Source organism: Salvelinus alpinus, chromosome 4, assembly GCF_045679555.1.
Source record: "Salvelinus alpinus chromosome 4, SLU_Salpinus.1, whole genome shotgun sequence".
In the NCBI taxonomy this organism is placed as follows: Eukaryota; Metazoa; Chordata; class Actinopteri; order Salmoniformes; family Salmonidae; genus Salvelinus; species Salvelinus alpinus.
Window position 1 is genome coordinate 24595661 of NC_092089.1, and position 72089 is coordinate 24667749.

At 41.0% G+C, this 72089-nt stretch overlaps 2 protein-coding genes across 8 annotated transcripts; both read left to right on the forward strand.

Moving 5' to 3' along the window:
• Nucleotides 1–16235: 16235 nt before the first annotated feature.
• On the forward strand, nucleotides 16236–20192 carry LOC139573110 (zymogen granule membrane protein 16-like). 4 transcript variants are annotated; one of them, XM_071396203.1, is made up of 5 exons: nucleotides 16236–16333; nucleotides 18218–18239; nucleotides 18386–18438; nucleotides 18715–18883; nucleotides 19179–20192. In XM_071396203.1, the coding sequence occupies exons 3-5, from the start codon at nucleotides 18387–18389 to the stop codon at nucleotides 19543–19545; spliced, it is 588 nt and encodes a 195-aa protein (XP_071252304.1). In that variant the 5' UTR covers nucleotides 16236–16333; nucleotides 18218–18239; nucleotide 18386; the 3' UTR covers nucleotides 19546–20192. The 4 variants fall into 4 exon arrangements, with proteins under 4 accessions (XP_071252304.1, XP_071252303.1, XP_071252302.1 ...); XM_071396202.1 differs by having other exon boundaries at nucleotides 16249–16337; XM_071396201.1 differs by lacking the exon at nucleotides 16236–16333 and adding an exon at nucleotides 17783–17916.
• Nucleotides 20193–48043: 27851 nt separating this feature from the next.
• On the forward strand, nucleotides 48044–51986 carry LOC139573112 (zymogen granule membrane protein 16-like). 4 transcript variants are annotated; one of them, XM_071396208.1, is made up of 5 exons: nucleotides 48044–48125; nucleotides 50021–50042; nucleotides 50180–50232; nucleotides 50509–50677; nucleotides 50973–51986. In XM_071396208.1, the coding sequence occupies exons 3-5, from the start codon at nucleotides 50181–50183 to the stop codon at nucleotides 51337–51339; spliced, it is 588 nt and encodes a 195-aa protein (XP_071252309.1). In that variant the 5' UTR covers nucleotides 48044–48125; nucleotides 50021–50042; nucleotide 50180; the 3' UTR covers nucleotides 51340–51986. The 4 variants fall into 4 exon arrangements, with proteins under 4 accessions (XP_071252309.1, XP_071252310.1, XP_071252308.1 ...); XM_071396209.1 differs by having other exon boundaries at nucleotides 48056–48129; XM_071396207.1 differs by lacking the exon at nucleotides 48044–48125 and adding an exon at nucleotides 49578–49707.
• The last annotated feature ends 20103 nt before the right edge of the window (nucleotides 51987–72089 follow it).

Below are 72089 nucleotides of genomic sequence, written 5' to 3' on the forward strand. Positions count from 1 at the left end.
AACACTTAAATTACTATAAATATTAAACTTTCATGAAATCACACATGCAATACACCAAATTAAAGATACACTTGTTGTTAATCCAGCCAACGTGTCAGATTTCAAAAAGGCTTTACGGCGAAAGCAAAGCATGCTATTATCTGAGGACAGCACCCCATCAAACTAAGACAGACAATCATAATTTAACCCGCCAGGCGCGACACGAAACTCAGAAATAAAGATATAGTTCATGCCTTACCTTTGACGAGCTTCTTCTGTTGGCACTCCAATATGTCCCATAAACATCACAAATGGTCCTTTTGTTCGATTAATTCTGTCGTTATATATCCAAAATGTCAATTTATTTGGCGCGTTTGATACAGAAAAACACTGGTTCCAACTCGGGCAACATGACTACAAAATATCTCATAAGTTACCTGTAATCTTTGTTCAAACATTTCAAACAACTATCCTAATACAACTTTAGGTATTTTTTAACGTAAATGTTCAATAAAATTTAAGACGGGATAAACTGTGTTCAATACCGGAGGAAAACAACAAAGTGGAGCGAGCTTTTCAGGTCACGCGCCTATAACAAACAGTACACTTCACTCGACCCTCGTTCTGGACAGCCCTACTTCTTCATTACACAAAGGAAAAACATCAACCAATTTCTAAAGACTGTTGACATCCAGTGGAAGCGATCGGAACTGCAAGCAAGTGCCTTAGAAATCCAGATCCCCATAGAAACCCATTGAAAAGAGAGTGACCTCAAAAAAAAAAATCATGGATGGTTTGTCCTCGGGGTTTCGCCTGCCAAATAAGTTCTGTTATACTCACAGACATTATTCAAACAGATTTAGAAACTCCAGAGTGTTTTATATCCAAATATACTAATAATATGCATATCCTAGCTTCTGGGTCTGAGTAACAGGCAGTTTACTTTGGGCACGATTTTCATCCGGACATGAAAATACCGCCCCATAGCCTTAAGAGAATTATATTAGATAGATATGGCAGAGGTTGAAAAGCCATAACACATATGTCTCTTCAACAACAGCTTATGGTCAATAATATCTAAGATTGCACTGAAGTATAATAGTACACCACCCACAATCTTCTTATTATCAATTTCTTTCAAACATTCATCAGTAATTTGTGTCAGTGCAGTACATGTTGAGTGACCTTCTCTATAAGCATGCTGGAAGTCTGTTGATAATTTGTTTACAGAGAAGTAGCATTGTATTTGGTCAAACACAGTTTTTCCGACAGTTTGCTAAGAGCTGGCAGCAAGCTGCTAGGTCTGCTTTCAGAGCTAGTAAAGACTGCTTTACCACTCTTAGGTAGGGGAATGACTTTGGCTTCCCTCCAGGCCTGAGGACAAAGACTTTCCTCTAGGCTCAGATTAAAGGTATGACAGAAAGGAGTGGCTATAGAGTCAGCTACCATCCTCAGTAGCTTTCCATCTAAGTTGTCAATGCCAGGAGGTTTGTCATTATTGATCGATAACAAAACTTTTACAACCACACTAACTTGACAAAATTCAAACTTGCAATGCTTTTCTTTCATTATTAGTTTTTTCATACATGTGTACGATGGCTCACTGTTTGTTGTTGGCATTTCCTGCCTAAGTTTGCCCTCGCAAACTTTGCCAATAAAGTCATTATTAAAATAATTGGCGACATCAAATGGTTTTGTGATGAATAAACCATCTGATTCGATGAAAGAAGGAGTTTGACCATAATTTAATTTAATTTAAAGTACTACAACATTTTTTTCTAACATTCTTTATATCATTGAGCTTGGCTTAATAATACAGTTTCTTCTTCTTTTTTGTTCGGTTTAGTCACATAGTTTCTCAATTTGCAGTAAGTCAGTCAGTCAGATGTGCAGCCAGACTTTTTAGCCACTCCTTTTCCGCCATCTCTTTCAGTCATACCATTTATGTCACACCCTGACCTTAGAGAGCTTTTTATGTCTCTATTTTGGTTTGGTCAGGGTGTGATTTGGGGGGGCATTCTATGTTCATTTTTCTATGTTTTGTATTTCTTTGTTTTGGCCGGGTATAGTTCTCAATCAGGGACAGCTGTCTATCGTTGTTTCTGATTGGGAACCATACTTAGGTAGCCTTTTCCCACCTGTTTTTTGTGGGTACTTGTTTTCTGTTTAGTGTTCTGGACCTGACAGGACTGTTTCGGTTTCGTTTATTCACTTTGTTATTTTGTTCTAGTGTTCAGTTTAATAAAATCATGAAAACTTACCATGCTGCGCTTTGGTCCGATTCTTCCTCATCAGACGACGACCGTTACAATTTATGAATTCCTCATCTATCCATGGAGCCTTTACAGTTCTAAAGGTAAGTTACTTAACAGGTGCATGTTTATCAATAACTGGAAGAAGCAATTTCATAAATGTATAAAGTGCAGCATCTGGATGCTCCTTATTAATCACATCAGACCAACAAATATGTTTTAACATCATCCACATAAGAGTCACATCAAAATCTTTTGGATGATCTCTTGTACACTATTTTAGACCCAGCTTTTGGAACTATGGCTTTCCTGGATACAGCCACGATACTGTGATCACTGCATCCAATGGGTATGGATACATCTTTAGAACAAAGTCCTACAGTATTAGTAAAAATGTGATTAATACATGTAGATGATCATGTTCCTGTAGTGTTTGTGAACACCCTGGTAGGTTGATGAATAACCTGAACCAGATTACAGGCACTGGTTCCAGTGAGAAGCTACCTCTTGAGTTGAATGAAAACCAGTCAATTTTCAGGTCTCCAAGAAAGTAGACCTCTCTGTTTACATCACATACACTATCAAGCATTTCACACATATTATTTAGATACTGACTGTTAGCACTTGGTGGCCTATAGCAACACCCCAAAAGAAAAGGCTTTAGATGTGCCAGGTGAACCTGCATCCACAACACTTCATTAACACTTGACAAAAGATCTTCTCTAAGCATTACAGGGATATGGCTCTGAATATTTACAGCAACACCTCCCCCATAAGCATTCATGTCTCTTCTATAGATGTTATGTCCTTGTATTGCTATTGCTGTATCATCAAATTAATTATCTAAGTGATTCTCAGAAACGGCAAATATATTTATTCTATCTGATGTTAGCAAGTTACTGATTTCATGAACCTTATTTCTAAGGCTACAAATATTAATAAGGGAATTTTTCAGCCCTTTCCTGGGTACCTTATCAGAGATAGACATAATATAGAAAATATCAAACAAAGCAAGAGAAAAAAACACATTCAGCAGCCCATTAATCAGTTGGTGTGTGTGTGTGTGTGTGTGTTGTGTGTGTGTGTGTGTGTGTGTGTGTGTGTGTGTGTGTGTGTGTGTGTGTGTGTGTGTGTGTGTGTGTGTGTGTGTGTGTGTGTGTGTGTGTGTGTGTGTGTGTGTGTGTGTGTGTGTGTGTGTGTGTGTGTGTGTGTGTGTGTGTGTGTGTGTGTGTGTGTGTGTGTGTGCTGTGAGGTTGAAGATAATTTCCTATTCAGCTGACTTATGCAGTTTTCATTTAAACGCATTCTCCGCCAATGCAAGAACATTGCCTTTATATTTCAATCGTGGCCCAAAAATGTAACTACAGCGGTACAGATTTAATTGAGCCCTAACTGAAAGTATTTTTATTACTCATGCATTGCCAAACAGCTGGCCAAGAACATGGTGACAAACAGGTTTGAGAACATTCTGCAGAAGGGAGGCATCAAAACTTAAGACCTTTCATTTCAATCAATTCAACTCTCACTCTATTTACTTCAAATGGTAAAACTTTTTTATTTTTTTACCCCCTTTTTCGTGGTATCCAATTGTTAGTAGTGACTGTCTTGTCTCATCGCTGCAACTCCCGTACGGACTCAGGAATGGCAAAGGTCAAGAGCCATGCGTCCTCCAAAACACAACCCAATTAAGCCGCACTGCTTCTTGACACAGTGCTCATCCAACCCGGAAGCCAGCCACACCAATGTGTTGGAGGAAACACTGTACACCTAGCAACCTGGTCAGCATGCACTGCACCTAGCCCACCACAGGAGACACTAGTGCACAATGAGATCCCTGCCGGCCAAACCCTCCCTAACCCAGACAACGCATGGCCAATTGTGCACCACCGCAGCCGGCTGCGACAGAGCCTGGGCTCGAACCCAGAGTCTCTAGTGGAGACCACTGTGCCACCCGGGAGGCCTTTTCAAATGGTAAAACTTGAAATAATTTATACCTGGTGTTTATAGTATTTCACAAAAATAACTAAAGCATTTGACCTGTCAGGTCAACCACTGTTTCCTGCAAGGAATGAAATAAAATAAATGTTTGAATTGTGAAATGTGACTTTACAAACTACAAACCATTCTTGAACGTGAAATGTTATTAAACAGATTTAAAAAGTTGAATCTACTCTTGTTTCCTACAATCACTCCTGCAGTGCTAAGCTACTGCCAAACAGATGTCCGATCGTATATTCTAAATTTAGATGAAATAGGGCCAAAATATTTTTTTCTTTAGAGCCTAAAACAATGGGTGTAAACTGACATATGGAATTGTTTTAATGTCACGACTTCCGCCGAAGTTGGTACCTCTCCTTGTTTGGGCGGCGTTCGGCGATCGACGTCACCGGCTTTCTACTCGCCACCGATCCATGTTTAATTTTCGTTTGGTTTTGTCTTCATTATACACACCTGATGTCACGAATCCCGCTTCCTGAGTCTGTTTTTGCCTGTGTTCTGTCCTGGAGTGTTTTTCCGGTGTCCTGGAACGCACCCTGTCTGGTTGCCGGGCGACGTAGCTAGTTGGGAGATCTCTGATTACCCGCACCTGTATCCCATCAGCTATCTGCACACCTGGTCCTGATCATCACCCCTCCACTTCATAAGCTCTGACCTGACATCCATTCCCTGCCGGATCATTAGCCATGAACATCATTCACCCGGAACACTCACCCCATCCCTGCCTGGTCGTCGGTGGCTTCTGTTACTCCCTTAGATCTGCCTATTCACTCCCATCAACTCACCTCCGCTGCCCGCTCCGCCACCTGGATCTACGTTTAAACTTGTAAATAAATACTCACCTTCGTCCTACTCTCCTTGTCCTGGTCTGCTTCTGGGTTCTATTTTAGAAAACCGTGACACCTGATTTCTATTCCATTAATTATGTTCCTTATTTAACCCTCTGGCTTCCCTCTCTGTTTTGTGCGTTATTGTTTGTCATGTGGGTTCGTGTTCTTGTGCTTTGGATTTTTGTGTTTTCCGTGTTGGCATATTATTCTTCATTTATGAGTAAACTGTCGGACTATACTCATCTCTGTGACCTGCGCCTGACTCCACCTTTCTCCATTCACCAACACCCTCACAGAATAACGCACCATCAAATGGAGTCAGCAGGTACAGCCAGCCCTCCTCTCTCAATGGATGAGCGTGTTCAGCAGCACGCGACCATGTTACCGAGTCTGGGTACAGCCATGGATCGCGTGCTGCAAACCATGGAACGATGGGAGAGAGGGGGTTTTCCGGTCAACCCATCAGCACCTCTCCAGCTCCCACAACAACCGACCCAGATGTCCACACCTCCTTCATCAGGATCCAGGGGGATTCGGCTCTCGCTCCCGGTAGCATATGATGGAACGGCTGCCGGGTGCCAGGGGTTCCTACTCCAGCTGGAACTCTACCTGGCAGCTGTTCAGCCGGCCCCCTCGGGATGCGAGAGAGTGAGCGCCCTCATCTCTTGTCTGACTGGAGAAGCACTGGTCTGGGCCAACGCCATCTGGGGAAGAGAAGGCCCGACGTTGGACAACTACAAAGATTTCACCCGCCGCTTCCGGGCGGTTTCCGATCATCCACCTGAAGGGAGAGCAGCGGGGAAACACTTGTTCCATTTAAGATGGGGGATGAGGAGTGCTCAAGAGTTCGCTCTGGACTTTAGAACTCTGGCCGCCGGCGCGGGATGGAATGAGCGGGCCCTGATAGACCACTACAGGTGTAGTTTACGAGAGGACGTTCGTAGGGAGCTAGCCTGCAGGGACACCACCCTTAACCTGGACCAGCTGGTGGACCTATCCATCCGGTTGGATAACCTGTTGGCCTCCCGCGGTCGTCCGGATCGGGGTACGTCAGTTCCATCCCCCAGCACCTCTGATCCTACCCCGATGGAGCTGGGAGGTGCTGCTATGAGGGGGACCGGAGGGGGGACCATTCCCTGCACCACCTGTGGCCGCAGAGGACACACTGCTGGTCGGTGCTGGGGAGGTCCTCCAGGGAGTAGAGGTGGCAGGCGGAGCACTGGTGGATCATCTCAGGTGAGTAGGCACACACCTCACCCAGAGCCCCCTGTTGCACACATGTGGTTGTATATAGCATTTCCTGAGTTTTCCCAGCAGTCCCAGCATAAGGCGCTGGGAACTTTATTGACTGTACTTTTGCACTTAGTTTAGGGATCCCTATTGTTCTGGTTGATGTTCCCTTCCCTGTACATGCCTTAGATAGTTGTCCTTTGGGGTCAGGGCTAATCAGGGAGGTCACAGCTCCACTCCGTTTGATAACGCAGGAGAGTCATGAGGAGAGAATTAGTCTCTTTCTGATCGACTCTCCTGCGTATCCTGTTGTGTTGGGCCTTCCCTGGTTGGCCTCTCATGATCCCACTATTTCGTGGCAACAGAGGGTTCTCAAGGGATGGTCCCGTCAGTGCTCAGGGAAGTGTGTAGGTGTTTCCTTAGGTGCCACTACGGTGGAGAGTCCAAACCAGGTATCCACCATGCACATTCCTCCCGAATATGCCAATTTGGCACTCGCCTTCTGTAAAAAGAAGGCGGCTCAATTACCACCCCATCGACAGGGGGATTGTGCGATAAATCTCCTGGTAGACGCTGCACTTCCCAAGAGTCACGTGTATCCTCTGTCACAGGAGGAGACGGCGGCTATGGAAACATATGTCACCGACTCTCTGGGACAGGGATACATTCGGCCTTCCATTTCACCTGTCTCAAGTTTATTTTTTGTGAAGAAGGATGGAGGTTTGTGCCCGTTTATAGACTATTGAGGTTTGAATCAAATCACGGTAAAATACAGTTACCCACTACCTCTCATAGCCAGTATGATAGAGTCATTGCACGGGCGCACTTCTTCACAAAATTGGACCTCAGGAGCGCGTACAACCTGGTATGTATTAAGGCGGGGGATGAGTGGAAGACGGCATTTAGCACCATATCTGGGCACTATGAATATTTTGTCATGCCGTACGGGTTAATGAATGCTCCATCAGTCTTCCAATCCTTTGTAGATGAGATTTTCAGGGACCTGCACGGACAGGGTTGATGAAGGGATTTGTTTCCTATATGTTCATTAACCTCTAATTCCTCCCAAACCCGGATCCGGGAGCACCCCCCACAGTAAAAAAGCTGACTAGCATAGCCTAGCATAGCGTCACAAGTAAATACTAGCATCTAAATATCATTAAATCACAAGTCCAAGACACCAGATGAAAGATACACATCTTGTGAATCCAGCCATCATTTCTGATTTTTAAAATGTTTTACAGGGAAGACACAATATGTAAATCTATTAGCTAACCACGTTAGCAAAAGACACCACTTTTTTTACTCCACCAGTTTTTTACTCCATCAGTAGCTATCACAAATTCGACCAAATAAAGATATACAGTGGGGAGAACAAGTATTTGATACACTGCCGATTTTGCAGGTTTTCCTACTTACAAAGCATGTAGAGGTCTGTAATTTTTATCATAGGTACACTTCAACTGTGAGAGACGGAATCTAAAACAAAAATCCAGAAAATCACATTGTATGATTTTTAAGTAATTCATTTGCATTTTATTGCATGACATAAGTATTTGATCACCTACCAACCAGTAAGAATTCCGGCTCTCACAGACCTGTTAGTTTTTCTTTAAGAAGCCCTCCTGTTCTCCACTCATTACCTGTATTAACTGCACCTGTTTGAACTCGTTACCTGTATAAAAGACACCTGTCCACACACTCAATCAAACAGACTCCAACCTCTCCACAATGGCCAAGACCAGAGAGCTGTGTAAGGACATCAGGGATAAAATTGTAGACCTGCACAAGGCTGGGATGGGCTACAGGACAATAGGCAAGCAGCTTGGTGAGAAGGCAACAACTGTTGGCGCAATTATTAGAAAATAGAAGAAAATAGAAGAAGTTCAAGATGATGGTCAATCACCCTCGGTCTGGGGCTCCATGCAAGATCTCACCTCGTGGGGCATCAATGATCATGAGGAAGGTGAGGGATCAGCCCAGAACTACACGGCAGGACCTGGTCAATGACCTGAAGAGAGCTGGGACCACAGTCTCAAAGAAAACCATTAGTAACACACTACGCCGTCATGGATTAAAATCCTGCAGCGCACACAAGGTCCCCCTGCTCAAGCAGGCGCATGTCCAGGCCCGTCTGAAGTTTGCCAATGACCATCTGGATGATCCAGAGGAGGAATGGGAGAAGGTCATGTGGTCTGATGATTCAAAAATAGAGCTTTTTGGTCTAAACTCCACTCGCCGTGTTTGGAGGAAGAAGAAGGATGAGTACAACCCCAAGAACACCATCCCAACCGTGAAGCATGGAGGTGGAAACATCATTCTTTGGGGATGCTTTTCTGCAAAGGGGACAGGACGACTGCACCGTATTGAGGGGAGGATGGATGGGGCCATGTATTGCGAGATCTTAGCCAACAACCTCCTTCCCTCAGTAAGAGCATTGATGATGGGTCGTGGCTGGGTCTTCCAGCATGACAACGACCCGAAACACACAGCCAGGGCAACTAAGGAGTGGCTCCGTAAGAAGTATCTCAAGGTCCTGGAGTGGCCTAGCCAGTCTCCAGACCTGAACCCAATAGAAAATCTTTGGAGGGAGCTGAAAGTCCGTATTGCCCAGCGACAGCCCCGAAACCTGAAGGATCTGGAGAAGGTCTGTATGGAGGAGTGGGCCAAAATCCCTGCTGCAGTGTGTGCAAACCTGGTCAAGAACTACAGGAAACGTATGATCTCTGTAATTGCAAACAAAGGATTCTGTACCAAATATTAAGTTCTGCTTTTCTGATGTATCAAATACTTATGTCATGCAATAAAATGCTAATTAATTACTTAAAAATCATACAATGTGATTTTCGGGATTTTTGTTTTAGATTCCGTCTCTCACAGTTGAAGTGTACCTATGATAAAAATTACAGACCTCTACATGCTTTTTAAGTAGGAAAATCTGCAAAATCGGCAGTGTATCAAATACTTGTTCTCCCCACTGTATATAGCCACTAACCAAGAAACAACTTCATAAGATGACAGTCTGATAACATATTTATTGTATAGCATATGTTTTTTTTGAAAAATGTGGATATTTCAGGTATAAATCACAGTTCTACATTGCAGCTGCAATCTGAAATAGTGCCGAAGCTGCCAGAATAATTACAGAGACCAACGTCAAATACCTAATTACTCATCTTAAAACATTTCTGAAAAATACACAGCGTACAGCAAATGAAAGCCCAACATCTTGTGAATCCAGCCAATATGTCAGATTTTTTAAGTGTTTTACAGCGAAAACACAATATAGCATTATATTAGCTTAGCACAATAGCCAGAAACACAAGCAATTTACCAGCAGCACAGGTTAGCGATCGTAACAATACAGCAAAAGATATATAATTTTTGACTAACCTTGATATACTTCGTCAGATGACAGTCCTGTAACATCATATTACACAATGCATATAGGTTTTGTTCGAAAATTTGCATATTTAGCAGCACAAATCGTGGTTATACAATGTGATCAGTGGCAACAGGTCATGCATTCTGGACGGCACCATCTTGGAAAGGCACCTAAGTTTACGATTATTTATCGATTAGATTGACTAAAAAATACAGGTTGGACAGCAAATGAAAGATGCATTAGTTATTAATGCAACCGCTGAGTTAGATTTTTAAAATTAACGTTACTAGACATACAGTGTGCGTTACAGCCAGACTAGTGCCGCAATAATGGCGGACAAATGCGTTTACATTTTTCCACATAAATACGGAATAACATCATAAATAGCTCTTACTTTTGGACGAGCTTCCATCAGAATCTTGGGCAAGGTGTCCTTTGTCCAAAAGAATCGTTGCTTGGTTGTAAAACGTCGTCTTCAACTTCGGAATTAGCAGCTAACAATAGCTATGTGGCCACAACATGCCCAAATCCCCAAAACGCAATACTAAGGAAATTCCGAAAATAGCAATATACTCGCATAAACTGATATAACTCGGTTTAAAATAACTTTGTTATGATGTTTCTAACACCTATATCGAATTAAATTACAGACGAATATAGCTAAGGCCGATAACTGAGCGTTTCAAAATGCCATCTTGAGGTCTTGCTTTGCGCAATGACGAACGACGAAAAGAGAGCTAACTTCGTTCCTTGGCCTTTTATAAGCTCTGAGAACTACGTAGAACTACGTAGAGCAAGAATTGAGTACGAGGCAGTTTAATTTGGGAACGATAAATGTCCAAGTTGAAACAGCACCCCTTGTAGTGTCAAGAGGTTTTTAACCAATTTAATTATAATAAAGCAAACACTCTGTCCGTTTCTAAGAATTTGTAAGATCCTTATTTGCATAAAATAGACAAAGACCAGCCACCAAATTAATCAATAGCATTTATTCTCGAGAGAGCTCTGACCAAAAAACCATGTACAGTGGGGAGAAGAAGTATTTGATACACTGCCGATTTTGCAGGTTTTCCTACTTACAAAGCATGTAGAGTTCTGTAATTTTTATCATAGGTACACTTCAACTGTGAGAGACGGAATCTAAAACAAAAATCCAGAAAATCACATTGTATGATTTTTAAGTAATTAATTTGCATTTTATCGCACAGTATACGCCGAAAATTATCCCACGAAAGGGATCCGTGCGTCAAGAAGTTAAAGTCCTGAGGAGATTGAACGAGGTTTGTTATAGGTTACAACTCCCCCCTGATTACCGTATTAACCCCTTGTTCCATGTGCCTCTCCTCAGGCCGGTGGTGGCTGGTCCGCTCCAGCAGTCTGAGGTGCGGGAGGTTCCTCCGCCCCCTCTGGACATCGAGGGGGCCCCGGCGTATACTGTGCGAGCCATCATGGACTCAAGACGTCGGGCGAGAGGCCTTCAGTACCTCGCTTAAACTGATGTTTTTTTATTATTATGTTACTTAGATGGATGCATCGGTGCGTCAATCGACTCCAAGGGGATATTATATGGCCAAGTATTAAGAGATAGTCTACCTGCCACCCCAGGTAGATATTCTATCGGTTAGAGCGCTGGACTAGTAACTGAAAGGTTGCAAGATCAATTCCCCAAGCTGACAAGGTAAAAATCTGTCATTTTGCCCCTGAACAAGGCCATCATTGAAAATAAGAATTTGTTCTTAACTGACATGCCTAGTTAAATAAAGATTCTTTTTTTTAATCAACATGTTGCAATTTCTTACTGTCATCATTATAAGTGATATATTCCCGTGCTTTGTGACATACAACTACAATGTCACTATGTTGACATATTCTAATGCAGGGCTCCCAGACCAGTATCATGTGTTACAATTGCACATTTTCTATTTAGTTAGTTGTGTACCTGGCCTGAACCTGTAAGAGCTTCTCATCTCTCTGTCTCTGCCAGGTCCTTCTATTCTACTGCTTCCTCTTAGAACTCCTGCATTCATACATGCTGAACATATCATTAGCTTGTTTTCTAATTGGCCGAGGCTACTTTGGGAGGGCTTGTCAAGGAAATAAGTTAAAGGATGTTCTTTCCTCTTATTTGTTACAATATAATTATTTGAAATAGGAATTCAAAAAAGATACACTCTAAACAAAATAAAAAATTACATACATATACCAATATCAGATGAATTTGAAATATATTGTTGGAATATTTTTTGATTTACCTTAAAAAAATTAAACTTTATAGTTCCAAGTGGACGGCGCAGACAACTGGAACACTTTTTTTTACCCATCTCTGTTTTTACCCAGCTCTGTTTTTAACCAGCTCTGTTTTTACCCAGCTCTGTTATTTATCCAGCTCTGTTTTTAACCAGCTCTGTTTTTACCCAGCTCTGTTTTTACCCAGCTCTGTTATTTACCCAGCTCTGTTATTTACCCAGCTCTGTTATTTACCCAGCTCTGTTATTTACCCAGCTCTGTTATTTACCCAGCTCTGTTTTTACCCAGCTCTGTTATTTACCCAGCTCTGTTATTTACCCAGCTCTGTTTTTATCCAGCTCTGTTTTTACCCAGCTCTGTTTTTATCCAGCTCTGTTTTTATCCAGCTCTGTTTTTACCCAGCTCTGTTTTTACCCAGCTCTGTTTTTATCCAGCTCTGTTTTTACCCAGCTCTGTTTTTATCCAGCTCTGTTTTTACCCAGCTCTGTTTTTACCTGCTCTGTTTATTTATCAGCTCTGTTTTATATCCAGCTCTTTATATCCAGCTTTCCCCCAGCTCTGTTATTTACCCAGACCTTTTTTTAATCCAGCTCTCTTTTTTATCCAGCACTGTTATTTATCCAGCTATGTTTTTTATCCAGCTCTGTTTTTTTTTTACCCAGCTCTGTACAGGCATTAGGCACAGACTGCAAGATACAGTCATGTGATTGTACGCGATAGTTGTCAATTGCCTGCTGGATCATGTACAGTTAAAGTCGGAGGTTTACAATCTCTTAGGTTGGAGTCATTAAAACTCGTTTTCAACCACTCCACACATTTCTTGTTAACAAGTTGGTTTGGCAAGTTGGTTAGGCCATCTACATTGTGCATGACACGAGTACATTTTCCAACAATTGTTTACAGACAGATTATTTCACTTATAATTCACTGTATCACAATTCCAGTGGGTGAGATGCTTACATCCACTAAGTTGACTGTGCCTTTAACCTGTTTGGGACATGGGGCAGCATTTTCATGTTTGGATGAAAAGCGTGCCCAGAGTAAACTTCCTGCTACTCAGGCCCAGAAGCTAATATATGCATATTATTAGTAGTATTGGATAGAAAACACTCTGAAGTTTCTATTTTCTTTTATGATGTCTGTGAGTATAACAGAACTCATATGGCAGGTGAAAACCTGAGAAAAATCCAACCAGGAAGTGGGAAATCTGAGGTTTGTAGTTTTTCAACTCATTGCCTATCGAATATACAGTGTCTATGGGGTGAGGTGGGGGCGAATGAGAGCTGATTCAACCAGAGGTCTGCCAGAGTGGCATGAGCTGATCACGAGCGCACACGTGAGAGCGACCTGCGTTCCATTGCAATTCTAAAGACAAAGGAATTCACCGGTTGGAACATTATTGAAGATTTATGTTAAAACATCCTAATGATTGATTCTATACATCGTTTGACATGTTTCTACGAACTGTAAAATAACTTTTTGAACTTTTCGTCTGAACTTTCGTCTGGACTTGCCCGCGCCTCGTGAGTTTGGATTTATTTACCAAACGCGCTAACAAAAGGAGGTATTTGGACATAAATGATGGACTTTATCGAACAAAACAAACATTTATTGTGGAACTGGGATTCCTGGGAGTCCATTCTGATGAATATCATCAAAGGTAAGTGAATATTTATAATTTACTGACTTCACAACATGGCGGGTATCTGCATGGCTTGTTTTTGTGTCTGAGCGCCGTACTCAGATTATTGCATGGTTTGCTTTTTACCTAAAGCTTTTTTGAAATCTGACACAGCAGTTGCATTAAGAAGAAGTATATCTACAATTCTGTGCATAATACTCAAAGTTTATTATGAGTATTTCTGTAAATTGATGTGGCTCTCTGAAAATTTGCCGGATGTTTTCGAGGCACAACATTACTGAACATAAAGCACCAATGTAAACTGAGATTTTTGGATATAAATATGAACTTTATCAAAGAAAACATCCATTGTGTAACAGGAAGTCCTATGAGTGCCACCTGATGAAGATCATCAAAGGTTAGTGATTCATTTTATCTCTATTTCTGCTTTTTGTGACTCCTCTCTTTGGCTGGAAAATGGCTGTGTGTGTTTTTGTGACTAGGCTCAGACCTAATATAATCATATGGTGTGCTTTTGCTGTTAACTTTTCTGTGCTACAGATACCGAATACGGGTTCACTTTCCTAAACAACCGCTGAATTGCAGGGTGCCAAATTCAAAAATATTCCCAAAAATATTTATAATCATGCAATCACAAGTGAAATATACCAAAACACAGCTTGTTAATCCACCTATGGTGTCAGATTTTGAAAATATATTTTACAGCGAAAGAAATCCAAGCTTTTGTGAGTGTAGCTTTCAATGCTACATCAGCTAGCCCCAAATTAGCATGGTCACGAAAGTGTGAAAAGCAATAAAATTAATCGCTTACCTTAGATAATCTTCGGAGGTTTCCACTCACGAGACTCCCAGTTACACAACAAATCTTCTTTTTGTTCGATAAATATTACTTTTATCACACAAAAAAAACATTTGGGTTGCGCGTTATGATGAGAAAACTACAGCCTCGTTCCGGTCCTGAAAGGAAGATGAAAATTTCCAAACGTATCAGATTAAAAAATATTACAAAAAATATTTATAATCATGCAATCACAAGTGAAATATACCAAAACACAGTTTAGCTTGTTGTTAATCCACCTATCGTGTCAGATTTTGAAAATATATTTTACAGCGAAAGAAATACAAGCTTTTGTGAGTGTAGCTTTCAATGCTATAACAGCTTAGCTTGGTTAGTGTATATTAGCTTGGTTAGCTTGGTCACGAAAGTAAGAAAAGCAATAAAATTAATCGCTTACCTTTGATAATGTTCGGGTGTTTCCACTCACGAGACTCCCAGTTACACAACAAATGTTATTTTTGTTCGATCGATAAATATTATTTTTATCACAAAAAAACGCAATTTGGGTTGCGGATTATTTTGAGAAAACAAAAGCCGTGTTCCGTTCGACAAATCCCAAAAAGTATCCGAAATGGTCATAGAAACATTTAAAATGTTTTTTATAATCAAACCTCAGGTTGTCTTTAACAAACATAATCGATAATATTTCAACCAGAGCATAACCTATTCATTAAGAGAGAAAAAGAAAATGGTGAGCTCCTCCCTGGCGCGCAGGAAATATTCAGAGGACACCTGACCTCTTTTGAAACATCTCGCTCATTTTTCAAAATAAAAGCCTGAAACTATGTCTAAAGCCTGGTCACAGCCTGAGGAAGCCATTGGAAAAATAATCTGGTTGATACCCCTTTAAATGGAGGTTAGACAGGCCAGGAAACAAAGATTTAAAAAAAAATATATATATCACTTCCGGGTTACTTTTTTCTCAGGATTTCGCTTGCAGAATAAGTATTATTTTTCTCACAGACAATATTTTGACAGTTTTGGAAACTTTGGAGTGTTTCCTATCCTAATCTGTAAATTATATGCATATTCTACGATCTGGGCCAGAGAAAATGTCCGACCCCTAGCACTAAGAGGTTAACCTCTCTACCATAAACCGCCTCCAACGTTGTTTTTAGATCGTTTCGCAGTGCGTCCAACCGGACTCACAACCACAGACCACATGTATGACGTCGTGTGGGCGAGTGGTTTGCTGATGTAAATTTTGTGAAAAGAGTGCCCCATGGTGTATGTGGGGTTATGGTATGGGCAGGCATAAGCTATGGACAACGAACACAACTGCATTTTATCGAAGACAATTTGAATGCACAGAGATACCGTGACGAGATTCTGAGGCCCATTATCGTGCCATTCATCTGCAAATTTCACCTCATGTTCCAGCATGATAACGCACGGCCTCATGTCGCAAGGATCTATACACAATTCCTGGTTCCCAGTTCTTCCATGGCCTGCATACTCACCAGACATGTCACCCACAGAGCATGTTTGGAATGCCCCGGATCAACGCGCATGACAGCGTATTCCAGTTCCCGCCAAAATCCTGCATCTCCGCACAGCCATTGAAAAGAAGTGCGACAAACATTCCACAGTCAACAGCCTGATCAACTCTGTCAAGGTATCTGTGACCAACAGATGTATAAATGTATTCCCAGTCATGTGAAATCCATAGATTAGGGCCTAATTTATTTATTTCAATTGACTGATTTCCTTATATGAACTGTAACTCAGTAAAATCTTTGTAATTGTTTCATGATTCATTTTATAGTAAGTTAATAAAGGTGTTCCATGTCATGCTCCTTCCATCTAGAGCTGATGGAATGTTCAGCAGGTATAAATACAGTTCTAAGAGGAAGCAGTAGACTAGAAGGACCTGGCAGAGACAGAGAGATAAGAAGCTTTCACAGGTTTTCACACACATCTCAAGATAGCACTGTGGGTAACTACACAACTAACTAAATAGAAAACGTGCACTTGTATTTAATGCATGATACTTGTGTGGGAAATGTTATGAAGTTAATACTCATCATCTCTTAGTAATTGGGTACAGAATTTTGGCCTCATTGCCTTTACATTTAAATTCAATGATCTGACATTATTTTGAATGTGACAGTAGCACAGCACTACAAGGGTGATTGTAGTAAACAAGACTAGGTTCAACCTTTTAACGCTGTTTTAGAACATTTCACATTTGTTTGTTGATTGTTACGTCACATTTCACAATTCAATAAAGTGTATTTTCTTCCCCCCCCCCCTAGGGGTGATTGACCTGACAGGTAAAATGCCTGACTTGTTTTTAAGAACTGCTATGAAAAACATTATTAACAAACTTATTCAAGTTTTACCTTTTGAAGTGAAATGAAATGACGTGGAAAAAACGTTGATTCAACCAGTGTGTGCCCAATGGGTAGTTATTGAAATAAATTCACATTCTTCCCCAGCTAAAGGAAAATTGATAACTCAACCTACATACACAAAAGCAATTGTGCTTTACTTGGACATTTTATTTTTGATCAATAAAGTCCTACATTACATATTTGTATTACTATCAAATAAAATAACATTTTATTGTTCACATACACATGGTTAGTAGATGTTAATGCGAGTGTAGCGAAATGCTTGTGCTTCTAGTTCTGACCATGCAGTAATATCTAACAAGTAATCTAACAATATGTTAATTGAACTATCACATTTATAGATAGGTAGTAACAAGTACATGAGGGTATTTAATTAGTAATGTGTATATAAACTTTTATTTATTTTCTCACTTTGTAACTTCTACTGATATTTATCTGGTTAATCTGCAGAAAATGAAATCATATTGTAGTAACATGTACAGGTTGCCAGTGATTTAATGAAGATGTGAGTATTGTAACAAACTGCAGAAAACGTTGGACAATAATGGACACAAAAAATGTTGAATCTCATCTGCACATCTAGAATTAAATTGAAATACATGTAATTGAAATACAAATTGAAATACAAATATTCTACAATAAAATACTGTAGGTTTTTAAGCAAACCAATGAACTAACCATCCTGTTAATGACCAGATCCACTTGTCTTTTTCAGCGTGTTAATGTTTGAAGGGAAGGAGTTCCTCTTGGGGTAATGAAACAACTGAAGATTGGGAGACAGACTTTGAGGGATTTTTGTACACATTCATACAATTTTGGTATATTCTTTTAATTGTTTGGTTGTTCGATTGTATATTTTTTTAATCCCTATTTCAGATCATTAATTTGTTACAATTCAAAAGAACACAATTATTATTTCCTTATAGTACTTCCTTGATTCTCTCTCCCAAAATAGCCTCAACCAATTAGAAAACAATGTCTGACATCTCTATAGTGACTGACTAAAGGTGTTCCATGTCATGCTCCTTCCATCTAGAGCTGATGGAATGTTCAGCAGGTATAAATACAGTTCTAAGAGGAAGCAGTAGACTAGAAGGACCTGGCAGAGACAGAGAGATAAGAAGCTTACACAGGTTTTCACACACATCTCAATATAGCACTGTGGGTAACTACACAACTAACTAAATAGAAAACTTGTATTTAATGAGTGATACTGTTGTGGGAAATGTTATGAAGTTAATACTCATTATCTCTTGGTACTTGGGCACAAACATTTTGGCCCTTTTGCCTCTAAATTTAAATTAAATGATTTGACATTATTTTGAATGTGACAGCAGCTAGCACTACAAGGGTGATTGTAGTAAACAAGAATAGGCTCAACTTTTTAGAGCCATTTTATAACATTTCACATTCAAGAATGGTTTGTTGACATTTCAAAAGGTTATTTTCTTCTCCCTCCTAGGAAACACTGGTTGACCTGACAGGTAAAATTACTTATTTGTTTTGACAAACTACTATGAAAAACATTATTAACAAAAAAAAATCAAGTTTTACCATTGAAAGTGAAACGGAGTGAGAGTAAAATTGACTGAAATTAAAGGTCTTAAGTATTGATGCCTCCCTTTTGCAGAATGTTCTTAATCCTGGTTGTCACAGTGTTCTTGGCTAGCTGCTCGGCATTGCGTGAGTAATAAAAATACAATTCTGAATTGTAATGATTAAATAATAGCTTTTGTGCTTTCACCAACTTGTCTTTTTCAGTTAGACTTAGGAGTTCTTCTTTGAGACAAAAGCTGATGGATTAAATCATTGCAGAATGTACTTTAGTTAATTCATCTGCACTTTATTCATAATGTAAAGATCTTTCAGAAATGTGTTGGTAATATTAAAATGATGTATATATAAATATGTATTATTAATATAGTAAATATAGTAAACTTATTTCCCATGTTATTTTAGCCATCAAAGACCCGTACTCGTATTCCTCTGCGGTGGGTCAGGGAGGTGGCACCCCATTTGCTTCCTACGGTGAAGGACGCATCACAGGAGTCAGAGTGTGGGAGACCAACAACAACTACTACTACTACTACTACTACTACAACTACAACAGCAACAACTACATCAGCGGGTGAGCAGACCCTGACCCATGAACAGACACCACTGACTCAGTCCAACTACACTACCCAACACACACCACTTACTCAGTCCAACTACCCTGCCAAACAGACACTCTTCTTTCTGTATTTATTTATTTGTTGTGTTTATTACATATTCAGTACATGACCAAACGATATTGTTATTTTATCTAACCCAGAGTACAATGTAAAATGTAATTCCTTGATATTCTCTGACGCTACCTGCTCTCTCAGTCTGAATGTGCCTTATCAAAACACAACCAACGTGAAAAGCTTCCTCTGTTTTAGGTTCCAGCTGAGATATGGCAACACCTGGTCTCCTGTGTTCGGTCGCGAAGGGAGTGAAAAGCAGGAGATGGAGTTGTTTAATGATGAGGCCATCGTCGAGGTGTCTGGGAAGTACAACCCAGCAGACTACATCTGCTACCTGGTGTTAACCACCAACATGGGGCGCACTCTGTCAGCCGGCCTGCCCAACCAAGTCTCCTTCAACTTCTACCCAGCCAACATGGGCAATGAGCTGAGGCTGCTCAGCGGTCGCTTCAACGGTGCCGGGATCACCTCCATCGGAGCCCACTGGGGATTGTTGAACATGGAAGGGGCTGGAAACAGTACTCTGGAAACAGCACTGGAAACAGTAACTCCTATTTTTTAGGGGGAAAAAGTATGTCTTGCTCTTTGGGATGGTATCCCGGATACAGATTAAGCCTAGTCCTGGACTAGTTACTTTCAATGGAGATTCTCCATTCAACATGCTTTTTAGTCCAGGAGTAAACTTAATCTGTGTCCAGGAAACTGACCCTATATGTTGGACGGATGTTTGACATAGACGCTGACAGAACTGTTTTTTATATCACTATCTGATGGGCGCTTCATGAGAATTTAAACTGAATGAATTTGAATGTTTTGAGTACTTTGGAAGTATTTTTGAGGTGATTCCTCACTTGAAGCAGTACAAAAATACTTCTAAACATTCAAATTCATTCAGTTTAAATTCTCATGAAGCGCCCATCAGATAGAGATATTAAAACAGTCCTGTCAGCGTGGGTCACAGACCACATGCGTTGTTACACATTTTTTGAGGTTATCACATTTTATCTCAATAAATTAAAGAATCATATGGGATTTAAAGGATTAATTATATCTTTGATTAATTGAACAATCAAATATTATGGGGAGATAATAGCGTCTCAGGGTGCTTCACCTTCATTATTTTATACACGCTGTATTTGTTATTTGTTGTTCCTTTTCTGCTATATCTGCTTGTGGACATTTTAATAAAAATCATATCTTTAATCATTATATATCATTGTATTCCTTTTGAAAGAAAATACATTCAGTAGTGACCAGAAACTACAATAAACTAACCTGTCATCTTAACAAACCCTACCTCAATGGTGTCCTTAAGGAACTACATTTATAACAGCAAGACAGTTAAAACGCCTATCCAATAGTAATGAAGGAAATAACAATTGATAGTTACATATTGGGATAATATTTTCCACGATATATCGTGTCGTATCACATCAACAATATCAAACTATTATTTTTGTGCTAGTTGGCTGTCCCTGCACTAAAACTCTTATTTTCCTTCATAGACTGTTCACCATTTTCATTTTAAATAGGAAGCACATTTTTGGGGGGCAATTTCCATTACTTTCTCATGCTTTCTAGTCTCTCTGCCACAGACATATGGTGAGCAATATGTTTGGAACATCGAATCACAATAAAATCCTAGTATAGAATCGCAATACGTGTAGAATCATGAGAATCGTAATACATATCATATTAACACCTTATAATTGTGATAACATTGTATCGTGAGGTCCCTGGCAATTCCCAGCGCTACTATCCAACACACCCATAATGTCTGGAACGTATATCTGCCATACCCATTCATAACATCAAACATTTTGTCTATGAAGTCTACTCCCCTTCTAGCCTGGCATTGCATGTCAAGCGGCATCGTGTTTTAGTTAAAGGTACAGTCTGAGTTTTGGGAAGCTGTTCAATGTTCAGCTGTATACCAAAACAAGTTGTGGGGAGGGACACCACTTTGTTGCGAATCACAAACTGTGTGGATGGTCTAGATTAGACAGTTTGATAGATGGGGCTTATACAGTATATGCCTGGTTCAACAGTCAAAGCTGCTTAACTAGTTCTGGTGAGATAGAATGAAATTAGGAAATGTTTTTTTATTGTCTTTGTTTTACAGAATAAGTCTGTGGTTCCTTGAAACATTGTCTTAGTCCCTGTCACGCCCTGACCTTAGAAAGCCTTTTTATGTCTCTATTTGGTTTGGTCAGGGTGTGATTTGGGGTGGGCATTCTATGTTTTGTTTTTCTATGATTTTGTATTTCTATGTTTTGGCCGGGTATGGTTCTCAATCAGGGACAGCTGTCTATCGTTGTCTCTGATTGGGAACCATACTTAGGTAGCCCTTTTCCCTCCTTTCTTTTTGGGAAGTTAACTTTGTTTGTGGCACATAGCCCTTAAGCTTCACGGTCGTTTTTGTATTGTTTATTGTTTTTGTCGGCGTCATCCTAATAAAAAGGAATATGTACCCTCACCACGCTGCTCTTTGATCTACTTCATTCGACGGCCCTGACAACCCCAGTAAATCTGACCTAATTTGAGGAACGAATGGGGCAAAAATTATATGGATTTTTGCTATTTGCATTTAGTGTAATGTGGATGATACTGCAATGGGATGGTTTCAAATCTTAAAGAAATGATGTATAATTTTTTTTAAATATAGTTGTTAAGAACAAAGTCTTATTTACAAAGACGGCCTACACCGGCCAAACCCGGACAACGTTGTGCGCTGCACTATGGGACTCCCAATCACGGCAGGTTGTGATATAGCCTGGATGATTGAAAAAGAAAATGAAACAAGCAGAATTATATTTTTTACCACGAGCAGAAGGTTTTTTATGGTCTCTGGAGCGGCTGATTTAGAAGAGAGGAGGATGGAGAGAAGGGATGGGTCTGGAATCGCTTTATTTTCCTCTTCCTTCCTCCGCGTCCGGTTCTCAAACAGAACAAGTAAGCCATTAGGAAGAAGCATTGAAGGGCTGAAAAAGCAGCCAACACCAAGGGAATTAATTAACTCAATGTCTTTAGACCAAGCTGGATGTGCAAAACCAGTCCTGAATAATCTTCTCACCCCTTTATACAAGAAAAATATATGCACACATTTTACAGTCCGTTCAGTCAAGTTCAAGTGTATGGAACAGACCATTATAGGATGAAAGACTATAGAAGTCTATAGACGAAAATAGCTACCTTGACCAGAACTCAATAAACTACATTTCAAATCAAGAAAAACACAAGAAAAACACCAAAACAACGACATGGTTTCATAGTTCTGCAAATTCTGTGTCGGAAACAACTAAAGATGGGGAGACTGATTCTAACATACAATAATTTTAATTCAAAAATGGTCTTGTGTTGTCCAGCAGACCAATGAGAACTATCATGTAATCTCACATGATTGTATCTTGTTGACCTGAACAATGAAGTGGGAGAGGGGGGGGGCTGTCAATGTGTTGACACCTACCTGTAGATGCACTACACCCCTACCAAAGCATCTTGTCTACTCAATGTGTATATTGATGTTTTTATATTGTTGTGTTTTGTGTTTTTTTTATGTGGATGTGTCTTTGTATGAAACTTTATGTGCTGCTATTTTGGCCAGGTCTCTCTTAATTATTATTATTTTATTTTTTTCAATAAGACTAATTTGGTCAAATAAAAATTATAAACAAATGTGAATTTCGAATTCATCTGGATTTTGGTATATTAATGTAATTGTTATTTTGTCTTTTTTAAATTCCTATCAGTGGTGTGTATTCATGGATGCCAAGGGAAGCCAGGCTTCCTCAAAAAATTGACCAACAAAAAAAAGAAAGAAAGATATAAAATAATAATAATAATCTTTCGTCTCTCAATGTTTCATAATTTTTATAGTTTCGCTGATAGTGTATCATCAAGCCTAAAAACGATTTTCTTTGAAGGGAAGACGTGGTGCTTTTGAAATACTTTAATTTGTTTCGTTATTAAGTTTTCATTTGTCTCTGTTGTGTATTGTTCTTGTATGGGTAAGGCATTCCTTTGCAATCTGTTAACACGTTGTGAATCAGTCTACTGCTCTCTTAGTCTGCACAGTGGGCAGAGAAGCCTGATGGCCTAGACTGGATACACTTCAGAACAATTGTTGTTATTTTCTTCCTGTACAACTTAGAAACACCATGTAGATAATGTTACGCATATTATTGGCCTATAAAGTGGATTGCTGTTCAACGTTTTGCGTGACAGAGTTTTTAGCATATCCTCATTCCTGTGTGTGTGTGTGTGTGTGTGTGTGTGTGTGTGTGTGTGTGTGTGTGTGTGTGTGTGTGTGTGTGTGTGTGTGTGTGTGTGTGTGTGTGTGTGTGTGTGTGTGTGTGTGTGTGTGTGTGTGTGTGTGTGTGTGTGTGTGGAGTGTTCTGTTTTTTAAATCAATATGTTTAAGGCAATGTTTGTAAGTGTGTCTCACCACACTTTAACATTTAATAGAGATAAATAATGCATGTCTATTACCCCTCCTAGATTTGGACTAATATGTAGCATCTATTGGGGCCTTTGCTGAACTTTGTGTCAATGACAAAAGTACTGTTTTGTTTGGTCCGATCAGCATGGACCTAAAAGCAATGCCAAGCAATTTTCTGCTCCATAAATTAGTCAAAAACGCTCGACACTGCAGTGAGATCATGAACTTAGGTGACACTTTCTGGCTCTGGGTTGGACTTTCCTGTTATTATGATGATTGAGTTCAGTGACAGGCAGATATATCCCCATTCCGTTCTATTCATTAGGCAGGCAGGTTGTGGGAAACTGTTCTAATCGTCAGAATCTGTTTCTCTTGCCAGACAGGAGAGAGATATATCTCCACACACAGGTGTGTTTTAGAGTTATGAAACATTCACATTAAATGTTAGAGATAGTAGAAAATTGCTGCCATCTGTCAGTTAACCACCATTCAACCAGTATTGCAACCAAGTCACTTGTGGACCTATGGTCATTTATAACAGTGTATGACAGTTTCTGTCTGCCTCTTCTACACCTGTCTTTAGAAGAAAACATGCGTGACATCATTTGCTCATCAGGAAAGGATTGAGGAAGTAATGGCAGTTCCTGGTACATGTGTTTTTATAGCGAACAACCAGGTGAAATTGAAAGAGTTACAATCATCTGTCTTCTTCTTTGATTGATGACTAGATAATGTGTTGTCAGATGCTGAATATCATGTTTTTCTTGAGACTAGTTGGCCAATAAGTTTAACTGAGGTTGGCTAAGATAATCCTGCCAAAAGATGTCAAACCAGTACATGGTTCATGTAAGACAGTTAAAAATATTGTTTTGGGAATCTTGTAGGTACTGTACATCTACAGATAAGAGGGCTTACGAGGCAGGGTGCAATAGTACGTAGGATTACTTTAAGAATATACATACGTGGAGGTATAATCATAACTCACTCTCATCTCAAATGGAAGAGCAGCTACAGACTCATTATCAGCGCTGACTCACAAGACTAAAGGTGACTATTTCATTTGTCATATTCTAACATTACACTATCGTAAGCAGCATGAGTCCATGGACCCATCCTGCCTGGTGTCAACGGTACAGGCTGGTGGCGCTGGAGTACCTCTGTCCAATCTACAGCAACTGCGTGATGCCATTGCGTCAGCATGGACCAACATCCCTGTGGAATGCATCCGACTTGTAGAATCCATGCCCCAACGAATTCAAGCTGTTGTGGGGCAAAGGGGGGATCCAGCCTGGGACTAGATGGGGGTGCCTAATAAACTGGCCGATGAGTTTATAATTAGTTAATGATATGCATAATGGTAAACATTGATGCTTTTTTCTTGTTTTGACAACATATCTCTCCTATATTGGCGACATTAAATCAAATCAAATGTATTTATAAAGCCCTTCTTACATCAGCTGATATCTCAAAGTGCTGTACAGAAACCCAGCCTAAAACCCCAAACAGCAAGCAATGCAGGTGTAGAAGCACAGTGGCTAGGAAAAACTCCCTATATAGGCCAGAACCTAGGAAGAAACCTAGAGAGGAACCAGGCTATGAAGGGGGGCCAGTCCTCTTCTGGCTGTGCCGGGTGGAGATTATAACAGAACATGGCCAAGATGTTCAAATGTTCATAGATGACCAGCAGGGTCAAATAATAATCACAGTAAGAGTAAATGTCATTTGGCTTTTCATAGCCGATCATTCAGAGTATCTCTACCGCTCCTGCTGTCTCTAGAGAGTTGAAAACAGCAGGTCTGGGACAGGTAGCACATCTGGTGAACAGGTTAGGGTTCCATAGCCGCAAGCAGAACAGTTGAAACTGGAGCAGCAGCACGGCCAGGTGGACTGGGGACAGCAAGGAGTCATCAGGCCAGGTAGTCCTGAGGCATGGTCCTAAGGCTCAGGTCCTCGGAGAGAGAGAAAGAAAGAAAGAAAGAAAGAAAGAAAGAAAGAAAGAAAGAGAGAATTAGAAGAGAGCATACTTAAATTCACACAGGACACTGGATCAGACAGGAGAAATACTCCAGATATAACAGACTGACCCTAGCCCCTCGACACATAAACTACTGCAGCATAAATACTGGAGGCTGAGACAGGAGGGGTCGGGAGACACTGTGGCCCCGTCCGACGATACCCCCGGACAGGACCAAACAGGCAGGATATAACCCCACCCACTTTTCCAAAGCACAGCCCCCACACCACTAGAGAGATATCTTCAACCACCAACTTACCATCCTGAGACAAGGCCGAGTATAGCCCACAAAGATCTCTGCCACGGCACAACCCAAGGGGGGGCGCCAACCAAGACAGGAAGATCACGTCAGTGACTCAACCCACTCAAGTGACGCACCCCTCCTAGGGACGGCATGGAAGAGCACCAGTAAGCCAGTGACTCAGCCCCTGTAATAGGGTTAGAGGCAGAGAATCCCAGAGGAGAGAGGGGAACAGGCCAGGCAGAGACAGCAAGGGCGGTTCGTTGCTCCAGTGCCTTTAAGTTCACCTTCACACTCCTGGGCCAGACTACACTCAATCATAGGACCTACTGAAGAGATGAGTCTTCCATAAAGACTTAAAGGTTGAGACCGAGTCTGCGTCTCTTACATGGGTAGGCAGCCAATTCCATAAAAATGGAGATCTATAGGAGAAAGCCCTGCCTCCAGCTGTTTGCTTAGAAATTCTAGGGACAGTTAGGAGGCCTGCGTCTTGTGACCGTAGTGTACGTGTAGATATGTACGGCAGGACCAAATCAGAAAGATAGGTAGGAGCAAGCCCATGTAATGCTTTGTAGGTTAGCAGTAAAACCTTAATCAAATTATGGGCTCAATTAGTCCTGCTAACAGAGCTGATTCATCAAACCTATCAACACAAAACTATTCTGCATAAAACAATGCACCATAGTCTCATTAGAAGAGGGCTCTCCAACCCAGTTCCTAGAGAGCTACCATCCTGTAGCTTTTCATTCCAACCCTAATCTAGCACACCTGCTCCTAATAATTCACTGGTTTATAAGATAAATCCGGTTAGTTACAACTGGGGTTGGAGTGGAAACCTCCAGGAGGGTATCTCTTGTGACGTTGTCCTGTAGAATAGTCATAATGATCTTTTTTTGTTTTACGTCCACTATACACCCACATGGTATGGAGGCCAAAAGATCACTGTGACACTCCATAGTAACCTTCATCAAACGCACATCCACTTTGTTGTTCCCATTGTTTATTTATGATTATAAACTTGGTGGTTCAAGCCCTGAATGCTGATTGGCTCACAGCTGTGGTATATCAAGTTTATTTTATATAGCCCTTCGTACATCAGCTAATATCTCGAAGTGCTGTACAGAAACCCAGCCTAAAACCCCAAACAGCAAGCAATGCAGGTGTAGAAGCACGGTGGCTAGGAAAAACTCCCTAGAAAGGCCAAAACCTAGGAAGAAACCTAGAGAGGAACCAGGCTATGAGGGGTGGCCAGTCCTCCTCTGGCTGTGCCGGGTGGAGATTATAACAGAACATGGCCAAGATGTTCAAAATGTTCATAAATGACAAGCATGGTCAAATAATAATCAGGAATAAATGTCAGTTGGCTTTTCATAGCCGATCATTAAGAGTGGAAAACAGCAGGTCTGGGACAGGTAGGGGTTCCATAACCGCAGGCAGAACAGTTGAAACTGGAACAGCAGCAAGGCCAGGTGGACTGGGGACAGCAAGGAGTCATCATGCCCGGTAGTCCTGACGTATGGTCTTAGGGCTCAGGTCCTCCGAGAGAGAGAAAGAAAGAGAGAAGGAGAGAATTAGAGAGAGCCAAGATGTTCAAAATGTTCATAAATGACAAGCATGGTCAAATAATAATCAGGAATAAATGTCAGTTGGCTTTTCATAGCCGATCATTAAGAGTTGAAAACAGCAGGTCTGGGACAGACAGCAGGTCTGGGATATCATAGCATATACCACGGGTATGACAAAACATTTATTTTACTGTTCTAATTACGTTGGTAACCAGTTTATAATAGCAATAAGGCACCTCAGGGGTTTGTGATATATGGCCAATATACCACGGCTAGGGGCCGTATCCAGGCACTCCGCGTTGAGTCATGCACAAACAACAGCCCGTAACCGTAGTATATTTGCCATATACCATACCCCCTCGTGGCTTAGTGGTTAACAATACAACAGGAGGGTCTAATTCTGAATGCTGATTGTTTAAAAAGGGAGGCATGTATGCTGGTGGTTAGAGTGTTTTACAGTCAGTTCAGTCAAGTTCAAGTGTATGGAACAGACCATTATAGGATGAAAGACTATAGAAGTCTATAGACGAAAATAGCTACCTTGACCAGAACTCAATAAACTACATTTCAACACAAGAAAAACACAAAAAAAACGACATGGTTTCATAGTTCTGAAAATTCTGTGTCGGAAACAACTAAAGATGGGGAGACTGATTCTAAAATATAATAATTTGAATTCAAAAATATTCCTGTGTTGTCCAGCAGACCAATGAGAACTATCGTGTAATCTCACATGATTGTATCTTGTTGACCTGAACAATGAAGTGGGGGAGTGGGGGGGCTGTCAATGTGTTGACACCTACCTGTAGATGCACTACACCCCTACCAAAGCATCTTGTCTGCTCAATGTGTATATTGATGTTTTATATTGTTGTGTTTTGTGTTTTTTTTTATGTGGATGTGTCTTTGTATGAACCTTTATGTGCTGCTATTTTGGCCAGGTCTCTCTTAATTATTATTATTAATTTTTTTTCAATAAGACTAATTTGGTCAAATAAAAATTATAAACAAATGTGAATTTCGAATTCATCTGGATTTTGGTATATTAATGTAATTGTTATTTTGTATTTTTTAAATTCCTATCAGTGGTGTGTATTCATGGATGCCAAGGGAAGCCAGGCTTCCTCAAAAAATTGACCAACAAAAAAAAGAAAGAAAGATATAAAATAATGTATCTTTCGTCTCTCAATGTTTCATAATTTTTATAGTTTCGCTGATAGTGTATCATCAAGCCTAAAAACTATTTTCTTTGAAGGGAAGACGTGGTGCTTTTGAAATACTTTAATTTGTCTCTTTCGTTATTAAGTTTTCATTTGTCTCTGTTGTGTATTGTTGTTGTATGGGTAAGGTATTCCTTTGCAATCTGTTAACACGTTGTGAATCAGTCTACTGCTCTCTTAGTCTGCACAGTGGGCAGAGAAGCCTGATGGCCTAGACTGGATACACTTCAGAACACTTGTTGTTATTTTCTTCCTGTACAACTTAGAAACACCATGTAGATAATGTTACGCATATTATTGGCCTATAAAGTGGATTGCTGTTCAACGTTTTGCGTGACAGAGTTTTTAGCATATCCTCATTCCTGTGTGTGTGTGTGTGTGTGTGTGTGTGTGTCTGTGTGTGTGTGTGTGTGTGTGTGTGTGTGTGTGTGTGTGTGTGTGTGTCTGTGTGTGTGTGTGTGTGTGTGTGTGTGTGTGTGTGTGTGTGTGTGTGTGTGTGTGTGTGTGTGTGTGTGTGTGTGTGTGGAGTGTTCTGTTTTTTAAATCAATATGTTTAAGGCAATGTTTGTAAGTGTGTCTCACCACACTTTAATATTTAATATAGATAAATAATGCATGTCTATTACCCCTCCTAGATTTGGACTAATATGTAGCATCTATTGGGGCCTTTGCTGAACTTTGTGTCAATGACAAAAGTACCGTTTTGTTTTGGTCCGATCAAAATATTACCCCTAAAAGCAATGCCAAGCAATTTTCTGCTCCATAAATTAGTCAAACAGGCTCGACACTGCAGTGAGATCATGAACTTAGGTGACACTTTCTGGCTCTGGGTTGGACTTTCCTGTTGTTATGATGATAAAGTTCAGTGACAGAGAGGTATAACCCCATTCCGTTCTATTCATTAGGCAGGCAGGTTGTGGGAAACTGTTCTAATCGTCAGAATCTGTTTCTCTTGCCAGACAGGAGAGAGATATACAGTGGGGCAAAAAGGTATTTAGTCAGCCACCAATTGTGCAAGTTCTCCCACTTAAAAAGATGAGAGAGGCCTGTAATTTTCATCACTTCAACTATGACAGACAAAATGAGAAAAAAATCCAGAAAATGACATTGTATGATTTTTAATGAATTTATTTGCAAATTATGGTGGAAAATAAGTATTTGGTCAACAACAAAAGTTTATCTCAATACTTTGTTATATACCCTTTGTTGGCAATGACAGAGGTCAAACGTTTTCTGTAAGTCTTCACAAGGTTTTCACACACTGTTCCTGGTATTTTGGCCCATTCCTCCATGCAGATCTCCTCTAGAGCAGTGATGTTTTGGGGCTGTTGATGGGCAACACGGACTTTCAACTCCCTCCAAAGATTTTCTATGGGGTTGAGATCTGGAGACTGGCTAGGCCACTCCAGGACCTTGAAATGCTTCTTACGAAGCCACTCCTTCGTTGCCCGGGCGGTGTGTTTGGGATCATTCTCATGCTGAAAGACCCAGCCACGTTTCATCTTCAATGCCCTTGCTGATGGAAGGAGGTTTTCACCCAAAATCTCACGATACATGGCCCCATTCATTCTTTCCTTTACACGGAGCAGTCGTCCTGGTCCCTTTGCAGAAAAACAGCCCCAAAGCATGATGTTTCCACCCCCATGCTTCACAGTAGGTATGGTGTTCTTTGGATGCAACTCAGCATTCTTTGTCCTCCAAACACGACGAGTTGAGTTTTTACCAAAAAGTTATATTTTGGTTTCATCTGACCATATGACATTCTCCCAATCTTCTTCTGGATCATCCAAATGCTCTCTAGCAAACTTCAGACGGGCCTGGACATGTACTGGCTTAAGCATGGGGACACGTCTGGCACTGCAGGATTTGAGTCCCTGGCGGCGTAGTGTGTTACTGATGGTAGGCTTTGTTACTTTGGTCCCAGCTCTCTGCAGGTCATTCACTAGGTCCCCCCGTGTGGTTCTGGTGCAATACACCAAATTAAAGCTTAAAACCTCTTGACGCTAGGGGTCAGATGTCTTTATTTTTTTTAAATAACGTTCCCAAGGTAAACAGACTATTTCTCAGGTCCAGATTGTAGAATATGCATATAATTTACAGATTAGGATAGAAAACACTCCAAAGTTTCCAAAACGGTCAAAATATTGTCTGTGAGTATAACAAAACTGATTCTGCAGGCGAAAACCTGAGAAAATCTAACCCGGAAGTGATTTCTTTTATTTTTTTATCTGTGTTTCCTGGCCCGTCTTTCTTCCATTTAAAGGGGTATCAACCAGATTCCTTTTCCAATGGCTTCCTCGGGCTGTGACCAGGCTTTAGACATAGTTTCAGGCTTTTATTTTGAAAAATGAGCGAGATTTTTCAAAACTAGTCAGGTGTCCTCTGATTAGTTCCTGCGCGCGAGAGGTAGTTCTCCATTTTTGCTTTTTCTCTCTTATTGAATAGGTTACGGTCCGTTTGAAATATTATTGATTATGTTTGTTAAAAACAACCTGAGGATTGATTATAAAAAACATTTGACATGTTTCTACGACCATTACGGATACTTTTGGGAATTTCCGTCGAACGGAACGTGGCTTTGGTTTTCTGAACATAACGCGCATCCCAAATGGCGTTATTTTGTTATGAAAGTAATATTTATCGAACAAAAATAACATTTGTTGTGTAACTGGGAGTCTCATGAGGGCAAACATCTGACGATTATCAAAGGTAAGCGATAAATTTGATTGCTTTTCTGACTTTCGTGACCAAGCTAACCAAGCTAATATAAGGTTAACTGTTCTAGCATTGATTGATACACTCATAAAAGCTTGGATTGCTTTCGCTGCAAAGCATATTTTCAAAATCTGACACGATAGGTGGATTAACAACAAGCTAAGCTGTGTTTTGGTATATTTCACTTGTGATTGCATGATTATACATATTTTTTGTAATATTTTTGAATCTGATACGTTTGGGAATTTTCTTCTGCCTTTCAGGACCGGAACGAGGCTGTAGTTTTCTGAACATAACGCGCAACCCAAATAGCGTTTTTTTGTTATAGAAGTAATATTTATCGAACAAAAAGAACATTTATTGTGTAACTGGGAGTCTCGTGAGTGCAAACATCCGAAGATTATCAAAGGTAAGCGATTAATTTTATTGCTTTTCTGACTTTCGTGACCATGCTAATTTGGGGCTAGCTGTTCTAGCATTGATTGATACACTCACAAAAGCTTGGATTTCTTTCGCTGTAAAGCATATTTTCAAAATCTGACATGATAGGTGGATTAACAACAAGCTAAGCTGTGTTTTGGTATATTTCAATTGTGATTGCATGATTATAAATATTTTTAGTAATATTTTGCGCCCTGCAATTCAGCGGTTGTTTAGGAAAATGATCCCGTGAAAGGGATCCGTAGCGCAGAGAAGTTAAATTTAATTTGGCGCTCTGCCATTTCACCGGATGTTGTGAATTCGATCCCGCTAAAGGGATTTGATCCCTAAGAAGTTTTTAATGGAAGCTTCTCTAATGTCAAACATGTAAAGTGTGGTGTACCACAGGGCATCACTCTAGGCTCTCTACTCTTTTCTATTTTTACCAATGAAATCCCACTGGCATTAAACAAAGCATGTGTATCCACGTATGCTGAGGAATCAACCATATACACATCAGCAACCACGGCTAACGAAGTCACTGAAACACTTAAATTACTATAAATATTAAACTTTCATGAAATCACACATGCAATACACCAAATTAAAGATACACTTGTTGTTAATCCAGCCAACGTGTCAGATTTCAAAAAGGCTTTACGGCGAAAGCAAAGCATGCTATTATCTGAGGACAGCACCCCATCAAACTAAGACAGACAATCATAATTTAACCCGCCAGGCGCGACACGAAACTCAGAAATAAAGATATAGTTCATGCCTTACCTTTGACGAGCTTCTTCTGTTGGCACTCCAATATGTCCCATAAACATCACAAATGGTCCTTTTGTTCGATTAATTCTGTCGTTATATATCCAAAATGTCAATTTATTTGGCGCGTTTGATACAGAAAAACACTGGTTCCAACTCGGGCAACATGACTACAAAATATCTCATAAGTTACCTGTAATCTTTGTTCAAACATTTCAAACAACTATCCTAATACAACTTTAGGTATTTTTTAACGTAAATATTCAATAAAATTTAAGACGGGATAAACTGTGTTCATTACCGGAGGAAAACAACAAAGTGGAGCGAGCTTTTCAGGTCACGCGCCTATAACAAACAGTACACTTCACTCGACCCTCGTTCTGGACAGCCCTACTTCTTCATTACACAAAGGAAAAACATCAACCAATTTCTAAAGACTGTTGACATCCAGTGGAAGCGATCGGAACTGCAAGCAAGTGCCTTAGAAATCCAGATCCCCATAGAAACCCATTGAAAAGAGAGTGACCTCAAAAAAAAAAATCATGGATGGTTTGTCCTCGGGGTTTCGCCTGCCAAATAAGTTCTGTTATACTCACAGACATTATTCAAACAGATTTAGAAACTCCAGAGTGTTTTATATCCAAATATACTAATAATATGCATATCCTAGCTTCTGGGTCTGAGTAACAGGCAGTTTACTTTGGGCACAATTTTCATCCGGACATGAAAATACCGCCCCATAGCCTTAAGAGAATTATATTAGATAGATATGGCAGAGGTTGAAAAGCCATAACACATATGTCTCTTCAACAACAGCTTATGGTCAATAATATCTAAGATTGCACTGAAGTATAATAGTACACCACCCACAATCTTCTTATTATCAATTTCTTTCAAACATTCATCAGTAATTTGTGTCAGTGCAGTACATGTTGAGTGACCTTCTCTATAAGCATGCTGGAAGTCTGTTGATAATTTGTTTACAGAGAAGTAGCATTGTATTTGGTCAAACACAGTTTTTCCGACAGTTTGCTAAGAGCTGGCAGCAAGCTGCTAGGTCTGCTTTCAGAGCTAGTAAAGACTGCTTTACCACTCTTAGGTAGGGGAATGACTTTGGCTTCCCTCCAGGCCTGAGGACAAAGACTTTCCTCTAGGCTCAGATTAAAGGTATGACAGAAAGGAGTGGCTATAGAGTCAGCTACCATCCTCAGTAGCTTTCCATCTAAGTTGTCAATGCCAGGAGGTTTGTCATTATTGATCGATAACAAAACTTTTACAACCACACTAACTTGACAAAATTCAAACTTGCAATGCTTTTCTTTCATTATTAGTTTTTTCATACATGTGTACGATGGCTCACTGTTTGTTGTTGGCATTTCCTGCCTAAGTTTGCCCTCGCAAACTTTGCCAATAAAGTCATTATTAAAATAATTGGCGACATCAAATGGTTTTGTGATGAATAAACCATCTGATTCGATGAAAGAAGGAGTTTGACCATAATTTAATTTAATTTAAAGTACTACAACATTTTTTTCTAACATTCTTTATATCATTGAGCTTGGCTTAATAATACAGTTTCTTCTTCTTTTTTGTTCGGTTTAGTCACATAGTTTCTCAATTTGCAGTAAGTCAGTCAGTCAGATGTGCAGCCAGACTTTTTAGCCACTCCTTTTCCGCCATCTCTTTCAGTCATACCATTTATGTCACACCCTGACCTTAGAGAGCTTTTTATGTCTCTATTTTGGTTTGGTCAGGGTGTGATTTGGGGGGGCATTCTATGTTCATTTTTCTATGTTTTGTATTTCTTTGTTTTGGCCGGGTATAGTTCTCAATCAGGGACAGCTGTCTATCGTTGTTTCTGATTGGGAACCATACTTAGGTAGCCTTTTCCCACCTGTTTTTTGTGGGTACTTGTTTTCTGTTTAGTGTTCTGGACCTGACAGGACTGTTTCGGTTTCGTTTATTCACTTTGTTATTTTGTTCTAGTGTTCAGTTTAATAAAATCATGAAAACTTACCATGCTGCGCTTTGGTCCGATTCTTCCTCATCAGACGACGACCGTTACAATTTATGAATTCCTCATCTATCCATGGAGCCTTTACAGTTCTAAAGGTAAGTTACTTAACAGGTGCATGTTTATCAATAACTGGAAGAAGCAATTTCATAAATGTATAAAGTGCAGCATCTGGATGCTCCTTATTAATCACATCAGACCAACAAATATGTTTTAACATCATCCACATAAGAGTCACATCAAAATCTTTTGGATGATCTCTTGTACACTATTTTAGACCCAGCTTTTGGAACTATGGCTTTCCTGGATACAGCCACGATACTGTGATCACTGCATCCAATGGGTATGGATACATCTTTAGAACAAAGTCCTACAGTATTAGTAAAAATGTGATTAATACATGTAGATGATCATGTTCCTGTAGTGTTTGTGAACACCCTGGTAGGTTGATGAATAACCTGAACCAGATTACAGGCACTGGTTCCAGTGAGAAGCTACCTCTTGAGTTGAATGAAAACCAGTCAATTTTCAGGTCTCCAAGAAAGTAGACCTCTCTGTTTACATCACATACACTATCAAGCATTTCACACATATTATTTAGATACTGACTGTTAGCACTTGGTGGCCTATAGCAACACCCCAAAAGAAAAGGCTTTAGATGTGCCAGGTGAACCTGCATCCACAACACTTCATTAACACTTGACAAAAGATCTTCTCTAAGCATTACAGGGATATGGCTCTGAATATTTACAGCAACACCTCCCCCATAAGCATTCATGTCTCTTCTATAGATGTTATGTCCTTGTATTGCTATTGCTGTATCATCAAATTAATTATCTAAGTGATTCTCAGAAACGGCAAATATATTTATTCTATCTGATGTTAGCAAGTTACTGATTTCATGAACCTTATTTCTAAGGCTACAAATATTAATAAGGGAATTTTTCAGCCCTTTCCTGGGTACCTTATCAGAGATAGACATAATATAGAAAATATCAAACAAAGCAAGAGAAAAAAACACATTCAGCAGCCCATTAATCAGTTGGTGTGTGTGTGTGTGTGTGTGTGTGTGTGTGTGTGTGTGTGTGTGTGTGTGTGTGTGTGTGTGTGTGTGTGTGTGTGTGTGTGTGTGTGTGTGTGTGTGTGTGCTGTGAGGTTGAAGATAATTTCCTATTCAGCTGACTTATGCAGTTTTCATTTAAACGCATTCTCCGCCAATGCAAGAACATTGCCTTTATATTTCAATCGTGGCCCAAAAATGTAACTACAGCGGTACAGATTTAATTGAGCCCTAACTGAAAGTATTTTTATTACTCATGCATTGCCAAACAGCTGGCCAAGAACAAACAGGTGACAAACAGGTGACAAACAGGTTTGAGAACATTCTGCAGAAGGGAGGCATCAAAACTTAAGACCTTTCATTTCAATCAATTCAACTCTCACTCTATTTACTTCAAATGGTAAAACTTTTTTATTTTTTTACCCCCTTTTTCGTGGTATCCAATTGTTAGTAGTGACTGTCTTGTCTCATCGCTGCAACTCCCGTACGGACTCAGGAATGGCAAAGGTCAAGAGCCATGCGTCCTCCAAAACACAACCCAATTAAGCCGCACTGCTTCTTGACACAGTGCTCATCCAACCCGGAAGCCAGCCACACCAATGTGTTGGAGGAAACACTGTACACCTAGCAACCTGGTCAGCATGCACTGCACCTAGCCCACCACAGGAGACACTAGTGCACAATGAGATCCCTGCCGGCCAAACCCTCCCTAACCCAGACAACGCATGGCCAATTGTGCACCACCGCAGCCGGCTGCGACAGAGCCTGGGCTCGAACCCAGAGTCTCTAGTGGAGACCACTGTGCCACCCGGGAGGCCTTTTCAAATGGTAAAACTTGAAATAATTTATACCTGGTGTTTATAGTATTTCACAAAAATAACTAAAGCATTTGACCTGTCAGGTCAACCACTGTTTCCTGCAAGGAATGAAATAAAATAAATGTTTGAATTGTGAAATGTGACTTTACAAACTACAAACCATTCTTGAACGTGAAATGTTATTAAACAGATTTAAAAAGTTGAATCTACTCTTGTTTCCTACAATCACTCCTGCAGTGCTAAGCTACTGCCAAACAGATGTCCGATCGTATATTCTAAATTTAGATGAAATAGGGCCAAAATATTTTTTTCTTTAGAGCCTAAAACAATGGGTGTAAACTGACATATGGAATTGTTTTAATGTCACGACTTCCGCCGAAGTTGGTACCTCTCCTTGTTTGGGCGGCGTTCGGCGATCGACGTCACCGGCTTTCTACTCGCCACCGATCCATGTTTAATTTTCGTTTGGTTTTGTCTTCATTATACACACCTGATGTCACGAATCCCGCTTCCTGAGTCTGTTTTTGCCTGTGTTCTGTCCTGGAGTGTTTTTCCGGTGTCCTGGAACGCACCCTGTCTGGTTGCCGGGCGACGTAGCTAGTTGGGAGATCTCTGATTACCCGCACCTGTATCCCATCAGCTATCTGCACACCTGGTCCTGATCATCACCCCTCCACTTCATAAGCTCTGACCTGACATCCATTCCCTGCCGGATCATTAGCCATGAACATCATTCACCCGGAACACTCACCCCATCCCTGCCTGGTCGTCGGTGGCTTCTGTTACTCCCTTAGATCTGCCTATTCACTCCCATCAACTCACCTCCGCTGCCCGCTCCGCCACCTGGATCTACGTTTAAACTTGTAAATAAATACTCACCTTCGTCCTACTCTCCTTGTCCTGGTCTGCTTCTGGGTTCTATTTTAGAAAACCGTGACACCTGATTTCTATTCCATTAATTATGTTCCTTATTTAACCCTCTGGCTTCCCTCTCTGTTTTGTGCGTTATTGTTTGTCATGTGGGTTCGTGTTCTTGTGCTTTGGATTTTTGTGTTTTCCGTGTTGGCATATTATTCTTCATTTATGAGTAAACTGTCGGACTATACTCATCTCTGTGACCTGCGCCTGACTCCACCTTTCTCCATTCACCAACACCCTCACAGAATAACGCACCATCAAATGGAGTCAGCAGGTACAGCCAGCCCTCCTCTCTCAATGGATGAGCGTGTTCAGCAGCACGCGACCATGTTACCGAGTCTGGGTACAGCCATGGATCGCGTGCTGCAAACCATGGAACGATGGGAGAGAGGGGGTTTTCCGGTCAACCCATCAGCACCTCTCCAGCTCCCACAACAACCGACCCAGATGTCCACACCTCCTTCATCAGGATCCAGGGGGATTCGGCTCTCGCTCCCGGTAGCATATGATGGAACGGCTGCCGGGTGCCAGGGGTTCCTACTCCAGCTGGAACTCTACCTGGCAGCTGTTCAGCCGGCCCCCTCGGGATGCGAGAGAGTGAGCGCCCTCATCTCTTGTCTGACTGGAGAAGCACTGGTCTGGGCCAACGCCATCTGGGGAAGAGAAGGCCCGACGTTGGACAACTACAAAGATTTCACCCGCCGCTTCCGGGCGGTTTCCGATCATCCACCTGAAGGGAGAGCAGCGGGGAAACACTTGTTCCATTTAAGATGGGGGATGAGGAGTGCTCAAGAGTTCGCTCTGGACTTTAGAACTCTGGCCGCCGGCGCGGGATGGAATGAGCGGGCCCTGATAGACCACTACAGGTGTAGTTTACGAGAGGACGTTCGTAGGGAGCTAGCCTGCAGGGACACCACCCTTAACCTGGACCAGCTGGTGGACCTATCCATCCGGTTGGATAACCTGTTGGCCTCCCGCGGTCGTCCGGATCGGGGTACGTCAGTTCCATCCCCCAGCACCTCTGATCCTACCCCGATGGAGCTGGGAGGTGCTGCTATGAGGGGGACCGGAGGGGGGACCATTCCCTGCACCACCTGTGGCCGCAGAGGACACACTGCTGGTCGGTGCTGGGGAGGTCCTCCAGGGAGTAGAGGTGGCAGGCGGAGCACTGGTGGATCATCTCAGGTGAGTAGGCACACACCTCACCCAGAGCCCCCTGTTGCACACATGTGGTTGTATATAGCATTTCCTGAGTTTTCCCAGCAGTCCCAGCATAAGGCGCTGGGAACTTTATTGACTGTACTTTTGCACTTAGTTTAGGGATCCCTATTGTTCTGGTTGATGTTCCCTTCCCTGTACATGCCTTAGATAGTTGTCCTTTGGGGTCAGGGCTAATCAGGGAGGTCACAGCTCCACTCCGTTTGATAACGCAGGAGAGTCATGAGGAGAGAATTAGTCTCTTTCTGATCGACTCTCCTGCGTATCCTGTTGTGTTGGGCCTTCCCTGGTTGGCCTCTCATGATCCCACTATTTCGTGGCAACAGAGGGTTCTCAAGGGATGGTCCCGTCAGTGCTCAGGGAAGTGTGTAGGTGTTTCCTTAGGTGCCACTACGGTGGAGAGTCCAAACCAGGTATCCACCATGCACATTCCTCCCGAATATGCCAATTTGGCACTCGCCTTCTGTAAAAAGAAGGCGACTCAATTACCACCCCATCGACAGGGGGATTGTGCGATAAATCTCCTGGTAGACGCTGCACTTCCCAAGAGTCACGTGTATCCTCTGTCACAGGAGGAGACGGCGGCTATGGAAACATATGTCACCGACTCTCTGGGACAGGGATACATTCGGCCTTCCATTTCACCTGTCTCAAGTTTATTTTTTGTGAAGAAGGATGGAGGTTTGTGCCCGTTTATAGACTATTGAGGTTTGAATCAAATCACGGTAAAATACAGTTACCCACTACCTCTCATAGCCAGTATGATAGAGTCATTGCACGGGCGCACTTCTTCACAAAATTGGACCTCAGGAGCGCGTACAACCTGGTATGTATTAAGGCGGGGGATGAGTGGAAGACGGCATTTAGCACCATATCTGGGCACTATGAATATTTTGTCATGCCGTACGGGTTAATGAATGCTCCATCAGTCTTCCAATCCTTTGTAGATGAGATTTTCAGGGACCTGCACGGACAGGGTTGATGAAGGGATTTGTTTCCTATATGTTCATTAACCTCTAATTCCTCCCAAACCCGGATCCGGGAGCACCCCCCACAGTAAAAAAGCTGACTAGCATAGCCTAGCATAGCGTCACAAGTAAATACTAGCATCTAAATATCATTAAATCACAAGTCCAAGACACCAGATGAAAGATACACATCTTGTGAATCCAGCCATCATTTCTGATTTTTAAAATGTTTTACAGGGAAGACACAATATGTAAATCTATTAGCTAACCACGTTAGCAAAAGACACCACTTTTTTTACTCCACCAGTTTTTTACTCCATCAGTAGCTATCACAAATTCGACCAAATAAAGATATACAGTGGGGAGAACAAGTATTTGATACACTGCCGATTTTGCAGATTTTCCTACTTACAAAGCATGTAGAGGTCTGTAATTTTTATCATAGGTACACTTCAACTGTGAGAGACGGAATCTAAAACAAAAATCCAGAAAATCACATTGTATGATTTTTAAGTAATTCATTTGCATTTTATTGCATGACATAAGTATTTGATCACCTACCAACCAGTAAGAATTCCAGCTCTCACAGACCTGTTAGTTTTTCTTTAAGAAGCCCTCCTGTTCTCCACTCATTACCTGTATTAACTGCACCTGTTTGAACTCGTTACCTGTATAAAAGACACCTGTCCACACACTCAATCAAACAGACTCCAACCTCTCCACAATGGCCAAGACCAGAGAGCTGTGTAAGGACATCAGGGATAAAATTGTAGACCTGCACAAGGCTGGGATGGGCTACAGGACAATAGGCAAGCAGCTTGGTGAGAAGGCAACAACTGTTGGCGCAATTATTAGAAAATAGAAGAAAATAGAAGAAGTTCAAGATGATGGTCAATCACCCTCGGTCTGGGGCTCCATGCAAGATCTCACCTCGTGGGGCATCAATGATCATGAGGAAGGTGAGGGATCAGCCCAGAACTACACGGCAGGACCTGGTCAATGACCTGAAGAGAGCTGGGACCACAGTCTCAAAGAAAACCATTAGTAACACACTACGCCGTCATGGATTAAAATCCTGCAGCGCACACAAGGTCCCCCTGCTCAAGCAGGCGCATGTCCAGGCCCGTCTGAAGTTTGCCAATGACCATCTGGATGATCCAGAGGAGGAATGGGAGAAGGTCATGTGGTCTGATGATTCAAAAATAGAGCTTTTTGGTCTAAACTCCACTCGCCGTGTTTGGAGGAAGAAGAAGGATGAGTACAACCCCAAGAACACCATCCCAACCGTGAAGCATGGAGGTGGAAACATCATTCTTTGGGGATGCTTTTCTGCAAAGGGGACAGGACGACTGCACCGTATTGAGGGGAGGATGGATGGGGCCATGTATTGCGAGATCTTAGCCAACAACCTCCTTCCCTCAGTAAGAGCATTGATGATGGGTCGTGGCTGGGTCTTCCAGCATGACAACGACCCGAAACACACAGCCAGGGCAACTAAGGAGTGGCTCCGTAAGAAGTATCTCAAGGTCCTGGAGTGGCCTAGCCAGTCTCCAGACCTGAACCCAATAGAAAATCTTTGGAGGGAGCTGAAAGTCCGTATTGCCCAGCGACAGCCCCGAAACCTGAAGGATCTGGAGAAGGTCTGTATGGAGGAGTGGGCCAAAATCCCTGCTGCAGTGTGTGCAAACCTGGTCAAGAACTACAGGAAACGTATGATCTCTGTAATTGCAAACAAAGGATTCTGTACCAAATATTAAGTTCTGCTTTTCTGATGTATCAAATACTTATGTCATGCAATAAAATGCTAATTAATTACTTAAAAATCATACAATGTGATTTTCGGGATTTTTGTTTTAGATTCCGTCTCTCACAGTTGAAGTGTACCTATGATAAAAATTACAGACCTCTACATGCTTTTTAAGTAGGAAAATCTGCAAAATCGGCAGTGTATCAAATACTTGTTCTCCCCACTGTATATAGCCACTAACCAAGAAACAACTTCATAAGATGACAGTCTGATAACATATTTATTGTATAGCATATGTTTTTTTCGAAAAATGTGGATATTTCAGGTATAAATCACAGTTCTACATTGCAGCTGCAATCTGAAATAGTGCCGAAGCTGCCAGAATAATTACAGAGACCAACGTCAAATACCTAATTACTCATCTTAAAACATTTCTGAAAAATACACAGCGTACAGCAAATGAAAGCCCAACATCTTGTGAATCCAGCCAATATGTCAGATTTTTTAAGTGTTTTACAGCGAAAACACAATATAGCATTATATTAGCTTAGCACAATAGCCAGAAACACAAGCAATTTACCAGCAGCACAGGTTAGCGATCGTAACAATACAGCAAAAGATATATAATTTTTGACTAACCTTGATATACTTCGTCAGATGACAGTCCTGTAACATCATATTACACAATGCATATAGGTTTTGTTCGAAAATGTGCATATTTAGCAGCACAAATCGTGGTTATACAATGTGATCAGTGGCAACAGGTCATGCATTCTGGACGGCACCATCTTGGAAAGGCACCTAAGTTTACGATTATTTATCGATTAGATTGACTAAAAAATACAGGTTGGACAGCAAATGAAAGATGCATTAGTTATTAATGCAACCGCTGAGTTAGATTTTTAAAATTAACGTTACTAGACATACAGTGTGCGTTACAGCCAGACTAGTGCCGCAATAATGGCGGACAAATGCGTTTACATTTTTCCACATAAATACGGAATAACATCATAAATAGCTCTTACTTTTGGACGAGCTTCCATCAGAATCTTGGGCAAGGTGTCCTTTGTCCAAAAGAATCGTTGCTTGGTTGTAAAACGTCGTCTTCAACTTCGGAATTAGCAGCTAACAATAGCTATGTGGCCACAACATGCCCAAATCCCCAAAACGCAATACTAAGGAAATTCCGAAAATAGCAATATACTCGCATAAACTGATATAACTCGGTTTAAAATAACTTTGTTATGATGTTTCTAACACCTATATTGAATTAAATTACAGACGGATATAGCTAAGGCCGATAACTGAGCGTTTCAAAATGCCATCTTGAGGTCTTGCTTTGCGCAATGACGAACGACGAAAAGAGAGCTAACTTCGTTCCTTGGCCTTTTATAAGCTCTGAGAACTACGTAGAACTACGTAGAGCAAGAATTGAGTACGAGGCAGTTTAATTTGGGAACGATAAATGTCCAAGTTGAAACAGCACCCCTTGTAGTGTCAAGAGGTTTTTAACCAATTTAATTATAATAAAGCAAACACTCTGTCCGTTTCTAAGAATTTGTAAGATCCTTATTTGCATAAAATAGACAAAGACCAGCCACCAAATTAATCAATAGCATTTATTCTCGAGAGAGCTCTGACCAAAAAACCATGTACAGTGGGGAGAAGAAGTATTTGATACACTGCCGATTTTGCAGGTTTTCCTACTTACAAAGCATGTAGAGTTCTGTAATTTTTATCATAGGTACACTTCAACTGTGAGAGACGGAATCTAAAACAAAAATCCAGAAAATCACATTGTATGATTTTTAAGTAATTAATTTGCATTTTATCGCACAGTATACGCCGAAAATTATCCCACGAAAGGGATCCGTGCGTCAAGAAGTTAAAGTCCTGAGGAGATTGAACGAGGTTTGTTATAGGTTACAACTCCCCCCTGATTACCGTATTAACCCCTTGTTCCATGTGCCTCTCCTCAGGCCGGTGGTGGCTGGTCCGCTCCAGCAGTCTGAGGTGCGGGAGGTTCCTCCGCCCCCTCTGGACATCGAGGGGGCCCCGGCGTATACTGTGCGAGCCATCATGGACTCAAGACGTCGGGCGAGAGGCCTTCAGTACCTCGCTTAAACTGATGTTTTTTTATTATTATGTTACTTAGATGGATGCATCGGTGCGTCAATCGACTCCAAGGGGATATTATATGGCCAAGTATTAAGAGATAGTCTACCTGCCACCCCAGGTAGATATTCTATCGGTTAGAGCGCTGGACTAGTAACTGAAAGGTTGCAAGATCAATTCCCCAAGCTGACAAGGTAAAAATCTGTCATTTTGCCCCTGAACAAGGCCATCATTGAAAATAAGAATTTGTTCTTAACTGACATGCCTAGTTAAATAAAGATTCTTTTTTTTAATCAACATGTTGCAATTTCTTACTGTCATCATTATAAGTGATATATTCCCGTGCTTTGTGACATACAACTACAATGTCACTATGTTGACATATTCTAATGCAGGGCTCCCAGACCAGTATCATGTGTTACAATTGCACATTTTCTATTTAGTTAGTTGTGTACCTGGCCTGAACCTGTAAGAGCTTCTCATCTCTCTGTCTCTGCCAGGTCCTTCTATTCTACTGCTTCCTCTTAGAACTCCTGCATTCATACATGCTGAACATATCATTAGCTTGTTTTCTAATTGGCCGAGGCTACTTTGGGAGGGCTTGTCAAGGAAATAAGTTAAAGGATGTTCTTTCCTCTTATTTGTTACAATATAATTATTTGAAATAGGAATTCAAAAAAGATACACTCTAAACAAAATAAAAAATTACATACATATACCAATATCAGATGAATTTGAAATATATTGTTGGAATATTTTTTGATTTACCTTAAAAAAATTAAACTTTATAGTTCCAAGTGGACGGCGCAGACAACTGGAACACTTTTTTTTATCCATCTATGTTTTTACCCAGCTCTGTTTTTACCCAGCTCTGTTTTTATCCAAGCTCGGTTTTTACCTGCTCTGTTTATTTATCAGCTCTGTTTTATATCCAGCTCTTTATATCCAGCTTTCCCCCAGCTCTGTTATTTACCCAGACCTTTTTTTAATCCAGCTCTCTTTTTTATCCAGCACTGTTATTTATCCAGCTATGTTTTTTATCCAGCTTTGTTTTTTATCCAGCTATGTTATTTATCCAGCTTTGTTTTTTTTTATCCAGCACTGTTATTTATCCAGCTATGTTTTTTATCCAGCTTTGTTTTTTTTTACCCAGCTCTGTACAGGCATTAGGCACAGACTGCAAGATACAGTCATGTGATTGTACGCGATAGTTGTCAATTGCCTGCTGGATCATGTACAGTTAAAGTCGGAGGTTTACAATCTCTTAGGTTGGAGTCATTAAAACTCGTTTTCAACCACTCCACACATTTCTTGTTAACAAGTTGGTTTGGCAAGTTGGTTAGGCCATCTACATTGTGCATGACACGAGTACATTTTCCAACAATTGTTTACAGACAGATTATTTCACTTATAATTCACTGTATCACAATTCCAGTGGGTGAGATGCTTACATCCACTAAGTTGACTGTGCCTTTAACCTGTTTGGGACATGGGGCAGCATTTTCATGTTTGGATGAAAAGCGTGCCCAGAGTAAACTTCCTGCTACTCAGGCCCAGAAGCTAATATATGCATATTATTAGTAGTATTGGATAGAAAACACTCTGAAGTTTCTATTTTCTTTTATGATGTCTGTGAGTATAACAGAACTCATATGGCAGGTGAAAACCTGAGAAAAATCCAACCAGGAAGTGGGAAATCTGAGGTTTGTAGTTTTTCAACTCATTGCCTATCGAATATACAGTGTCTATGGGGTGAGGTGGGGGCGAATGAGAGCTGATTCAACCAGAGGTCTGCCAGAGTGGCATGAGCTGATCACGAGCGCACACGTGAGAGCGACCTGCGTTCCATTGCAATTCTAAAGACAAAGGAATTCACCGGTTGGAACATTATTGAAGATTTATGTTAAAACATCCTAATGATTGATTCTATACATCGTTTGACATGTTTCTACGAACTGTAATATAACTTTTTGAACTTTTCGTCTGAACTTTCGTCTGGACTTGCCCGCGCCTCGTGAGTTTGGATTTATTTACCAAACGCGCTAACAAAAGGAGGTATTTGGACATAAATGATGGACTTTATCGAACAAAACAAACATTTATTGTGGAACTGGGATTCCTGGGAGTCCATTCTGATGAATATCATCAAAGGTAAGTGAATATTTATAATTTACTGACTTCACAACATGGCGGGTATCTGCATGGCTTGTTTTTGTGTCTGAGCGCCGTACTCAGATTATTGCATGGTTTGCTTTTTACCTAAAGCTTTTTTGAAATCTGACACAGCAGTTGCATTAAGAAGAAGTATATCTACAATTCTGTGCATAATACTCAAAGTTTATTATGAGTATTTCTGTAAATTGATGTGGCTCTCTGAAAATTTGCCGGATGTTTTCGAGGCACAACATTACTGAACATAAAGCACCAATGTAAACTGAGATTTTTGGATATAAATATGAACTTTATCAAAGAAAACATCCATTGTGTAACAGGAAGTCCTATGAGTGCCACCTGATGAAGATCATCAAAGGTTAGTGATTCATTTTATCTCTATTTCTGCTTTTTGTGACTCCTCTCTTTGGCTGGAAAATGGCTGTGTGTGTTTTTGTGACTAGGCTCAGACCTAATATAATCATATGGTGTGCTTTTGCTGTTAACTTTTCTGTGCTACAGATACCGAATACGGGTTCACTTTCCTAAACAACCGCTGAATTGCAGGGTGCCAAATTCAAAAATATTCCCAAAAATATTTATAATCATGCAATCACAAGTGAAATATACCAAAACACAGCTTGTTAATCCACCTATGGTGTCAGATTTTGAAAATATATTTTACAGCGAAAGAAATCCAAGCTTTTGTGAGTGTAGCTTTCAATGCTACATCAGCTAGCCCCAAATTAGCATGGTCACGAAAGTGTGAAAAGCAATAAAATTAATCGCTTACCTTAGATAATCTTCGGAGGTTTCCACTCACGAGACTCCCAGTTACACAACAAATCTTCTTTTTGTTCGATAAATATTACTTTTATCACACAAAAAAAACATTTGGGTTGCGCGTTATGATGAGAAAACTACAGCCTCGTTCCGGTCCTGAAAGGAAGATGAAAATTTCCAAACGTATCAGATAAAAAAATATTACAAAAAATATTTATAATCATGCAATCACAAGTGAAATATACCAAAACACAGTTTAGCTTGTTGTTAATCCACCTATCGTGTCAGATTTTGAAAATATATTTTACAGCGAAAGAAATACAAGCTTTTGTGAGTGTAGCTTTCAATGCTATAACAGCTTAGCTTGGTTAGTGTATATTAGCTTGGTTAGCTTGGTCACGAAAGTAAGAAAAGCAATAAAATTAATCGCTTACCTTTGATAATGTTCGGGTGTTTCCACTCACGAGACTCCCAGTTACACAACAAATGTTATTTTTGTTCGATTGATAAATATTACTTTTATCACAAAAAAACGCAATTTGGGTTGCGGATTATTTTGAGAAAACAAAAGCCGTGTTCCGTTCGACAAATCCCAAAAAGTATCCGAAATGGTCATAGAAACATTTAAAATGTTTTTTATAATCAAACCTCAGGTTGTCTTTAACAAACATAATCGATAATATTTCAACCGGAGCATAACCTATTCATTAAGAGAGAAAAAGAAAATGGTGAGCTCCTCCCTGGCGCGCAGGAAATATTCAGAGGACACCTGACCTCTTTTGAAACATCTCGCTCATTTTTCAAAATAAAAGCCTGAAACTATGTCTAAAGCCTGGTCACAGCCTGAGGAAGCCATTGGAAAAATAATCTGGTTGATACCCCTTTAAATGGAGGTTAGACAGGCCAGGAAACAAAGATTTTAAAAAATATATATATATCACTTCCGGGTTACTTTTTTCTCAGGATTTCGCTTGCAGAATAAGTATTATTTTTCTCACAGACAATATTTTGACAGTTTTGGAAACTTTGGAGTGTTTCCTATCCTAATCTGTAAATTATATGCATATTCTACGATCTGGGCCAGAGAAAATGTCCGACCCCTAGCACTAAGAGGTTAACCTCTCTACCATAAACCGCCTCCAACGTTGTTTTTAGATCGTTTCGCAGTGCGTCCAACCGGACTCACAACCACAGACCACATGTATGACGTTGTGTGGGCGAGTGGTTTGCTGATGTAAATTTTGTGAAAAGAGTGCCCCATGGTGTATGTGGGGTTATGGTATGGGCAGGCATAAGCTATGGACAACGAACACAACTGCATTTTATCGAAGACAATTTGAATGCACAGAGATACCGTGACGAGATTCTGAGGCCCATTATCGTGCCATTCATCTGCAAATTTCACCTCATGTTCCAGCATGATAACGCACGGCCTCATGTCGCAAGGATCTATACACAATTCCTGGTTCCCAGTTCTTCCATGGCCTGCATACTCACCAGACATGTCACCCACAGAGCATGTTTGGAATGCCCCGGATCAACGCGCATGACAGCGTATTCCAGTTCCCGCCAAAATCCTGCATCTCCGCACAGCCATTGAAAAGAAGTGCGACAAACATTCCACAGTCAACAGCCTGATCAACTCTGTCAAGGTATCTGTGACCAACAGATGTATAAATGTATTCCCAGTCATGTGAAATCCATAGATTAGGGCCTAATTTATTTATTTCAATTGACTGATTTCCTTATATGAACTGTAACTCAGTAAAATCTTTGTAATTGTTTCATGATTCATTTTATAGTAAGTTAATAAAGGTGTTCCATGTCATGCTCCTTCCATCTAGAGCTGATGGAATGTTCAGCAGGTATAAATACAGTTCTAAGAGGAAGCAGTAGACTAGAAGGACCTGGCAGAGACAGAGAGATAAGAAGCTTTCACAGGTTTTCACACACATCTCAAGATAGCACTGTGGGTAACTACACAACTAACTAAATAGAAAACGTGCACTTGTATTTAATGCATGATACTTGTGTGGGAAATGTTATGAAGTTAATACTCATCATCTCTTAGTAATTGGGTACAGAATTTTGGCCTCATTGCCTTTACATTTAAATTCAATGATCTGACATTATTTTGAATGTGACAGTAGCACAGCACTACAAGGGTGATTGTAGTAAACAAGACTAGGTTCAACCTTTTAAAGCTGTTTTAGAACATTTCACATTTGTTTGTTGATTGTTACGTCACATTTCACAATTCAATAAAGTGTATTTTCTTTCCCCCCCCCTAGGGGTGATTGACCTGACAGGTAAAATGCCTGACTTGTTTTTAAGAACTGCTATGAAAAACATTATTAACAAACTTATTCAAGTTTTACCTTTTGAAGTGAAATGAAATGACGTGGAAAAAACGTTGATTCAACCAGTGTGTGCCCAATGGGTAGTTATTGAAATAAATTCACATTCTTCCCCAGCTAAAGGAAAATTGATAACTCAACCTACATACACAAAAGCAATTGTGCTTTACTTGGACATTTTATTTTTGATCAATAAAGTCCTACATTACATATTTGTATTACTATCAAATAAAATAACATTTTATTGTTCACATACACATGGTTAGTAGATGTTAATGCGAGTGTAGCGAAATGCTTGTGCTTCTAGTTCTGACCATGCAGTAATATCTAACAAGTAATCTAACAATATGTTAATTGAACTATCACATTTATAGATAGGTAGTAACAAGTACATGAGGGTATTTAATTAGTAATGTGTATATAAACTTTTATTTATTTTCTCACTTTGTAACTTCTACTGATATTTATCTGGTTAATCTGCAGAAAATGAAATCATATTGTAGTAACATGTACAGGTTGCCAGTGATTTAATGAAGATGTGAGTATTGTAACAAACTGCAGAAAACGTTGGACAATAATGGACACAAAAAATGTTGAATCTCATCTGCACATCTAGAATTAAATTGAAATACATGTAATTGAAATACAAATTGAAATACAAATATTCTACAATAAAATACTGTAGGTTTTTAAGCAAACCAATGAACTAACCATCCTGTTAATGACCAGATCCACTTGTCTTTTTCAGCGTGTTAATGTTTGAAGGGAAGGAGTTCCTCTTGGGGTAATGAAACAACTGAAGATTTGGAGACAGACTTTGAGGGATTTTTGTACACATTCATACAATTTTGGTATATTCTTTTAATTGTTTGGTTGTTCGATTGTATATTTTTTTAATCCCTATTTCAGATCATTAATTTGTTACAATTCAAAAGAACACAATTATTATTTCCTTATAGTACTTCCTTGATTCTCTCTCCCAAAATAGCCTCAACCAATTAGAAAACAATGTCTGACATCTCTATAGTGACTGACTAAAGGTGTTCCATGTCATGCTCCTTCCATCTAGAGCTGATGGAATGTTCAGCAGGTATAAATACAGTTCTAAGAGGAAGCAGTAGACTAGAAGGACCTGGCAGAGACAGAGAGATAAGAAGCTTACACAGGTTTTCACACACATCTCAATATAGCACTGTGGGTAACTACACAACTAACTAAATAGAAAACTTGTATTTAATGAGTGATACTGTTGTGGGAAATGTTATGAAGTTAATACTCATTATCTCTTGGTACTTGGGCACAAACCTTTTGGCCCTTTTGCCTCTAAATTTAAATTAAATGATCTGACATTATTTTGAATGTGACAGCAGTTTAGCACTACAAGAGTGATTGTAGTAAACTAGAGTAGGTTCAACCTTCTAAAGCTGTTTTAGAACATTTCACATTCAAGAATGGTTTGTTGATTGTTACGTCACAATTCAAAAGGTTATTTTCTTCTCCCTCCTAGGAAACACTGGTTGACCTGACAGGTAAAATGACTTATTTGTTTACTATGAAAAACATTATTAACAAAAAAAAATCAAGTTTTACCATTTAAAGTGAAACAGAGTAAGAGTAAAATTGACTGAAATTAAAGGTCTTAAGTATTGATGCCTCCCTTTTGCAGAATGTTCTTAATCCTGGTTGTCACAGTGTTCTTGGCTAGCTGCTCGGCATTGCGTGAGTAATAAAAATACAATTCTGAATTGTAATGATTAAATAATAGCTTTTGTGCTTTCACCAACTTGTCTTTTTCAGTTAGACTTAGGAGTTCTTCTTTGAGACAAAAGCTGATGGATTAAATCATTGCAGAATGTACTTTAGTTAATTCATCTGCACTTTATTCATAATGTAAAGATCTTTCAGAAATGTGTTGGTAATATTAAAATGATGTATATATAAATATGTATTATTAATATAGTAAATATAGTAAACTTATTTCCCATGTTATTTTAGCCATCAAAGACCCGTACTCGTATTCCTCTGCGGTGGGTCAGGGAGGTGGCACCCCATTTGCTTCCTACGGTGAAGGACGCATCACAGGAGTCAGAGTGTGGGAGACCAACAACAACTACTACTACTACTACTACTACTACAACTACAACAGCAACAACTACATCAGCGGGTGAGCAGACCCTGACCCATGAACAGACACCACTGACTCAGTCCAACTACACTACCCAACACACACCACTTACTCAGTCCAACTACCCTGCCAAACAGACACTCTTCTTTCTGTATTTATTTATTTGTTGTGTTTATTACATATTCAGTACATGACCAAACGATATTGTTATTTTATCTAACCCAGAGTACAATGTAAAATGTAATTCCTTGATATTCTCTGACGCTACCTGCTCTCTCAGTCTGAATGTGCCTTATCAAAACACAACCAACGTGAAAAGCTTCCTCTGTTTTAGGTTCCAGCTGAGATATGGCAACACCTGGTCTCCTGTGTTCGGTCGCGAAGGGAGTGAAAAGCAGGAGATGGAGTTGTTTAATGATGAGGCCATCGTCGAGGTGTCTGGGAAGTACAACCCAGCAGACTACATCTGCTACCTGGTGTTAACCACCAACATGGGGCGCACTCTGTCAGCCGGCCTGCCCAACCAAGTCTCCTTCAACTTCTACCCAGCCAACATGGGCAATGAGCTGAGGCTGCTCAGCGGTCGCTTCAACGGTGCCGGGATCACCTCCATCGGAGCCCACTGGGGATTGTTGAACATGGAAGGGGCTGGAAACAGTACTCTGGAAACAGCACTGGAAACAGTAACTCCTATTTTTTAGGGGGAAAAAGTATGTCTTGCTCTTTGGGATGGTATCCCGGATACAGATTAAGCCTAGTCCTGGACTAGTTACTTTCAATGGAGATTCTCCATTCAACATGCTTTTTAGTCCAGGAGTAAACTTAATCTGTGTCCAGGAAACTGACCCTATATGTTGGACGGATGTTTGACATAGACGCTGACAGAACTGTTTTTTATATCACTATCTGATGGGCGCTTCATGAGAATTTAAACTGAATGAATTTGAATGTTTTGAGTACTTTGGAAGTATTTTTGAGGTGATTCCTCACTTGAAGCAGTACAAAAATACTTCTAAACATTCAAATTCATTCAGTTTAAATTCTCATGAAGCGCCCATCAGATAGAGATATTAAAACAGTCCTGTCAGCGTGGGTCACAGACCACATGCGTTGTTACACATTTTTTGAGGTTATCACATTTTATCTCAATAAATTAAAGAATCATATGGGATTTAAAGGATTAATTATATCTTTGATTAATTGAACAATCAAATATTATGGGGAGATAATAGCGTCTCAGGGTGCTTCACCTTCATTATTTTATACACGCTGTATTTGTTATTTGTTGTTCCTTTTCTGCTACATCTGCTTGTGGACATTTTAATAAAAATCATATCTTTAATCATTATATTTCATTGTATTCCTTTTGATAAGAAAATACATACAGTAGTGACCAGAAGCTACAATAAACTAATCTGTCATCTTAACAAACCCTACCTCAATGGTGTCAATAAGGAACTACATTTATAGCTGCAAGACCGTTAAAACGCCTAACCAATAGTAATGAAGGAAAGAAAATTGATAGTTACAGAACGGGATATTATTTTCGACAATATATAGTATCGTATCAACAATATCAAACTATTGTTTTTGTGCTAGTTGGCTGTCCCTGCACTAAAACTCTTATTTTCCTTCATAGACTGTTCACCATTTTCATTTTAAATAGGAAGCAGATTTTTGGGGGGCAATTTCCATTACTTTCTCATGCTTTCTAGTCTCTCTGCCACAGACATATGGTGAGCAATATGTTTGGAACATCGAATCACAATAAAATCACAGTATAGAATCGCAATACGTGTAGAATCATGAGAATCGTAATACATATCATATTAACACCTTATAATTGTGATAACATTGTATCGTGAGGTCCCTGGCAATTCCCAGCGCTACTATCCAACACACCCATAATGTCTGGAACGTATATCTGCCATACCCATTCATAACATCAAACATTTTGTCTATGAAGTCTGCTCCCCTTCTAGCCTGGCATTGCATGACAAGCGGCATCGTGTTTTAGTTAAAGCTACAGTCTGAGATTTGGGACGCTGTTCAATTTTCAGCTGTATACCAAAACAAGTGGTGGGGAGGGACACCACTTTGTTGCGAATCACAGACTGTAGCTTTAACTGTGTGGTTGGTCTAGATTAGACAGTTTTATAGATAGGGCTTATACAGTATATGCATGGTTCAACAGTCAAAGCTGCTTAACTAGTTTTGGTGAGATAGAAGGAAATTAGGAAATGTTTTTTTATTGTCTTTGTTTTACAGAATAAGTCTGTGGTTCCTTGAAACATTGTCTTAGTCCCAGTAAGTCCGAGCTAATTTGAGGAACAGACATCGATTTAAATGGGGCAAAAAATATATGGATTTTTGTTATTTGCATTTAGTGTAATGTGGATGATACTGCAATGGAATGGTTGCAAATCTTAAAGAAATTATGTGCCATTTAAAAAATATATAGTTGTTAAATCATGAACAATTCTACATGATAGCTTATTATAGAGCCTAAAATGTTAGCTTGACTACTGCATCCCTACTGTATATTCAGACCAGAATCACTAAATAATCTGAGTAAATGTATCCCCCTGTATTGGACCCTCAGGGAATCATAAAGCAAAACCTGGGCAGCATTTCAAATGATGTACAGTAAGTGTCTTTGACAAGTTTTCATTGTATATACACTGAACAACAACAAAAACGCAACACGTAAAATGTTGGTCCCATGTTTCCCAGAAATGTTTCACACACACAAAAAGATTATTTCTCAAATTCGTTTTTTTTTCATCGGTTAGTGAGCATTTCAACTTTGCCAAGACAGGTGTGGCGTATCGGGAAGCTGAACACACAACATGATCATTACACAGGTGAACCTTTCACTGGGGACAATAAAAGGCCACTGTAAAATGTGCAGTTGTGTCACACAAAACAATGTCACAGATGTCTCAAGTTGAGGGAGCGTGCAATTGACATGCTGACTGCAGGAATGTCCACCAGCGCTGTTGCCAGAGAAGATAATGTTAATTTCTCTACCATAAGCCACCTCCAACGCCATTTTAGAGAATTTGGCAGTACTTCCAACCGGCCTGATAACCGCAGACCACATGTAACCACGCCAGTCCATGATCTCCACATCTGGCTTCTTCGACTGAGGGATCGTCTGAGACCAGCCACCCGGACAGCTGATGAAACTTTGGGTTTGCACAACCAAATAATTTCTGCACAAACTGTCAGAAACCGTCTCAGGGAAGCTCATCTGTGTGCTCGTCGTTCTCTCCAGGGTCTTGACCTGACTGCAGTTTGGCATCATAACTGACTTCAGTGGGAAAATGCTCACCTTCAATGGCCACTGGCCAGCTGGAGAAGTGTGATCTTCACAGATAAATCTCGGTTTCAACTATACCGGCCAGATGGCGTCGTGTGGGTGAGCGGTTTGCTGATTTCAACATTGTGAACAGAGTGCCCCATGGTGGCGCTGGGTTATGGTATGGGCAGGAATAAGCGGGAAACGAACACAATTCCATTTTTATCGATGGCAATTTGAATGCACAGAGATACCGTGATGAGATCCTGAGGACCATTTTTGTGCAATTCATCCACCGCCTTCACCTCATGTTTCAGCACGATAATGCACGGCCCCATGTCGCAAGGATCTGTACACAATTCTTGGAAGCTGAAAATGTCCTAGTTCTTCCATGGCCTGTTTACTCACCAGACATGTCAACCATTGAGCAAGTTTGGAATGCTCTGGACCAGCGTGTACAAAAGCGTGTTCCACTTCCCGCCAATATCCAGCAACTTTGCTGGTGGAAAAACATTTCACAGGCCACAATCAACGGCCTGATCAACTCTATGTGAAGGAGATGTGTCACACTGCATGAGGCAAATGGTGTCACACCAGCTACTGACTGGTTTTCTGATCCCCACCCCTACATTTTTAAGGTATCTATGACCAACAGATGCATATCTGTGTTCCCAGTCATGCGAAATCCTTAGGGCCTAATTTATTTATTTCAATTGACTATTTTCCTTATATGAACTGTAACTGAGTAAAATCTTTTAAATTGTTGCATGTTGCATTTATATTTTTGATCAGTGTAGCAAACTTGTAGCTAGCTAAACAATGAACCACTGCATGAATCAGCAGGTAGCTAACCAACCAGGTTCAATGTTAGCTAGCCAAGCAAATGGCTCTGAGATACGAATAATAAGATCATACATGTAGCGTTAGCTAGGGAGCCAGCCAGCTAACGTTAGTTAGCTAACAGTACACTTTAACTTGAAATGAAACCACTTTCTTACCCATATACATGGACGCGTATCCTGTCATGGATGCAATGGTTGCCGTTAGTTTGAAGATGTAATCCGGAGACAGGTGTTTCTCCATCTCCTTAGCTATCATACTCGAAATGAAAAAAGTGGAGAGCAACACTTATGCATTTTACTATGCGATGCATTTTTTAAAGGATTACAGGATTACCAACACATACTGACCAGCTCAAATAGACAAAAGCATGCTGTACTCCTTGGGCTACAATACCTATTTTGCCAATTGTCCTGGACCCCTTTTACTACACGAAAGCCTGCTAATCCATCACGTCTTGACTACCGACGTAATCTGCCGAGGGTTCTTTTTGCAACAAGCCCCTCCGTCACGATGTCCCCTGAATGCCCATCTGCTAGCCTGTTAGCCGCGGACCGCTAGCTGTCTAGAGCATATCGGACTGTTAGCTGAATAGGTCCATCAGCCAATTTCTTGGGCCACTAAACCTATTTTGCACGGAACCCTACTAATCCATCACGGCTGGTCTGCCGACGGAACCGCACGAGGAGGCTACAACAGACTACTTCCGTCGCGACGTACCTCTAAGGCCTTTCTGCTAGCTTGCTTACCCCGGGCCGCTAGCTGTCTGAATCGCCGTGTCTCCAGCCAGCTTAACTACTCACTGGACGACGATCACTCGGCTACGCATGCCTCTCCCTAATGTCAATATCCCTTGTCCATTGCTGTTCTGGTTAGTGATTATTGTCTTATTTCACTGTAGAGCCTCTAGCCCTGCTCAATATGCCTTAGCTAACCCTTCAGTTCCACCTCCCACATATGCAGTGACATCACCTGGTTTAAATGATCTTTCTAGAGACAATATCTCTCTCATCGTCACTCTATGCCTAGGTTTACCTCCACTGTATTCACATCCTACCATACCTTTGTCTGTACATTATGTCTTGTATCTATTCTATTGTGCCCAGAAACCTAGCTCCACTCCCATTCCCCAGGCGCTCTCATTTGTTGATTTCTGTAACCGTAAAAGCCTTGGTTTCATGCATGTTAACATTAGAGGCCTCCTCCCCAAGATTGTTTTATTCACTGTCTATGCACACTCTGCCATCCAGGATGTCCTAGCCGTGTCTGAATCCTGGCTTAAGTACCGTTTTGTTTTGGTCCGATCAAAATATTCCCCCTAAAAGCAATGCCAAGCATTTTTCTGCTCCATAAAGTAGTCAAACAGGCTAGACACTGCAGTGAGATCATGAACCTAGGCGACACTTTCTGGCTCTGGGTTGGACTTTCCTGTTATTATGATGATTGAGTTCAGTGACAGGCAGATATATCCCCATTCCGTTCTATTCATTAGGCAGGCAGGTTGTGGGAAACTGTTCTAATCGTCAGAATCTGTTTTTCTTGCCAGACAGGAGAGGGATATATCTCCACACACAGGTGTGTTTTAGAGTTATGAAACATTCACATTAAATGTTAGAGATAGCAGAGAATTGCTGACATCTGTCAGTTAACCATCATTCAACCAGTATTGCAACCAAGTCACTTGTGGACCTATGGTCATTTATAACAGTGTATGCCGGTTTCTGTCTGCCTCTTCTACACCTGTCTCTAGAAGAAAACATGCGTGACATCATTTGCTCATCAGGAAAGGATTGAGGAAGTAATGGCAGTTACTGGTACATGTGTATTTATAGCGAACAACCAGGTGAAATTGAAAGAGTTACAATCATCTGTCTTCTTCTTTGATTGATGACTAGATAATGTGTTGTCAGATGCTGAATATCATGTTTTTCTTGAGACTAGTTGGCCAATAAGTTTAACTGAGGTTGGCTAAGATAATCCTGCCAAAAGATGTCAAACCAGTACATGGTTCATATAAGACAGTTAAAAAATACTGTTTTGGGAATCTTGTAGGTACTGTACATCTACAGATAGGAGGGCTTACGAGGCAGGGTGCAATAGTACATAGGATTACTTTAAGAATATACATACGTGGAGGTATAATCATAACTCATTCTCATCTCAAATGGAAGAGTGGCTACAGACTCATCATCAGCGCTGACTCACAAGACTAAAGGTGACTATTTTATTTTTCACATTCTAACATTACACTATCGTAAGCAGCATGAGTCCACGGACCCATCCTGCCTGGTGTCACGCCCTGACCGTAGAGAGCTTTTTATGTCTCTATTTTGGTTTGGTCAGGGTGTGATTTGGGTGGGCATTCTATGTTCTTTTTTCTATGATTTGTATTTCTGTGTGTTTGGCCGGGCGTGGTCTCAATCAGAGGCAGCTGTCTATCGTTGTCTCTGATTGAGAACCATACTTAGGTTGCCTTTTCCCACCTGTCTGTGTGGGTAGTTAGTTGTCTATGTGTTGTTGCCTGTCAGCACTCATTTTTGTATAGCGTCACGGTTCGTTTGTTATTTTATTCGTTTGTTTAGTGTTCGTTCTTTAAATAAATTAGTATGTACGCATCCCACGCTGCGCCTTGGTCACCTTCTTTCCAGGACGATCGTTACAGAACTACACACCACCAAAGGACCAAGCAGCGTGGACGAGAGGACTGGACATTGGAGGACATCCTGGACGGCAAGGGATCCTACACATGGGAGGAGATCCTGGCTGGAAGGGATTGCCTCCCATGGGAACAGGTGGAGGCACTCAGGAGAGCGGAAGCAGCAGGAAAAGGGAACCGGCGTTATGAGGGAATACGGCTGGCAAGGAAGCCCGAGAGGCAGCCCCCCAAAAAGTTTTGGGAGGGGCACACGGGGAGTGTGGCTGAGTTAGGTTGGAGACCTGAGCCAACTCCCCGTGCTTACCGTGGCGGGCGTCGTACTGGTCAGGCACCGTGTTATGCGGTGGAGCACACGGTGTCTCCAGTACGCGTTCTTAGCCCGGTGCGCTACATCCCAATCCCCGCATCTGCCGGGCTAGGGTGAGCATCCAGCCAGGACGGAGTGTGCCAGCCCTGCTCTCCAGACCTCCAGTACGTCTCTACGGCCCAGGATAACCTGCACTGGCTCTGCGCACTGTGTCTCCAGTGCGTCTGCACAGCCCAGTGCGTCCTGTGCCTGCGCCCCGCACGTGCAGGGCCAAAGTCACCATCCAGCCAGGACGGGTTGTGCAGGCTCTTAGCTCGAGACCTCCAGTGCGCCTCCACGGCCCAGTGTATCCGGTGCCTCGGCCAAGGACAAGGCCTCCTGCATGTCTGCCCAGCCTGGTGAGTCCTGTGCCTGCTCCCAGAGCCAGGCCTCCTGTGTGTCTCTCCACTCCAGTGATGACCCATGGCAAGAAGCCTCCAGTGTTGATCCATGGCAAGAAGCCTCCAGTGATGATCCATGGCAAGAAGCCTCCAGTGATGATCCATGGCAAGAAGCCTCCAGTGATGATCCATGGCAAGAAGCCTCCAGTGATGATCCATGGCACGAAGCCTCCAGTGATGATCCATGGCAAGAAGCCTCCAGTGGTGATCCATGGTACGAAGCCTCCAGTGATGATCCATGGCACGAAGCCTCCAGTGATGATCCATGGCACGAAGCTTCCAGTGATGATCCATGGCAAGAAGCCTCCAGGGGTGAGACATGGCACGAAGCCTCCAAAGGGGGTCTCCAGTCCGGAGCCTCCAGCCCGGAGCCTCCAGAGACGGCCTCCAGCCCGGAGCCTCCAGAGACGCCCTTCAGTCCGGAGCTTCCAGAGGCGCCCTTCAGTCCGGAGCTTCCAGAGGCGCCCTTCAGTCCGCAGCTTCCAGAGGCGCCCTTCAGTCCGCAGCTTCCAGAGGCGCCCTTCAGTCCGGAGCTTCCAGAGGCGCCCTTCAGTCCGGAGCTTCCAGAGGCGCCCTTCAGTCCGGAGCTTCCAGAGGCGCCCTTCAGTCCGCAGCTTCCAGAGGCGCCCTTCAGTCCGCAGCTTCCAGAGGCGCCCTTCAGTCCGGAGCTTCCAGAGGCGCCCTTCAGTCCGGAGCTTCCAGAGGCGCCCTTCAGTCCGGAGCTTCCAGAGGCGCCCTTCAGTCCGGAGCTTCCAGAGGCGCCCTTCAGTCCGGAGCTTCCAGAGGCGCCCTTCAGTCCGGAGCTTCCAGAGGCGCCCTTCAGTCCGGAGCTTCCAGAGGCGCCCTTCAGTCCGGAGCTTCCAGAGGCGCCCTTCAGTCCGGAGCTTCCAGAGGCGCCCTTCAGTCCGGAGCTTCCAGAGGCGCCCTTCAGTCCGGAGCTTCCAGAGGCGCACTCCAGTCCGGAGCCTCCAGAGACGCCCTCCAGTCCGGAGCTCCCAACGAGGGTCCCCAGTTCGGCCCCCACAATGAGGGTCCCCAGTCCGGGGCCCGCTACGAGGGTCCCCGCTCTAGAGGCGCCACCTAAGTGGGCCAAGCCAGAGGTGGAGCGGGGTCTACGTCCCGCACCAGAGCCGCCACCGCGGCGAAATGCCCAACCAGACCCTCCTACACAGGTACAGGTTTTGCGGCCGGAGTCCGCACCTTTGGGGGGGGGGGGGGATACTGTCACGCCCTAACCGTAGAGAGCTTTTTATGTCTCTATTTTGGTTTGGTCAGGGTGTGATTTGGGTGGGCATTCTATGTTCTTTTTTCTATGATTTGTATTTCTGTGTGTTTGGCCGGGTGTGGTTCTCAATCAGAGGCAGCTGTCTATTGTTGTCTCTGATTGAGAACCATACTTAGGTTGCCTTTTCCCACCTGTCTGTGTGGGTAGTTGTCTATGTGTTGTTGCCTGTCAGCACTCATTTTTGTATAGCTTCACGGTTCGTTTGTTATTTTGTTAGTTTGTTTAGTGTTCGTTCTTTAAATAAATTAGTATGTACGCATCCCACGCTGCGCCTTGGTCTCCTCTCTTTGACGGCCGTGACACCTGGTCGCTCTGGATAAGACTATGTGAGTGTTGTAACAGACTGCAACCAACTTCAGACAATAATAGAGACAGAAAATGTAGTATCTCATCTGGCCCGCTAGAATTAACCTGAAATACATGTACTGAATCAAATCTTCTACAATAAAATAGGCATTTGAGCCAATGAACTAACCACCCTATTAATGACCCAATCCATATGTAGACACAACTAAAGATGACAAGACTGACTGATTCTAAAATATAATAATAAACATTCTAACAAGATTTAGAATTGACATTTTTCCTGTGTAACTACATGATCCAGCAGACAAATGACAACTATCGCGTACAATCACATGACTGTATCTTGCTGTCTGTGCCTAATGCCTGTACAGAGCTGGGTAAAAAAAAACAGAGCTGGATAAAAAACAAAGCTGGATAAATAACAGAGCTGGATAAAAAACAAAGCTGGATAAATAACAGAGCTGGGTAAAAAACAAAGCTGGATAAAAAACGGTATAAAAAACAGAGCTGGGTAAAAAACAGAGCTGGGTAAAAAACAGAGCTGGTTAAAAACAAAGCTGGTTAAAAAAACGAGCTGTGTAAAAATCAGAGCTGGGTAAAAAACAGAGCTGGGTAAAAAACAGAGCTGGGTAAAAACAAAGCTGGTTAAAAAAACGAGCTGTGTAAAAATCAGAGCTGGGTAAAAATCAGAGCTGGGTAAAAATCAGAGCTGGGTAAAAAACAGAGCTGGGTAAAAAACAGAGCTGGGTAAAAACAGAGCTGGGTAAAAAACAGAGCTGGATAAAAACAAAGCTGGTTAAAAAAACGAGCTGTGTAAAAATCAGAGCTGGGTAAAAATCAGAGCTGGGTAAAAAACAGAGCTGGGTAAAAAACAGAGCTGGGTAAAAATCAGAGCTGGGTAAAAAACAGAGCTGGGTAAAAAACAGAGCTGGGTAAAAATCAGAGCTGGATAAAAACAGAGCTGGATAAAAACAGAGCTGGGTAAAAAACAGAGCTGGGTAAAAAACAGAGCTGAATAAAAACAGAGCTGGGTAAAAAACAGAGCTGAATAAAAACAGAGCTGGGTAAAAACAGAGCTGGATAAAAAACAGAGCTGGGTAAAAACAGAGCTGGGTAAAAAAACAGAGCTGGATAAAAACAGAGCTGGGTAAAAACAGAGCTGGGTAAAAACAGAGCTGGATAAAAACAGAGCTGGGTAAAAAACAGAGCTGGATAAATAACAGAGCTGGGTAAAAACAGAGCTGGGTAAAAACAGAGCTGGATAAAAAACAGAGCTGGGTAAAAACAGAGCTGGGTAAAAACAGAGCTGGGTAAAAACAGAGCTGGGTAAAAAACAGAGCTGGATAAATAACAGAGCTGGGTAAAAACAGAGCTGGGTAAAAACAGAGCTGGATAAAAAAACAGAGCTGGGTAAAAACAGAGCTGGGTAAAAACAGAGCTGGGTAAAAAACAGAGCTGGGTAAAAAACAGAGCTGGATAAAAACAGAGCTGGATAAAAAACAAAGCTGGGTAAAAAACAGAGCTGGGTAAAAACAAAGCTGGGTAAAAAACAGAGCTGGATAAAAACAGAGCTGGGTAAAAACAGAGCTGGGTAAAAAACAGAGCTGGGTAAAAAACAAAGCTGGGTAAAAACAGAGCTGGATAAAAACAGAGCTGGATAAAAACAGAGCTGGATAAAAAACAGAGCTGGGTAAAAACAGAGCTGGGTAAAAACAGAGCTGGTAAAAACAGAGCTGGGTAAAAAACAGAGCTGGATAAAAACAGAGCTGGGTAAAAAACAGAGCTGGATAAAAACAGAGCTGGATAAAAACAGAGCTGGGTAAAAACAGAGCTGGGTAAAAACAGAGCTGGATAAAAACAGAGCTGGAAAAAAACGAGCTGTGTAAAAATCAGAGCTGGGTAAAAAACAGAGCTGGGTAAAAACAGAGCTGGGTGAAAAACAGAGCTGGGTAAAAACAGAGCTGGGTAAAAAACAGAGCTGGGTAAAAAACAGAGCTGGGTAAAAACAGAGCTGGGTGAAAAACAGAGCTGGGTGAAAACAGAGCTGGGTGAAAACAGAGCTGGGTAAAAAACAGAGCTGGGTGAAAACAGAGCTGGGTGAAAACAGAGCTGGGTGAAAACAGAGCTGGGTGAAAACAGAGCTGGGTGAAAACAGAGCTGGGTGAAAACAGAGCTGGGTGAAAACAGAGCTGGGTAAAAAACAGAGCTGGATAAAAAACAGAGCTGGGTAAAAAAACAGCTTGGTAAAAAACAGAGCTGGATAAAAAACAGAGCTGGGTAAAAAACAGAGCTGGGTAAAAAACAGAGCTGGGTGAAAACAGAGCTGGGTGAAAACAGAGCTGGGTGAAAACAGAGCTGGATAAAAACAGAGCTGGGTAAAAAACAGAGCTGGGTGAAAACAGAGCTGGGTGAAAACAGAGCTGGGTGAAAACAGAGCTGGGTGAAAACAGAGCTGGGTAAAAAACAGAGCTGGATAAAAAACAGAGCTGGGTAAAAAAACAGCTTGGTAAAAAACAGAGCTGGATAAAAAACAGAGCTGGGTAAAAAACAGAGCTGGGTAAAAACAGAGCTGGATAAAAACAGAGCTGGATAAAAACAGAGCTGGGTAAAAAACAGAGCTGGGTAAAAACAGAGCTGGGTAAAAAACAGAGCTGGATAAAAAACAGAGCTGGATAAAAAACAGAGCTGGATAAAAACAGAGCTGGGTAAAAACAGAGCTGGGTAAAAAACAGAGCTGGGTAAAAAACAGAGCTGGGTAAAAAACAGAGCTGGGTAAATAACAGAGCTGGGTAAAAAACAGAGCTGGATAAAAAACAGAGCTGGATAAAAACAGAGCTGGGTAAAAAAACAGAGCTGGGTAAAAAACAGAGCTGGGTAAAAACAGAGCTGGGTAAAAAACAGAGCTGGATAAAAACAGAGCTGGATAAAAACAGAGCTGGGTAAAAAACAGAGCTGGGTAAAAACAGAGCTGGGTAAAAAACAGAGCTGGGTAAAAAACAGAGCTGGGTAAAAACAGAGCTGGGTAAAAAACAGAGCTGGGTAAAAACAGAGCTGGGTAAAAAACAGAGCTGGCTAAAAAACAGAGCTGGATAAAAACAGAGCTGGGTAAAAAACAGAGCTGGGTAAAAAACAGAGCTGGATAAAAAACAGAGCTGGATAAAAACAGAGCTGGGTAAAAAACAGAGCTGGGTAAAAAACAGAGCTGGGTAAAAACAGAGCTGGGTAAAAAACAGAGCTGGATAAAAAACAGAGCTGGATAAAAACAGAGCTGGGTAAAAAACAGAGCTGGGTAAAAAACAGAGCTGGGTAAAAAACAGAGCTGGGTAAAAAACAGAGCTGGATAAAAACAGAGCTGGGTAAAAAACAGAGCTGGATAAAAACAGAGCTGGATAAAAACAGAGCTGGATAAAAAACAGAGCTGGATAAAAACAGAGCTGGGTAAAAAACAGAGCTGGATAAAAACAGAGCTGGATAAAAACAGAGCTGGATAAAAAACAGAGCTGGATAAAAACAGAGCTGGGTAAAAAACAGAGCTGGATAAAAAACAGAGCTGGATAAAAACAGAGCTGGGTAAAAAACAGAGCTGGGTAAAAAACAGAGCTGGGTAAAAACAGAGCTGGATAAAAACAGAGCTGGGTAAAAACAGAGCTGGGTAAAAAACAGAGCTGGGTAAAAACAGAGCTGGATAAAAAACAGAGCTGGGTAAAAACAGAGCTGGATAAAAAACAGAGCTGGGTAAAAACAGAGCTGGGTAAAAAACAGAGCTGGATAAAAACAGAGCTGGATAAAAAACAGAGCTGGGTAAAAACAGAGCTGGATAAAAAACAGAGCTGGGTAAAAACAGAGCTGGGTAAAAAACAGAGCTGGATAAAAACAGAGCTGGATAAAAAACAGAGCTGGATAAAAACAGAGCTGGGTAAAAAGTAAAAACAGAGCTGGGTAAAAACAGAGCTGGATAAAAAACAGAGCTGGGTAAAAACAGAGCTGGGTAAAAACAGAGCTGGGTAAAAAACAGAGCTGGGTAAAAAACAGAGCTGGGTAAAAACAGAGCTGGGTAAAAACAGAGCTGGATAAAAACAGAGCTGGATAAAAACAGAGCTGGGTAAAAAACAGAGCTGGGTGAAAACAGAGCTGGGTAAAAACAGAGCTGGATAAATGCAGGAGTTCTAAGAGGAAGCAGTAGAAAAGAAGGACCTGGCAGAGACAGAGAGATGAGAAGCTCTTTTCAGGCCAGGCCAGGCCAGGTTTTCAGGCCAGGTACACAACTAACTAAATAGAAAATGATACATGATACTGGTCTGGAAGCCCTGCATTAGAATATGTAACAATAGTGACGTTGTAGTTGTATGTCACAACGCACGGGAATATATCACTTATAATGTTGACAGTAAGACATTATAACATGTTGATACTCATCATCTCTTGGTACTTGGCCGTATAATATCCCCCTAGAGTCGATTGACGCACCGGTGCATCCATCTAAGCAAAATAATAATAAAAAACATCAAAATCTGTCCGTTTAAGCTAGAGATAATCTTTGCATTGGATGTGTCTCAATCCACTGCTTCTGCCATTTCTGCATCTGCGGTGAAAAGTGTCAGAGCTAGAGCTGTGTTTGTCAGACCATGAGACATGCCAAACATCGGTCTCCTCGTGAAAGTATTATGACCACTCTATTGAAAGATGAGACTCGCATGAACATTTATTTTTGACTGTCCTTTTTGCCATTTATGAATGTGTTATTCAATGCATTTCTATAGGCTTTAGCAGCTAAAGCCTAGAGAAAACAAATAATTATTTTACAAAATGTGGGGATAGCTAAAGAGGTCCTGAAAATCTAATTGAAATAGCTAAATGATCCATAGTATGACCATCGTAAAAACAATTCCAAACCAACTTGTCTTTTTCAGTTAGGGCTCAAATAAATCTGTACCGCGGAAGTACATTTTTTGGGGTCTGTCACGCCCTGGCCTTAGTTATCTTTGTTTTCTGTATTCTTTTAGTTAGGTCAGGGTGTGACAGGGGGGGATGTTTGTGTGTATTTGTCTCGTCTTGGGTGGTTGTATTGTATAGGGGGTTTTGTTGAGTGTATGGGGTTGTGTTCAGTATAGATGTTTAGGAAAGTCTATGGTTGCCTGGTTTGGTTCTCAATCAGAGACAGCTGTTTATTGTTGTCTCTGATTGGGAGCCATATTTAAGGCAGCCATAGGCATTAGGCTATTGTGGGTAATTGTCTATGTGATGTTGCATGTTTGCACTCAGTATTATAGCGGTCACGTTCGTTTTGTATTGTTTGTTAAGTGTTCTTCGTTATTAAAAAGAAGAATGTATTTCTCTCACGCTGCGCCTTGGTCTCCTCACTACGACGATCGTGACAGGGGCACGATTGAAATATAAAGGCAATGTTCTCGCATTGGCAGAGAATGCATTTAAGGGAAAACTGCATAAGTCAGCTGAATAGGAAATCATCTTCAACCTCACAACACACACACACACACACACACACACACACACACACACACACACACACACACACACACACACACACACACACACACACACACACACACACACACACACACACACACACACACACACCAACTGATTAATGGGCTGCTGAATGTTTTTTTCTCTTGCTTTGTTTGATATTTTCTATGTTATGTCTATATCTGATAAGCTACCCAGGAAAGGGCTGAAAATAGATATTACTTAGAAATAAGGTTCATGAAATCAATAACTTGCTAACATCAGATAAGATTAATATATTAGCCGTTTCTGAGACTCACAATTAATTTGGGGTGTTGCTATAGGCCACCAAGTGCTAGCAGTCAGTATGTAAATAATATGTGTGAAATGCTTGATAGTGTATGTGATGTAAACAGAGAGGTCTACTTTCTTGGAGACCTGAAAATTGACTGGTTTTCATTCAACTCAAGAGGTAGCTTCTCACTGGAACCAGTGCCTGTAATCTGGTTCAGGTTATTCATCAACCTACCAGGGTGTTCACAAACACTACAGGAACATGATCATCTACATGTATTAATCACATTTTTACTAATACTGTAGGACTTTGTTCTAAAGATGTATCCATACCCATTGGATGCAGTGATCACAGTATCGTGGCTATATCCAGGAAAGCCATAGTTCCAAAAGCTGGGTCTAAAATTGTGTACAAGAGATCATCCAAAATATTTAGCTGTGACTCTTAGGTGGATAATGTTACAAATATGTGTTGGTCTGATGTGATTAATAAGGAGCATCCAGATGCTGCACTTTATACATTTAGAAAATTGCTTCTTCCAGTTATTGATAAACATGCACCTGTTAAGAAACTTACTATTAGAACTGTTAAGGCTCCATGGATAGATGAGGAATTAATAAATGGTATGACTGAAAGAGATGGGGAAAAGGAGTGGTTAATAAATCTGGCTGCACATCTGACTGGCTGACTTATTGCAAATTGAGAAACTATGTGACTAAACCGAAGAAAAAAATAAGAAACTGTATTATAAATCCAAGACCAATGATATAAAGAATGATGGGAAAAAAATGTTGTAGTACTTTAAATTAAATTATGGTCAAACTCCTTCTTTCATTGAATCAGATGGCTTATTCATCACCAAACCATTTGATGTTGCCAATTATTTTAATGATTACTTTATTGGCAAAGTGGGCAAACAGGCAGGAAATGCCAACAACAAACAGTGAGCCATCGTACACATGTATGAAAAAACTAATAATGAAAGAAAAGCATTGCAAGCTAGAATTTTGTCAAGTTAGTGTGGTTGGAAAAGTATTGTTATCAATCAATGATGACAAACCTCCTGGCATTGACAGCTTAGACGGAAAGCTACTGAGGATGGTAGCTGACTCTATTGCCACTCCTTTCTGTCATACATTTAATCTGAGCCTAAAGGAAAGTATTTGTCGTCCGGCCTGGAGGGAAGCCAAAGTCATTCCCCTACCCAAGTGGTAAAGCGGTCTTGTCACGATCGTCGTATTGTGAAAGAGAGGAGGACCAAGGCGCAGCGTGATAGCAATACATCTTCTTGTTTAATGAAGACGAAAAAACGAAGAACACTTTACACACTAAACAAAACAACAAACCGACGAACGTGAAGCTATACAAACAATAAGTGCAGACACAGGCAACTTAGACATAGACAATCACCCACAAACTACCTAATGAATATGGCTGCCTAAATATGGTTCCCAATCAGAGACAACGATAGACAGCTGTCTCTAATTGAGAACCAATCTAGGCAACCATAGACATACATACACCTAGACTGAACACTGCCCCATAAACATACAAAAACCCCTAGACAATACAAAACACATACATCCCCCATGTCACACCCTGACCTAACTAAAATAATATAGAAAACAAAGATAACTAAGGCCAGGGTGTGAGAGGTCTTTACTGGCTCTGAAAGCAGACCTAGCAGCTTGCTGCCAGCTCTTAGCAAGCTGTCGGGAAAAATGGTGTTTGACCAAATACAATGCTACTTCTCTGTAAACAAATTATCAACAGACTTCCAGCATGCTAATAGAGAAGGGAACTCAACATGTGTTGCGCTGACACAAATTACTGATGAATGGTTGAAAGAAATTGATTAACAAGAAGATTGTGGGTGCTGTACTGTTATATTTCAGTGCAACCGAAGATATTATTGACCATAAGCTGTTGTTGAAGAAACATATGTGCTATGGCTTTTCAACCTCTGCCATATCTATCTACTATAATTCAGAGGGTTTTCTTTAATGGAAGCTTCTTTAATGTCAAGCATGCAAAGTGTGGCAGTATTGCAGGGTAGCTCTCTAGGACCTGAAAGCGTGCCCATTGTCACCAACGAAGTCCTACTGGTACTAAACAATGCTTGCTCGATACATATATGCTGAGGATTCAGCTGTTTTGGAATGGGTGGCAAGTAATAAACTGTCCCTGAATATCTTTAAAACTTAGAGCATTGTATTTGATATATATCATTCCGTGAGTTCAAAACCTCAGCTGAACTCATTTTGCATGCAATGACTGTGCCTGTCAGGCAAGTTGAGAAGATCTGAAATCGACTTGGTGCTACCTTAGATTGTGAACAGCCATGGTCAAAATATATAGATTCAATGGTTGTAAGGACTGGGAGAGGTCTGTTCATAATTGTCACACCCTGATCTGTCTCACATGCACTGCATACGCCTTCCCCTAGATGTCAGTAAGCAGTGAGAATTGGAATGGGGTGTATATCTCTATCTGAGGCTGAATAAGACAGGTTGGAATGATGCAAGCCCTCTTTTCTCCCTTCACCGTGACGCGAAAGGGTCACCTGGATTGCCTCCTGAAAACCTTTCGTTATCGACGTTAGATATCTCCGGCTGGTGTATATCTCTATCTGAGGCTGAATAAGACAGGTTGGAATGATGCAAGCCCTCTTTTCTCCCTTCACCGTGACGCGAAAGGGTCACCTGGATTGCCTCCTGAAAACCTTTCGTTATCGACGTTAGATATCTCCGGCTCTGATTTTATTTGATATATGTGTTAAAAACATCATAAACTAGTTATATTAAACCGACTTATATCAGTTTATATCATTTGATTGCGATTTTCGGTATTTTCTTTGTTATGAGTTCTGGTCAGTTGGGCACGTCCATGGCTAACTTTGTTAGCTAATTCCACAGATGAAGACGACATTCTACAACCAAACAACGATTATTCTGGACAAAGGACTTGTACAAGATTCTGATGGAAGCTCATCAAATAGTAGGAAACATTTATGATATTATTACGTATATCTGTCGAAAATGTGTAGACTGTATTCCGCCCAGATTTCGGGCGCTATCTCGCCTATAACGTAAGGTGTATGTCGTACTAAGGTTATTTTTAAAAATCTAACACAGCGGTTGCATTAAGAACTAGTGTATCTTTCATTTGCTGTCCAACTTGTATTTTTTAGTAAAGTATATGATTAGTTATTTGATTAGATGATGTGAGTGTCAGAAATAGATCTGGATTACATTGTGCAGTTTGGCTAGTATTCACATTGTTCAACCACGAATTGTACCGCTAAATATGCACATTTTCGAACAAACCATATATGTATTGTGTAATATGATGTTATAGGACTGTCATCTGATGAAGTTTTGAGAAGGTTAGTGAAAAAATTAATATATTTTGCTGGTTTATTCGCTATCGCTAACGTGCATGAATCAATGCTGCTGTGTGGTTGGCTATTGTAGTAAGCTAATATAATGCTATATTGTGTTTTCGCTGTAAAACACTTAAAAAATCTGAAATATTGGCCGGATTCACAAGATGTTTGTCTTTCATTTGCTGTACACTGTGTATTTTTCATAAATGGTTTATGATGAGTATTTAGGTAATTCACGTTGGTCTCTGTAGTTATTCTAGCTGCTTTGGTGAGATTTTGTGACGGTGGCTGCAATGTAAAACTGATTTATACCTGAAATATGCACATTTTTCGAACAAAACATATGCTATACAATAAATATGTTATCAGACTGTCATCTGATGAAGTTGTTTCTTGGTTTCTTGGTTAGTGACTATTTATATCTTTATTTGGTCGAATTTGTGATAGCTACCTATGCAGTAAAAGAATTGTGGAAATATGCGGTTGGGTCTTTTGCTATCGTGGTTAGCTAATAGAAATACATATTGTGTTTTCCCTGTAAAACATTTTAAAACTCGGAAATGATGGCTGGATTCACAAGATGTTTATCTTTCATCTGGTGTCTTGGACTTGTGATTTAATGATATTTAGATGCTAGTATTTACTTGTGACGCTATGCTAGGCTATGCTAGTCAGCTTTTTTACTGATGGGGGTGCTCCCGGATCCGGGTTTGGGAGGAATTAGAGGTTAAGTTCAGACACTTTATCTTCTACTTGTAATGGGCTTTTTCTAAGATAGTGATTTTATTACACTTTTCTTTCATTTTAATTTCTAACTCTGATTTAACTTTTGCAGAGTATTTAACTTTTGTCCTCTTTGTCTACATTTGTAATGGTAAAGTTATTTTTTACATATTTAAAAAGATTGGTTCATGAATATGCACTCTGTTCATTCTCCATATTCTGTTGCTAAGTGTACTCTCTGTTGGTGTAATTAAGCATGATATCGGTGAATGATCCGATATCATTATGCTATGGATTTTTGAGCCCAGTCAACTGTTGAGTGCATTTTTTGTTGTTGTTGTTGTCAATTCTTGAATAGATTTTTGTATTATGTTACTTAGATTGGTTATGTTACAATAGACTCTAGGGGGTATTTGAAAATATATTTATTATGTATCCCCATGCTGCCAAGGCAGCAGCTACTCTTCCTGGGGTCCGTCAAAATTAGGGAAGTTGTACAATTTTAAAAACATTACAATGCATTCATTACAGAATTCACAACACACTAAATGTGTGCCCTCAGGCCCATACTCCACTACCACATATCTACAATGCAAAATCCATGTGTATGTGTGTGTATAGTGCGTATGTTATCATGTGTTTGTATGCATGTGTCCATGCCTATGTTTGTGCTACTTCACAGTCCCCGCTGTTCCATAAGGTGTATTTAACCTGCTTTTTAAATCTGATTCTAGTGCTTGCATCAGTTACCTGATGTGGAATAGAGTTCCATGTAGTCATGGCTCTATGTAGTACTGTGCGCCTCCCATAGTCTGTTCTGGACTTGGGGACTGTGTGGGGTTTGCATGGGTGCCAGTATTTTAAACAGACAGCTCGGTATCTTCAGCTTGTCAACACCTCTTACAAAAACAAGTAATGAGGAAGTCAATCTCTCTTCCACTTTGAGCCATGAGAAATTGACATGCACGTCATTAATGTTAGCGCTCCGTGTACTTTTAAGGGCCAGCCGGGCTGCCCTGTTCTGAGCCAACTGCAATTTCCCCAATTCCCTCTTTGTGGCACCTGACCACACGACTGAACAGTAGTCCAGGTGCGACATAACCAGGCCTGTAGGACCTGCCTTGTTGATAGTGTTAAGAATGCAGAGCAGCGCTTTATTATGGACAGACTTCACCCCATCTTAGCTACTGTTGTATCAATATGTATTTACCATGACAGTTTACAATCCAGGGTTACTGCAAGCAGTTTAGTCACCTCAACTTGCTCAATTTCCACATTATTCATTACGAGATGTAGTTGAAGTTCAGCGTTTAGTGAATGATTTGCTCTTTGTTAAGTGTTTCAGTCATTTCAGTTGCTGTTGTAGCTGACATGTATAGTGTTAAGTCATCCGCATACATAGACACACTGGCCTTACTCAAAGCCAGTGGCATGTCGTTTGTAAAGATTGAAAAAAGCAAGGGGCCTAACCAGCAACCCTGGGGAATTCCTGCTTCTACCTACTTCTTCTGTGTTTGAGAGGCTTCCATTAAAGAACACCCTCTGTGTTCTGTTGGACATTAACTCTTTATCCACGTTATAGCAGGGATTGTAAAGCAATAACACATACGTTTTTGCAGCAGCAGACTATGATCGATAATGTCAAAAACTGCACTGAAGTCTAACAAGACAGAACCCACAATTATTTTAACATCAATTTCTCTGAGCCAATCATCAGTCATTTGTTTAAGTGCCATGCATGTTGAGTGTCCTTCCCTATATTCGTGCTGAAAGTCTGTTGTCATTTTGTTTACTATGAAATAGCATTTTATTAAAAAAATTAAAAACAAATATGTAACCTTTATTTAACTAGGCAAGTCAGTTAAGAACAAATTCATCTTTCCAGTTTAGATGAGTTTCATTCTTCACTCTGTCCATTTTCCATTCACCAGAGGAACAGAGGAGTAGGATAAGGGTACGGCTAAAGGCTATAAGAACTGATCGTCTAGTGCTTTCGGAACAGAGAGTAAAAGGAGCAGGTTTCTGGGCGCAGAAGAATAGATTCAAGGCATAATGTACAGTCAAGGGTATGGTAGGATGTGAATACAGTGGAGGTAAACCTAGGCACTGAGTGACGATGAGAGAGGTTTTGTCTCATTTAAACCAGGTGAGGTCACCGCATGTGTGGGAGGTGGAACAAAAGGCTAGCTAAGGTATATTGAGCAGGGCTGGAGGCTCTACAGTGAAATAAGACAATCACTAACCAAAACAGCAATGGACAAGGCATATTGACATTAGGGAGAGGCACGCGTAGCCGAGTTATCATAGGGTCCAGTGAGTAGCTAGGCGAGCTGGAGACACGGCGATTCAGACAGCTAGCGGGCCGGGGCTAGCAAGCTAGCAGAAGGGCCTTAGGGGGACGTCGCGACGGAAGAGTCTGATGAAGCCCCCTTGGACGGTTACGTCGG

What these genes read in the sequence shown, in the direction of transcription:
- LOC139573110 (XM_071396203.1), top strand. Translation starts at nt 18,387, where the DNA reads ATGTTCTTAATCCTGGTTGTCACAGTGTTCTTGGCTAGCTGCTCGGCA. An exon ending in GGCTAGCTGCTCGGCATTGC is followed by an intron (nt 18,439 to 18,714) that starts GTGAGTAATAAA and finishes ATGTTATTTTAG; the next exon opens with CCATCAAAGACCCGTACTCG. An exon ending in AGCAACAACTACATCAGCGG is followed by an intron (nt 18,884 to 19,178) that starts GTGAGCAGACCC and finishes CCTCTGTTTTAG; the next exon opens with GTTCCAGCTGAGATATGGCA.
- LOC139573112 (XM_071396208.1), top strand. Translation starts at nt 50,181, where the DNA reads ATGTTCTTAATCCTGGTTGTCACAGTGTTCTTGGCTAGCTGCTCGGCA. An exon ending in GGCTAGCTGCTCGGCATTGC is followed by an intron (nt 50,233 to 50,508) that starts GTGAGTAATAAA and finishes ATGTTATTTTAG; the next exon opens with CCATCAAAGACCCGTACTCG. An exon ending in AGCAACAACTACATCAGCGG is followed by an intron (nt 50,678 to 50,972) that starts GTGAGCAGACCC and finishes CCTCTGTTTTAG; the next exon opens with GTTCCAGCTGAGATATGGCA.